This window comes from Accipiter gentilis, unplaced genomic scaffold (genome assembly GCF_929443795.1).
Source record: "Accipiter gentilis unplaced genomic scaffold, bAccGen1.1, whole genome shotgun sequence".
NCBI lineage: Eukaryota > Metazoa > Chordata > Aves > Accipitriformes > Accipitridae > Astur > Astur gentilis.
The window spans coordinates 688,305-758,223 of record NW_026061042.1 but is presented as its reverse complement, the minus strand read 5'-3'; the positions used below and the strand labels follow the sequence as shown (position 1 = coordinate 758,223).

General features: G+C 52.6%; 2 protein-coding genes across 2 annotated transcripts; one reads left to right on the top strand and one right to left on the bottom strand.

Annotated features, from left to right (window-relative positions):
- The first annotated feature begins 30,280 nt into the window (after positions 1-30,280).
- LOC126037317 (electroneutral sodium bicarbonate exchanger 1-like) lies at positions 30,281-34,101 on the top strand. The gene is made up of 7 exons (XM_049797636.1): positions 30,281-30,469; positions 31,300-31,368; positions 31,917-32,090; positions 32,190-32,327; positions 32,806-32,906; positions 33,428-33,532; positions 33,803-34,101. Exons 1-6 carry the CDS (start codon positions 30,281-30,283, stop codon positions 33,513-33,515), a joined length of 759 nt encoding a protein of 252 aa, XP_049653593.1. The 3' UTR covers positions 33,516-33,532; positions 33,803-34,101.
- Positions 34,102-58,247: 24,146 nt separating this feature from the next.
- On the bottom strand, positions 58,248-59,103 carry LOC126037319 (electroneutral sodium bicarbonate exchanger 1-like). Its single transcript, XM_049797638.1, has 2 exons — positions 58,708-59,103; positions 58,248-58,608 (listed from the first exon to the last, which is right to left on the bottom strand). Exons 1-2 carry the CDS (start codon positions 58,963-58,965, stop codon positions 58,555-58,557), a joined length of 312 nt encoding a protein of 103 aa, XP_049653595.1. The 5' UTR covers positions 58,966-59,103; the 3' UTR covers positions 58,248-58,554.
- Positions 59,104-69,919: the final 10,816 nt, after the last annotated feature.

Genomic DNA, 69,919 nt, shown 5'->3' with positions numbered 1-69,919 from the left:
TAAAATTTTCAAATCATAACAGTCTGTCAGTTCATGCTTGTTGAGTCTGAGACATTAAGTGATGCCCTTTGAACAGGGAAACATTGCTAATAATTGATATTTGGTTTGTAGACTATACCTTTTGTATGCTCTAAAGTCACCTGTTGTTTCCCTTTCATTTATAAAAGTTCTGTTCGTCAAACCATATAAGCGCATACCTAAATTCAGTGTTAAACTTCCTGAATTGCTCTAAACTATTGTGTTGCTGTAAACTGTTTTGGCTGATAAACCTAAGTGGTCAGCTTGGTATTCCTCCATGTATATGTGATTAAGATGCAACAGGTCGGAACAAGTTACCAGGCAACTGCATGCTCCAGCTGCATAGGAGGCACAAAGCAGCTGGCCCGTTCCTTGTAATCAGTGGGAAAGTACAGATTCTCCTGTGACCTTGGTCACTTTTGTCTATAACATATTAGATAAGAGTATTTTGATACTCCTCTCGCAGTGGGAGAAACACTGCTTGTGTCTGTGCAGTGTGTGAAAATCACTTTACCAAGATGCTTTTATTTCTAAAACCCTTGGAAAAAAAACTCAAAACGGAGTTTTAAAACTTTTTTAATCCAAGGCAAACTTCAGGATTCTCATTCTTACAAAGTATTTTACAATTGTGTAACCTTGTAGACTGTACGGAGAATGAGGATCTTGCATGTGACATACTCAAAAGTTTCATTTTCGGTGTTCTACACGCTTCTACTGATCGCAGCGCCTTTGTTTCCTAAGGGCAACTGGCAACAGACAATGCGTATGGGTTTCAAGGCCCTGTGGAACAGAGAAGGTAGTTTGCCAGTGTTCTTACTGCTGTTGCAGACATTGTTTCAGTGGATTGAAAGTGGCACGTTCCAAGTACCTTTTCCTACCATTGCTGCGTATATTTTTTTTTTTTTCAATCCAGAAGAATGTTTCTGTACTTCCCTTCCCTATAGGTGCATGTTGATTTACATTGCATGCTATTGCAGCGTTCTTAGTCTACCAGTCACAGATTACTCCTTTCAGTTCTTGTGCATTTCTGAATGTGTATCTACCTATACACCTACTAAACTCACATTTCTTCAGACCTGATATGCAACTGCTACGGAAGTCAGCTATTGTGCTAGTTATGGTGTTTGCCCCGTCAGTTGTTTTACTATCTAATAAGTACCTGATGACAGAGAAGGGGTGTGTCAGAAAATGGACAAGTCAGGCTTTATATTAGAAATGGTTTTCATAAGATTTAAGAGAATGCAGTTTTGGCATAAGGATTTACATACCGCTCCCGGTGTTCTGTTGGGTTAACGTTTTGCAAGAAGCTGTGGTGTTTAACTTTCAAAAGCTGTTTATGTAAATTGGCTTACCTATGAGCACTCTCCTTCACCTGTGTGTAACGAAGAAATAAATGTGCATATGCAGATATAATTGTAAGGGCAGAGCTGGGGTTGATGCTTGTGTTTGAGGGTAGAAATACAGAGAGGGACAGCAGTGGGGAAAGAAGAACTTTTAAAGATAGTCTAGTGTTGCTCTCATTCTAGAGGTGAATGATCAACTTTCTGTACCATTCTTGACAAACGCTTGCCTAATTTATTCTTAAACATTTCCTGTAATCATTACTACTGTTGCAAAGATTGCCACAAACCCTAACTTTTTCAGGTTGTAATTTAAGCCCCATGATTCCGTGTAACTGTGTGCAGTGGATGTACACAAAAGTTCTTCCTTATAGCTACCTCTTAGAGTTTAAACATTGTTATTTCTCTTCAGTATTGCCCTTTCCAGGTTAAGCAGCTGTTTTTCAATTTATGCTTTGAAGTCAGACTCCTGTACATCGTTGAGCACCCTCTTGGACTTACTGTAGACCCTCGCCAGTTATACTACACCTTTCTTGAAAAGCAGTACATCATCTGGAGGGTTCAGCAGCTAATCCGTGCAAATGTAGCGCGGCAGAAATAATGCTTGGATGTACAACCCCAAGTGCGATGTGTGAGGAGGAATCACTGGGCCATTTGATTAGCAAGAAACGGTCCATAAAAACTAGGTGACAGAAATAGGACACGCAGCTGGCATCCTGGTCTTCAAGCTTGCAGTGCAGCTCCGTGGGCTTTGGCTGACTAAAGAAGAGCATGAGGCACAGGAGGGAACTGCTGCTGGATCTTAGTGATAGATGGCAAGTCATTTGGAGAGAGGTTTTCAAAGCCGGGAATTCCAGTCGGGTGCCCGATTCCAGATTGCCTGTGACATCACTGTGTACTGCCCTCGCTTGTCTAACTTTGTGTTGTATATTGTCTAGCAGCTTTTCTTTCAAAGTTAACAAAGCTACACTTGTGTGATAGGTGATGTAATGATCTCATAACAATAGGCAAAATCCAAGTCACAGAAAATGCCAGCATTTGAAAGAGAGCCCTGATAAATTGCTAGTGCCTTATACCACTGCCACTTACCAGGCCTTCCATGTTAGAGCTGTCTTAATCATTGATGCTGTTTCCTCAGACTTGGAGCTGTAATACCTGCTTCTTGTTTCAGCGTATATTATGAAGTTGCTGATGGCACTGCCTTAGCCCTTTGGCTAAGAAGAATAGCAAATAATTTGTGGATTATCTGTAGAAGCAGCTGCCAAACAGCATTCTCTTCGAATCAGTAGGGAAGAAAGCTGCTGCACCGGTTTGTCTGGGTTCCCTCATACCAAAGGTCTTTCTCACATTTATTGATCCTTTTATATTTTCCAACTTGTTCAGGGTCAGCTGATGACCTGAGGGAACTGTCACATCTTTGAAAAGTGCTTGTAACTGTGAAAAGAGGTTTGTTGACTTCCTCACGTGATAAGTAGACATTGAAGAAATTGCATGTTGCTCATCTCTTAAGTCAGAGACCGGAATTGGATAGATAACTGTGTTACTAGAAAATAAAATACAGCTGGGCCCCTTGAGACAGAAATGTCTTGATGAAATCGTGTCATATTATCACAGGGACGTAGTGACTGTCTTCTCAACTAACAAACAGATCCTAGGCAAAAAGAATGTTTGTTCCAGGTAATTCTGGTCAGTCTCCCAAGGCAGTGGATCTGCTTTGCAAATGAGAAAAAGTGGACCTAAATATTCAAACAGGATGGGCTATTTCTCTTCCCCAGTTGAAAATGGGCACAGCAGAGCCTGTATAGTATTCTAATTGGCAGCAACTCCTTCGCCTGCTTGTTAGCAGACAGAGCAGAATCTGTACTTTCTCCTGTATGGCTCTTGAAAGAAACTTGGTTGAACTCCTTTGCTTGGTGGAAAAAAAAGTGGGATGTTGGATCAAGTGCAACTGTAGCAAATACTGACCTTCCTGAAACTATTTACAGTGTTCATGTGTTGATACTCATTAGAAAAAAAAACAAAACTTGAAAAAAATCCTATAAGGATTAAGCTATAAGATTGTTTTCGGGGGGGGGGGGGGGGGGGAAGAAAAAAAAGGAAAACTAAATGGAAGATAGTTTTAGAGAAAGTAACGTTCATAGCACTTGGAGGTAACATAGCTGTCTGTAAACAGGATGCTTAAGGAAAAGATACTTGGTCTCTTTATGATTCTTTCTGTGGCCTTCTAACTGAAAAGTCTGACTGTGTGAACCCTGGTTATCGGTGTTACAGAAAACTGATCTGCTTTGCAAGCTGAGATTATTCTGAAACAGAGCAAAGTATGAGACACATGCTCTTGTGGTTTGGGTTACTATCATGTAATTTACACAGACTGTGTAACAGCCAAATCTTTTTGTGATTTAAAAACTTCATTTAACTGCATAAAGGATGAATGTGCCCCATGAAGAGTTTCTTGTGTTCGTGCACATTGCCAGTGATTTACCGCTGAGAGAAGTCCTAGCAATTGTAAACAACTAGATAATTCATCAGAACATCACACATAAATATATCTCCAGTGATTTTTATATCACAGCTAGTCTAATGCATTAACTTTTTATCTGTGGAGCTCTTCCGTAATAATCTACTTCTCATTTTATGGGATAGACAATGAAGGAATTTCTTGAAATATCTAAAAGACAACATTGGATGACAAAAGGGGAGAGACAGAATGGGTTTTGAGGTGTCGATGCAGTATTACAGATTGTGTTGCCATTCATAGAGGAGAAGACTACTTTGGTTATGATACCAAAATATTTCTCTTCCACATCTGTAAGCTGCACTAATTATTTTACGTTTAGAAGCTTAAACGATCCCGAGAAGGTAATTTCAACCTCTTAATAAAGGCTACATGGCTAACACGATATTATTCACTTTGTGTGATTTAGGTTAACAGATATCATTCTCAGTGAAAACTGTTGAATTAAGAGTTTTATTTTCACGTATCCTGGATATCAGAAATTGGAAGACTACGTAAATTGTCAGAGGTTTCAGTTTGCAAGTCTACTGAAGCTTTTAAATGCCTGATTAATGTTTAAGCGCAGAAGAAAGCCTACTACTGAATTCAGGTGGGACCGTATTTCTGTGAAGCAGCACGTCTGGTTTTAGTACCCCACCGTGCACCTTTGTACCCTCACCTACCCTCCCCACTATGTCCGTGTCTCCCCCATGCACACCCCCATCTCCTGCTCCAGCCCACTCCCTTCACCCACATGAGTTTTTAACCCACACGAGTTGTTTCCCCCTGCGCCCCCTGCTCTCCTGTCTCCTGCCCTGCCTCCCTCCTTTCCCTCCTCCGTATTCCACACCACCACCCCCCATCATCCATCAGGCTCCAGACCCCTGGTGTGCTGCCTGCACCATGTTCTCTGTAATTTTTTTTCCTTCTTTTCCTTACAAGTTGTTGTTGTTTCTTTTTAATGATGATTAAACTGTTTTCGTTTCAAGCCACCAGTTTTCTCACTTTTGCCCTTTCCGATTGTCTCCCCGTCCCGCTGGGGGCAGGGGAGCGAGTGAGCAGTCGCGTGGGCCTTCGTTGCCGGCTGGCGTTAAACCAGGACACGAGGTGAGTTGCAAGCCCTGCCTGGCTAATGCTGGAGGCTCTCTGTGTTCCTCCTGCCATCTCGACGGGCCGTCCTTGTTCTTCATCGCCGCTTTATAGCGAGCGCCTCTCGCTCTGTAAGCGGCAGTACTGGGGCCGTGTTGCAGGCGGCAAAGGGCAATTGTGACGCTTGCTGGCAGGAGCGGCAAGGAGTGCGGAGCCACGCTCCTGTAGGGAGCAAAGATGGAACCTCGAGGGCTCTATGGTCCTCTGCTGAGGACATCTAATATCCCGACAGGCCTCTTTGCTTTCCCTACCTCACGTCTGATTACTTTGCACGCCAGAGGGCAGGGCGGTAAGTAACACTGTGCAGCGTCTTTTCGATAAGAGACAAGCCCCGCGCAAGAAGCGTTGCGTGCGTGCAGGATTAGGAGAGCAGCGTTCTGATAGCACGGAGGTGCCCACCCCGACCGAGCCCCAGGGTCGCCGGGGTATCGCTGGCTTGCAGGTGGGCCGCTCGCATCTGGTGCGCTGGGCCGCGGCCTTTCCTGCCGAACAGAGCTGCCCCTCTGGCACGAAGCAGCTTTGGGTCTCTTGTGGCCTGCCTTCAGGCTGTCACCTGAACCAGGCGTTATTTTTTGTTGTAAATCTCTCGCTAGCATCTGCTGCCTGGCTGCTGTCGCTCCTGCAACCCTGATGCCACATGCAGAGGGATACAGCAGACCCTGGGGCTTGCCGAGGTGCACCGCAGGGTCCGTATGCCGCACGGCCACATAGCGTGCGAGCGAGCGAGGCTCCGTGCCTAGGAAGCCTCGTCTTGCAAGACCTGTGTTACTCCTAGGGGGAGGATGGCCGTGCTGCCGGAGTTACAGAAGAGGTGGGGAGCGGGAGAGGAGCAGAAAGAAGCATCTGAACTGGCAAATTCTCCTGGCAGTGCCAAGAACAAGAGCTGTGGTGAGCCCTGGGCCCTCGGGGCCCCGTCTCCCCTCTTCGGCATTCTGGTCCCTCCCTGCCCCTCCCTCCCCTGGTCCCTTCTCTTTCCCACACCCCTGCCCATTTTTTCTTTTTTTTTTTTTTTTTTTTCTTTCCTCCCTTGTACCTCTGATACTGAAAAGCTGGTCAAAGAAACTCCCTAAGACTCGTTTTGGAGTTTTAGAAAGCGGGCATTCTTCATTGCAGTGCTGGATGCACGGGGGATAGTTCCACCTAGTGTGCATGCCACAGCTTTAGCACAAACAGGTTATATAGAATAACTAATTGCTTATTAATCAGATTAGTACACATATACATAAAAACGACAGCAACCGATTATCATAGTACTGCCTACATCCGATCATGCGCAATGAAGGATCCATTTGAGATGAAGGGCTGCTTTTGCGACCACCGACCTATTTGAAGTTCTTGCTGGCTGTCCTCGAAGTCTTTATTCTTGTCCTTCTTCTTTGATCTTGAAGCTTAATGCAGTTTCAATCACATGTGGTCAGTTTCAGCATTGTTCTCATTTAGTGTACAGGAACATCTAGTCATAAGAGCAAAGAACTGCAAAACTTATGAATAATTACTAGTTAGTCACTTCACTACACTTTTGTAATTATGTCCCCAGGTACCCTTTGTCTACTGTTTCAACAATAATGTTAATACATGATCATTTATCAAATCTCACTTATACAGTTATCTAACAGCAAACCAGTTTTCATCAGTCTACATTCTAAAGGAAGTGTTGCATTGTGAGCTGACCTGTTTAGCTCGAGTCCTAATTAGGGCAGCTGCTAGCCTCTCCCTTTGCTGGAATTCCTCTATTCATTTGGTGTTATTTTCTTAATATGCTGAAATACAGTTGTGATTTTAATTTTTCAGATGTGTTGTCATAAGGGTGTGGTGATGCTCAACAGATGCCCCATCCTGTGGGAAGCACCCCCTCCATGGGGCAGGCAGTGTGGATTATCTGGTGTTGGGTCAAGAACCCAGAGCGGAATTGCTGTTGCAGATTATCCCAGATGAGGTTACCTACTCTGGATTACCTGGGTGGAGCCCCTGGTGAAGGTAAACCTCATGCATGACCCCCCCCAGCCTGTGCATGTTCTTGTGCACATATCTTACCACCGCAAACTAGCCATCTAACCCACCTTCCCTGTGAGTTTTTTCCCATGCCGATTGGTGGGGGCATCACCCCCTTCCCCCCACCCGCTGTGTATCCCTGAAGTTCCATGTTTTCTTGGTGTCATTTGTGGCTGCAGCCCCCCTCCCCCAAACCGCGGGGGTGTGGCTTCTGCTGACCCTTTCCTGCATGACTGCAGGGGGTGTTGTTGCCCCCCTGCCCTGCCCTGGCCTGTCCTTGTACGGCATGGCTGCTGCCTGTTCCCCCCCATGTATTTCCATGGGGTTTTTTTGGTGTCTTTTGTGCTTTGGGGCTCTTGTACCTCTGTTAAGGGAGTCAGCTGGAGACATGCTCAGGGGGACTCTGCATCATTGGCTATTCACAGGAAATAATTTGTTTTGCAACCAGAGATATTTTGGAGACGGAATTCTTAAGGGATCTAATTCTGCTTTTTGATTCATTCCTATCCAGAAGGTAGTTCTGGTAGAAGTAAGGAGGTATGCACAGTCTTGCTAGAAATGAAGCATAACCCCAGAGTGTTTTGGCTTTTTTATAGGAAACTAAAGCACATCATTTTTGATAACAACATTGTCATTGCATTTAATGAGCTAGTTTCCTACCTAGTTTGGAAGGGCATCTATTGTTTTCTATCTAGGCCCCAGACAAATTAAGTTGAATTCCCTACCTGGTCCCATTGCTGATGCAATAGGTGTAGCTGTAGCACAGGAGCGCAGGTATCATCGTTGTCAGTAAGGGTCACTTTCTCTGTTCAGGGTCTCATTTGCTGTAAATTTAAGGCAGGTGAGAACAGTGCTGCTGCTCCTCCAGCTGACTTTATAGCTGCTGGTGGTTTGCCCTTCCCCTTTCCCAGGGGATTGTGCTAAGGGTGGTGGGCGGGGGCTCGGGGGTATTTGAGCCACAGCCTCTGCTGAGGGAGCTCATTGTGCTCCTGGGTTTCTCTGGTGTTGGTGCTCAGCTCTTCCTTGAGTGCTTTGCAGCTTTTGAGCTGGCTCAGCCCTTTGGGAAGAGGTGTCTGCCTGAGGTAAGAGCTTCAGGACCAGTCAAGGTTCAGCAGCATGTGTGGTAGAAAGTAACACTTTGTCCTGGGTTCAGCTGGGATAGAGTTAATTTTTACAGGAACCTGGCATGTGGGGGGCATAGCTGGGGCAGCTGACCTGAACTAGCCAAGGAGCTATTCCATACCATGTGATATCATGCTCAGTATATAAATGGGGATCGGGCCCGGGGAGCGCTCGACTTTCGGTGGGGGAAGTGGTGGAGCGTTGGGTTCCGGGTGGTGAGCAGTTGCACTGTGCATCACTCTTTTTGTTTACTCTTTCGTTAGTACCGTTGTTGTTGTTGTTGCAATTTTGTTTTGTGTTGTCCCAGTAAACTGCCTTTATCTTAACCCTTGAGGTTCCTTTTTTTTTTTCCTTTTCTCTCCTCTGTCTCCTCCCTATCCCACCGGAGGGGGGCGGGAGGAGTGAGCGAGCGGCTGCGTGGTCCTTTGTTACCGGCTGGGCTGAAACCACGACACACTTGTATGCAGCTTTTTTTTTTTCCCCCTTTCTTTTTTTCAGGTCAGTAATTTTGTTTCGAGTGTTCTGTTTCTCGAAATGAGCATTCAGTGATGGAGTTAAGTATTCTTTATTGCAGTGCTGGAAGAACGGAGGATCGCTCCTCCAAATGTGCTTTCTGGCTGGGACTAATTGTATAGGTTAAATACCTGCCTTACATACATATTCATAAAATTTCTGAGAAATAATATACATATTCATTGATTTTCCGAGAAGTCATTAGCATATGTAAATGTCCTTTATGCATGCGTGTTGAAGGTCTTCGGTGGTCTTCTGGAGTCCTCTGGTGGTCTTCCATAGTCTTCCTCACTTGTCCGCTGTTTGAACTTTGTTGTACGAGTTTGCGCAGTACGATCCCCTTCTGGGCCCCACAAACAACTTCTCTGCTTATCACCTAGCTTTTGGCTCAGTCACCACAAGAGACAGAACATATTTTCTTATCAAACAGAATACCTCCTCAAAGAGGGCATGTTATTTTGTCTTATATTACAGACACAGGAATCTTGTGCTTTATGTCCTTGGCTTGTCTACGTAAATCAACTTACAGAGGCAGTTGTTAACCTTCTAACAAATTCCTGAGTCTTTTATTTAGCAATACACTGAGTCTAAACATACGTTCTATTTCTACATCTACTAGGCCTAGGGTCAGTTTCTGCATCAGTTCAGGGGTAGAAAGATGGTTTAATAGTATGCATTGTTTGGGGTTTTTTTTTGTTGTTTGGTTTTTTTTTTATTCTTCATGCATTGTGTTTTCCTGCAATTCCCAACTTTATTGAAGAAGGAACGTTGGGTTTTTAACAGTTCTGCTGTGTAAGTTGTTATGTCTCTTAACGGGACTGATGGTGACATTGTTTAGCAGGGGTTAGGGTGAGCATCTTGTATGTATTTGTATATGGAGTTTTAGTACTACTGATGAAAGCAGAAGGGCCGTGAGGCACAGTGCCCTTCAGGGTTTGGGGTGCCTTTCCTCATTGCCCACAGAATGCCACGTTGTCCTTAGAATCTTTGCAGCTGGTGGCAGGCCCCTCGTAGATTACAAGGCTTGGGACTTGACTTTCTTTTGTGGGCATGTAGCAGAGCTCAGAGTCTCTGGGGAGCTGTAGGTTAGGGGGTGCCCCCAGAATTTGGGATGTTGCTCAGAAGAGCGGCTCTTGAGGAGTAGCCACTGAAGGGGGTTCAGGAGTGCAGATTGAGGGCAGGAGGTGTCAGGAAGCAGTGGGGTTCCTTTCCTGACAGTTGAGGAGAAGAAAAGGGGTTTCTTAAGTTTTGGGACTGCTGGGGAAAGGGAGGAGGGTTCACCAGCCCTTCTCAGAGGAGTTTTGCAGTTGGATTTGAATGTCATAGAATCGTAGAATGGTTTGGGTTGGAAGGCACCATAAAGATCCTCTAGTTCCAACCCTCCCCCATGGACGCCGTCCGCAAGACCAGGTTGCTGAAAGCCCCATCTGACTTGGCCTTGAATGCTTCCAGGGAGGGAGCATCCGCAGGTTCTCTGGGCAACGCGTTCCAGTGCCTCGCCACCCCTAGTGAGAAACGTCTTCCTAACGCCTAAACTAAATGTACCCTCCTTAGGACTAAAGCCGTTACCGCCTTGTCCTATGGCTGTACTCCCTTGTAAAAAGTCCCTCTGCAGGTTTCTTATAGGCACCCTTTACGTACCGTGAAGTCTGCTATAAGGTCTCCCGAAAAGCTGCATGCCGGTGAGCGGTCCGAGAAGGTGAGGCGGTCGTCGGCCGGGTCGGTGTTGAATAGCAAAGTATTATGGGGCTGCTCGGTTCAGCCTTTACCTTCTGTTGTGGAGGTGCTGTGTGGGCTATCTTTGAATTGGATGAGCGTTTCAGGTGAGCTGTGGGTTAGCGAGGAGGAGCGTGGGGCCGATGGCTTCTCAGGAGTGCCACGCTAACGTGGTTTCTCTCGGTACCTTAGATACCACGAGTGATGATGGCTGCAGGGTCTGAGTCTGGAATGAGCGGGGAAGTGAACACGGTGGCACTTGTGAGGAGGGGGGAGTTGGGGAAGTAGTTGGCGTTGGCCAGCGGGATGCTTACTCCCTTTTCTGATTTGTTTGTGTTTGTTTTTTTCATTGCAGATGTTGAAGAGCAATGTTCCCCTTGAGGAACATCCCAGTTAGCCCGTGTGGTTTTGTGGAGGATGGATTTGGACCCTCAGCCCTCTGAAAGCTAAGTTGAGGGACCAGGCTGAGAGGAAGGGACAAAGCTGGGAATAGCAGGGAGGAGTTTTAAAGTTAGCGCAGGAGAGAGGGCTGTCCCAAAGCAGTCGCCTTTGCGCAGGAGAAGGGAGCGGGTTGCTTTTCAGCACGAGACCCGTGTGTGCCGGGCAGGGCAGTTCCAGCCCGTGTCCGCGGTGGCGTGTAGTTTGTGTAGTCTGTCTTGTGCGCTTAGACCTTCCTCGGGTCTCGATGTCCTTGTCGCGCTTTGCGCCAGAGGAGCGAGGCATGCGCTTCGGGTGCTGTCCCTAGGGTTTTGAATGCTCTTACTCATTGGCCCGGTGCCAATCGGGTGCTTCTTTTCCTGCGCTCGGAGCTCTAAAGCATGGATCGGTCTTGGCGGGTTCCGGTCAGTGCTCTATGGCAGCATTTTTTCAGCCTGCATCGGCAGCTCTGCTCTCTAGCCGTCCGTTTTCTCGGAGTGGGACTTCTTCCCCACATCCTGACATCCTTAGGTCTCGACACCAGGCTTCTGGCGCATCTGTCGTCTGGGTTTTGACAGTGCTGTCTTGTAACGGGCCGCTCCGTTTGACTCCTCTGGGTCTGCTGTGGAGCCTCCTGGCCTCGCGGTTGCGGCCCCGTAGGTCATCTTGCCCGACGGCGCCTCCCGTCCGGGGGTCATTCTTCTTGCTGAGAGTTTTCTCTCTCGTTGAATCACCTCGTTGGTGGCGTTCCACGTGGTGACGTTCTGCACACGGTGTGCTTGGCTTGGAGCTGCTCTGCCTGGGGGGGTGTGGAGTCAGGGGTAGGTGGAACAGCGATAAGAGTCTACGGGTGAAACGTTGATGTGCCTAGACCGTTTAGGCGAGGGTTGTACAGTCATCTCGGCTCGAGTAGCCATCAGCGGCCTGCGCGGACAGCCGTGCCGATAGTGTTTCACGGAGACAATTGGAGCCGTGTGGCAGGGGTTGTTGAGGGGCAGTGAAGCGGATTTGAGTCTCTAAGGTGTTAAGACTTGCACGTGATGGGCTCCAAGTTTGGCCCTGGGTTTTTTTGGTTGGTGGGGTGTAGGGTTTAGGGTTACTCCGTGCGGGGCCCGGATGATAGAACACCAGTATGATGATCAAAGTCGCCCCTTTATTGAGCTTAGCTGATCATTCTTACACAATTCTCTAAGTTGTTTAGAAGCTTTGATTGGCTGCTGCACGCAAGCATGTGGTGTCCACGCGCACAAGCGTAAGCGGTGATTGGTTACATCGATACTGTCCACGCGTAGAAACATAAGATACAGTTAGTTATACTCGCTCTGTACACGTGCATACGCACAGGATATAATTGGCTATGTTAGAGCATGCAAAACTTGCCTTAGTCCAACTGGTTGAGATAAGCCCCTGAATTGAGGTCGGTTGTGCCAAGTTCCCTTTATCGTGGAATGTGCACCTGTGTTTTTCTAATTGGGATCTTTCTTCTTCTATCTTCTTGTTTGTTCTGTTCAGAGCCTTCAAAGGTGTCTGGAACTCTCTTGCGACCGTGAGCTACTTTCAGGGCCAGTAACTAAGTTCCATATAATTGAACCCTACAGTGGGCAGGGGGGTGTGTGTGTTGGGTTTTTTTGTTGTTTTTTTGTTTGTTTTTTGGTTGTGTGTTGGTTTTTTTTTGTTGTTGTTTTTAAAATGACAGGCTGTAGCTGCATTCCAGATGGTCTTTGTAGATGGAATCAAGACCTTTGGAGTTGTGAAGCTCTTGCTCTGCATCCAGGTGACTCATTCAATATGTTTGGGGTTTTTTTTTTTCAGATGTGGAGGGACAGGATGTGTCCCACAGAGCGATGGGGGAAGGCAGCAGAGCACTGTAAGGAGTTGAGTCCGTGAGTGGACTCTGAAGGAAGATGCATCCGGTGGCTCTATGAGACTGCTTTGCTTTGCTGTGTTTTGCAGTTTTCTTGCATTGTATTGGTCTGTATTTGCCTTTGCCCTGTGGTGTTTTGTTGTGTATTTGTATTGACTGTCATGTGAGACTGTCTCGCATTGCCTGGCCCTGCATTGTGTTTTGTATTGCAGTGCTCTGTACTTGTATGGATTGCCACCTGAGACTGCCTTGCCTTCTATGGTTCTGTATTGGTTTTGTATTGTTTTGGTCTGTACTTGTATTGACTGTCACGTGAGAGTCTCTTGCATTGGCCCTGTTCTGTTTTTGTCTGGTATGGCAAGGCTCTGAGTTGTTTTGCCTTGACTGAGGTAAGAGTACTGCCTTGTATGGCATTACATTTGCATGTGAATTACATGGCTCTATGTTTGTGTGTGTCTTGTATGGCATTGTAGAGGCAGCGTAGAAGGTTTAATGACTTCGGGCTCTTTGCATGCAGAGTTGAGGGGATCGCAATTGGACTGTGAACTAGCATTGAGTAAGGCAGGAACTGGGCAATGGTGTTCATCTTGTTTATGCAGATGCTTTGTGGCAAGTCTCTAGAAATGGTCAAGGCCTTGAGGTCTAAGTAGCAGTGTGATGGGTCTTGGAGCGATCGGTAACTTTGGGACAGCTCTGTGTTTGTGATGCTGTGGTTTTTTCAAGTGTCATGGAGGACACTGGCTGTGAGGATGTGTTATTTTTGGAATAGGTGGGAAGCAGGGTAGGGGAGTGGTGGAGGACTTCTCTCTCGAGGATGAATTGTCTGTTGACAAGCTTTGTGTGTTGTTTTTGCAGGTGATGACAGGGCACGAGAGGTGCTTGAAAGAACCTTGCGTTTAGGTGACATGGCGCTACGGAGGTTGGACTGTGACACGTGGCACTGTGAAAGCTAATTATCGGGTTGAAAATGCACGGATGGTGGAGATGATGGTGCGTGTTGAAATGTTGGTGTAACGGAAGGGCAGTTTGTGGGGAGGTTGGTTGGAAGGAGGTTGGGCTGGGGGGGCCTGGGTTTTTGCAGGTAGGGTGCTTTTTTGAGGCCCCTGCTGCTGCAGACGGGGTGACGGCCTCTTGAGGCCTGTGGACGGTATGATGGATGAGTTGAGAGTGAGGGCTGGCGTTCATGTGATCTGAACGAGTGGTGTGTTGTGAATGTCTCTAACCTTGTAGGGTTCTGTGGTTAAGCCTTTTTGGTTTTTTTTTCCTTTCAGGTTGGATGTAGAGTTGAGATGTTTTTCAGGGAATTAGGAAAAAAACCCCAAACTTAGAATAAAAAACCCCAGCTGGGATATGGGTTGGTTTTTGGTGTGTCCTCCCCTGCCCCATTTATTTTTTCTTTTCCCTGGTCCCAGCTGCTCCATGAGGCAATGTTGATCGCCAATGTTTGGACTGGGGTCTGCCTCGGGCCTGGGTTTTCAAAGGCAGGGCGATTTTTTTTGTTTGGGTTTTTTTTTTTTTTCCAAGGCTCCCGGGAACGGTGTTCCTGTGGAGCGCTCCCCTGGAACCTGGTAATTGCCAGTCAGCACAGAGATATGTTGTTCGGTGGATGGTCTTTGGAAGACAGTTGAGGATTTTGTGGGGGGAGTTGGACTAGATGGCCAGCATGGAGTAGGCCAGGGTTGTGAAGTGCGTGAGTGTAACTGTATTTGTCTGTGGTGGGTTTGTAAAATATTTGGTTGCTCTTTGTAGCTTGTGATGTAATGATATTTTTCAATTTCTGGTTTTGTGTCGAGGTGTGGAAGTGGACGGTCTGTCAAGATGATTGGAGGTCACTCGTTTGGTGCCCGGGAACAGGGATCATGGCGGTAATGTCACCTCAGGGAGTAAAACTTCTGGATGTGCAGCGATGTATGTAATGGGAGCGAGGAATGTGGAAAAGACCACTCCGTAGAGCATTGCAGGTACTAAATAGTGGCATTTCTTCTTCAGGTAATGCTAAATTTTTGGAGTTTACATGTATTTGTAAAAATAGTGATTAAAAGAGGACTAAATCTAATAGTGTCAAATATTTGACGAGTGAGGCCATAAGTCTTTTCTATATATTGTAGAAAAAGTACATTGTAGAATTGGATTGAAATACTGACATAGCTGAATCTATGTGGAATGAGTAATGGACCAAATGAAGCATTAAAAATAAAATGTAAAAAAGACAGGTAATTATGTGTCCTTGTGGGAATTACAGTACTAATGGCAATCACAAAGGGAAGCGTAGAGGGAAGCATGGGCGTTTAGTGCCCATAGGTAAACTTAGCTGTTGAAGTAAGTGAAAGTGTCTGTTGGAATTAGGCATCCAAGGGCGAGTTGTAGATACCTTGAGGTAAATGTAGCTGCTGCTGGGTTAATGGAAAGGGGGTGCATTCCTTCCTCTAGTGATTGCAGAACTTTGAAATTGGAGCTGTAGGTAGAGAACCGTGAAATGGGCTCGGGCGTGGTGCGGCGCCGAAATGGGCTCGGGCGCATGTGTTACTTTTCTTAAAGGGGCTGAGGTACTGTGTAACTCTGAAATGGGCTTGATGAGTGGATAACATGTGTGTAATATGTGAGGGTTTTTTTTATTCTGTTGTCCTTCTCTTTCCCTGACCCTTTGTGGTGCTCTCTACTCTTTTCATTCATGTCTTCTCTCTCTCTCCAACCTCCTGTGCTTTTCATAGTCTCTCTCTCTCTCTTGTCATTATTATCATCTGACGCTCTGTGTTACTTTCTGTCCCATCGTATCATGTTGTATGTTTCTCCTGCTTTTTTCTTCATCTGTCCAGATCCCTGTCCCTTGTTTCTTCTATTGCTGTCCCTCTGCCTTGCTTCCTCTTGCCATCTTTTCTGTATTTCTCTCTGTTCCCTTCCCTCTTCCATCCTTTCTAACTGTATCCCCCTCTCCAGCTAGCTGTCCCTTCTCTTTTCTCTCTTCCTCCATGTCTCTCTCACAGCCTATCAATGACAGTTGTTTTTTCCTCCAGTGCTGTCCTGCTCTGTCCCTTGTTTCTCACTCTCGTTCTGTCATGCTCCCTGTGTCTTTTTGGAACTCCTCCATCTCTGTCCTGTAGCCTATCACTATTTTTTTCTTCTGCCATCCCTTTGTCCTTCTTTCAGTCTTTGTGTCTCTCTCCCTTTGTTCTCCCTCCCTTCTTTTTTTTCCTTTCTTGCTACATCTCTGTTCTGTACCACAAAAGCACGGAGGGTGTTTAGTAACAGAGAAGAAGGATATAGGCAAGGACAAAGGAAATTAATGGCTGTTATTCGGGAAGAAAGGGGAAGAGGGCCTAGATGAGACTTGCCCCGACTGGGCAAGGATCAATGCGCTTTGTGTAAGAAATTCAGTCATTGGTAGAGGGAATGCCCAGGGAACAAGGAGCATCAGAGGGCTCAAACAGGAAGAACAGTAGCCTCTGTGAAGGGAGACTGACGAGAACCTGGGGAATCTACCCTAGCGGATCCACTGGTTATAATTAAGCTAGGGAAAACAGAACAAGAGGTAGAATTTTTGGTAGATACAGGAGCAACATACTCGGTTTTGAATCAGGCTTTGATGCCCCGGGGAATGATTATGTCACGGTGAAAGGAGCGACTGGCCAAAGTGAAAAGGCATAGTTTTGTAAACCTTTAGAATATAAATTAGGAAAACAGTGGGGCATTCATAAATTTTTATATATGCCGAACTCCCCAAAGGCCCTTTTGGGAAGGGACTTGTTGGAACCATTGGGAGCAAAAATTGTATTCAAGAAGGGAGAAATTACTCTGGAGGTAAAAGATCAGCAAAATATTCAAATATTGAGCCTAACCTTAACCAGTCTCCCCCTAGAAGGAATCATTAATGAGGACATCTTAAAGCAAGTGTACCCGGGGGTATGGGCTCCCGATGCACCTGGAAGAGCGAAAAGTGCTCCACCTGTTGAAGTTAGGATCAAGGAAGGCCAAAAGCTGGTAAGAATTAAACAATATCCCCTAAAGAAGAAAGACAGAGAAGGAATCCGGCCGGTGATAGAAAAATTTTTGCAGTTGGGACTATTAAAAGAGTGTGAGTCTGAATTCAATCCCCCTATATTACCTGTTCGGAAGCCCGATGGGTCATATTGGGTGGTCCAAGACTTATGGGCGGTGAATAAGATAACTGAAGATCTTTACCCGGTAGCGGCGAACCCATAGACCCTGTTAACCGTACTAACACCTGAATTGACTTGGTTTAGTGTTTTAGATTTGAAGGATGCTTTCGTTTGCCTCCCTCTCCATGAAGCCAGGCAAAACTTACTCACATTTGAATGGGAAAAGCCCAAGAGCGGTCGAAAGACCCAGCTCACTTGGACGGCCTTGCCACAAGGATTTAAGAATAGGCCTACCGTTTTTGGCAATCGGTTTGCGAAAGACTTGGAATCCTGGGAAACCCCGTCTGAGGAGGGGAAGCTGTTGCAGTATGTGGATGATATCCCGATCGCCACCAAAACAGAGAAAGATTGTACGACGTGGGCGGCGAGTCTGTTGAATTTCCTGGGACTTCAGGGGTACGGGGTATCCAAGAAAAAGGCACAGGTAATGCAAGGCAAAGTGAATTATTTGGGCTATGAAATTAGTGCGGGACAAAGACCTTTGGGACAGGCCTGTAAAGAGGCAATATGTCAAACTGGGAGACCTCAGACAGTAGAAGAGTTATGGACTTTTCTGGGAATGACAGGGTGGTGCCGATTGTGGATCTATAATTACGGATTGCTTGTTAAACCACTGTATGCGTTGACAGCCACTAAGCAGAAACACCTTGAGTGGAATAAGGAGACCGAACGAGCCTTTGAGCTACCGAAAAAGGCTTTGATGTCGGCCCTGGCCTTAGGACTCCCAGATGCGAGTAAGCTGTTTCTTCTTTACTCCCATGAGAAGCAGGGCATTGCTCTGGGAATATTAGCACAAAACCTGGGCCCGTATCTATGGGCAGTTGCCTACCTCTCTAAGCAGTTAGACACGACTGCAAAAGGTTGGCCTGGATGCCTGCGGGCGGTTGCGGCTGTGATACTAAATACACAGGAAGCCCGAAAGTTTACTCTGGGCCAGAAGATGACTGTTCTGGTGTCTCACGCAGTATCAGCAGTACCGGAAGCAAAAGGCGGACACTGGCTCTCTCCACAAAGATTCCTGAGATATCAAGCTATATTGGTAGCGCGGGATGACGTGGAGATTGTAGTCGCTAACATTGTCAACCCAGCTTCTTTTCTCAGCAGGAACACAGGAGAACCGGTACATCGTGACCGTTTGGAAACCATCGAAGCAACGTACGCCAGTTGCCCAGACGTGAAAGACGGCCCCATGGAAAACGGGGAAACTCGCTTCACAGACGGAAGCAGTTACGTCCTAAACAGTAATCGACACGCGGGATACGCCGTCACTGCCAGCCAAGAGGTAATAGAATCGGGGGCTTTGCCCAGGAACACCTCCGCACAGAAGGCAGAAATAATTGCTCTAACCCGCGCCCTGGAATTGGCCCAGGGCAAAGTTGTGAACATTTATACAGACTCAAAATATGCCTTTGGAGTTGTACACGCACGTGGAGCAATTTGGAAGGAGAGAGGACTAGTGAGTTCTCAAGGGAAAAATATCAAACACGCAGAAGAAATTCTGAAGTTACTGGAAGCTGTCCAGCTCCCTAAGAAAGTAGCAATTATGCATATTAAGGCACACCAGAAAGCGAGCTCAGATTTGGAAAAAGGGAACGAGCTGGCGGACAGAGAGGCAAAACAAGTGGCCAAAACACAGGTAAAAACAGAAGGGGCCTTAATTCCTGATAGGTGGATTTCCCTAGAAGGTAAGCCAGAATACACTAAGGAAGATCAAAAGCTCATTACAGGTTTAGAAGGGTCATATAATGAAGAGGGGTGGGCTCATACCCCACAGGGAAAGCTAATCGTTCCCTCTTGCTTATTATGGCATTTGATAGGGGAGGAACATAGGAAAAGACATTGGGGAACAGAAGCCCTGTATAATCATCTGATAGGAGAAATTGTGGCTAGGAATTTATACGCCACGGTGAGGCAGTGTGATCGCACAACAGTGTGATCTTTGCCTCCAGACTAATCCTAAGAGCACCCCCAAGCTGGAAATGGGCCAGACTGGAAAAGGCAATGGGCCTGGACAACAATGGCAAATTGCTAATGTTTATTCATTACTAAAACACACCCACTTGTGATTTGCAGCTATGCGTGTTCCGTAGCTTTCTCATGGGAACTTCTTCAAAAGTTACTTATGAAGTTATGCCAAGGTCACACTGTCCCTGTTTTTCTCCTGATATCAGCAAAGCCAGCTATTTTCGGCCAAGGCCTAGTCTTGCTGCTCAAACTGACATTCTTTCACACAGAACTCTGCTCGCACAGCTTTTCTATAGACCCATGTCCTTTTTCATGAAGCCAATTCCCAACAATTCCCCCTTTTTCTTTTTGTGTGAGTAGAGCTTGGTGTGTCAGCTTTGAGACTCCTTTTATCATGCACCCATACGGAATTCTAACTATTACACAGATTAATATCAATATACCCAACCATCATAAGGCTTCCTTAATCAATGACATTACCCATAGTGTTATCCCGCCGAATATTGATTGTAACACTCCATCAAACCAACTAGTTTCTTGCTGGATCTTTGTGTATGTTTCTTCAGCCAATCTATTTGTTTGTATATAGATTGAGGTAAAATTTTAACACCTGCTGTATTGCCCTTTGCAAAGATCTGTGAACACAATTAATTAAACACAGTAAAAACAACATTATACCTAATAAAATACATAAGCACACAAAAAGAGGTTTGATTAATAGCTTTAGCTAGTGACACCCAAACATTCTTACTGTCCCATGGTGTTAACCGATGTGGATCAATCACCGGTGTCACTGTCATGCTGCTTACTACAGTCAGTGTGTTCCATATCAATCTCAGCATAAGGTTTCAAATTTACGGGTAAATCAGGAACGTATCTGCCAGACATGGAGGATGTGATGGGGTTTTTTTGTTGTGTTTTTTTTTTTTTTTTTTTTTTTTGTCCAATTGCTGCCAAGGCTTACCATCCCGGTGCACTTAGTTGTCTTGTAGAAGTTAAGGTACCGCTGCCCCACAATAAATCCAGCAGCGGCTGTAAGTCTGTATTTGTAATACCACAACAAGGTTGAATCCACTGTAGGTCTCCGTTTAAATCTTTCTCCCTCTTTTTGTTTTTGAGCAATCCAGGCTTGCTTAATAACTTGGGATGCCATTTTCCTTAATAAGCTGAACAAGGTAAAACTATTACAATAGCTAAAATCACAGTAACTACAATAATGCCCATAATTCTTTGAGCCAACCCGTTACCCCTAATGACCCAGACCATGAGGAAAATGAACCATCTATACCTTCTTGTGCCATCTTGCTCCACGAACTCAGCCCAGCAATCGGTAGGTGCCAACTTTCCGTGGGCGTCCCCACAGAGGCAACGATGGCCTCACTGTACACCAGCCCGATGCTCTTTGGAAAATCCCAGTATTTATACATTTGCAGAGGAACGGGTTTTAGCACACGTGGCCAGCGGGTGCCAAAAGTCCGCCTCGGTTGCAATCTATGACGCATGCGCTCGCTGGCCAGGCGCGCTGCACGAGTCATAGCCATCTTGTCTATTGGTTCATGGGCTTTACGATACAGTTGCGATGCACAGAGAATCTTGACCTGTTATGTTAGCCAAGGTGACCTATACATTAGTTTTTGGCTGAGGTAGTATTCATATTGCCACATCATCTATGATGCTCCAGATGATGATGGTCATGCAAATCGAACAGGAGTCCATCGTGGGCCTGTATCTGTGGAAACACAATCAACCTCGTTCCCAGGTTATTAATGGAAATAGACCTTACCCCTAATTTTGGCTTTAACTAACTTTTACCCCACACTGTCTTCCCGTAATCACACTATGTTTAATCAAATTATGCTTTACACACTTTTTACCTAAAGCAGGTTCTATATACAATAAGGCACGCTGTTCTGAAAACCTCTCTGAAGGACTCCGTGTCCACTAGTAATACTCTATTAGTTAGAATCTGTCAGATCAGTGGCTCCAGCACCCGCCGGTGCCGTGCCAGTCGCCATTGGAACAATTCCGGGTCCAGCATCAGTGCGAAGCCATGGCTTGTCCCACTTAGCCAGGATCTCCCAGTAAGTTTTACTTCTGCTGATCTGCACCATTTCCTGGATTCTGGGTCCTTATACATTACCATGATTCCTGTACTTTGTTGCGTCCTTTCTGCCTGTAAAAGAACATGATGCACTACCATTGGTGGGTCTTTGTGATCACCTGTCAATCTAAGATAATTTAGCACAAATAAGGCTTTGGCCAATCGTTCCTCTGGGAGTAAGCCCTGGGTTCCCCCCTTTTGTTTTTGCAGCATGTTCTTTTAGGGTTTGGTTGGCCCATTCGACAATAGCCTGTCCTGTGGGAAGATGTGGAATACCGGTACCGTGGTGAATTCCCCACAAATTACAAAATCGAGCAAATCGTGTAGAACCATAGGCTGGGCCGTTGTCCATCTTAATTTCTTGAGGCACACCCAGTACTGCAAAAGAAGCGTGAAGATGTCATTCAATATGTAAGGCCTTTTCTCCAGTTCGTGCCGTGGCCCACATGGCAGCAGGATAGGTATCAATACACACATGCACAGAACGCTTTGCACCAAACCACATGACATGGGTGAAATCCATTTGCCACAACTGCAATGGCAAAAGACCTCGTCGGTTAACCCCACAGCCCAAGCCGAGCCCTTCGTTTTGACAATCAGGGCATGCTTTAACGATACCTTGGGCATCAGTAAGTGGTAAGTCAAATTGCTTTGCTAACATCCTAGCGGGTTGGTGCAAGAACGCATGCGATTGCCGTGCTTTGTTGAAAACGATTCCCTGGAGGAGGCTCCCGTGGCGCTGCAACCAATTGGTCAGCTCTGTCATTTCCCGTTTCTCATCTGCACAGTGTTCTCATACCCAAGAGTTCTACCAGAGGGGTCATATTGCCATTAGTGATACCGCAAAGATTCCGCACCCACTGGATATCTCCCACAAGCTTCTGGACATCATGTAACATTGAAATTTCTCATGTTATTTGAACCTTCTGAGGTTTAACATTGCTAGCATTTATGTGCCACCCCAAATACTTCCAAGGTGCTGCCTTTTGCACCTTTTCAGGAGTGATTATTACTCCGCGATGGCTTAAGATGTCCTGCAATTGAGTTAAAATCTCATCCTGTGGCAAGTTACTGAGGTAACTGCTTTCTTACAGGCTCTGATGCCCAGGCCACATACACCTGACGCATCGTGGGGGAATTGCGCATTCATTGCGGTAACACGACCCAATGGTATCTCTTATAGGGTTCTGCCTTGTTAATCGATGGTACCGAAAAGGCGAACCGTTCAGCGCCATCTGGGTGCAATCTTTTAGATTTATAATTAACAAATCCCATTCTTCTGGAAGCATAACTGGAGATGGCAAACCTGGCTGCAGGGCTCCCATACTGTGCATCACCACATTCACAGCTCTGAGATCATGTAACAGTCTCCGCTTCCCACTTTTCTTGGGAATGGTAAATATTGATGTATTCCATGGACTAGTAGAAGGAACAACTTGTCCCGCTCTCAACTGGTCCTCAACTAACCCTTGTATTTTTAGTAGCCTTTCAGAATTTAGCAGCTACTGATCAATCCAAACAGGTTCATCTGTTTTCCAGTTAATTTTCAGAATCGGCTACCCCTCAGTGACCGCTCCTAAAAAGGATGCGTCACTAACATTGCCTTCATTTGGCTCAATAAATCATGGCCTACGAGGCCAAACAATTCAGTTGGGGTAGTCATGACATACGGACACGTCGTAATGTGTTCACCATCGGGGAACACAAATGTAATTGGTAGCTGACTTACTAAGGTGGCTTGTGTGCCCCCTATCCCTGCAATACCAAAGTTTGGATTGATCGATGGCCATGATGGAGGCCAAATGCATTGTGAAATAATCATAACATCAGCACCTGTATTGATTGTCATTGGTTTCTTGACAACAACTCCATCGGGCCCTTCCAATTGCACTACCTTTTCTGGTTTACCTCTTGTTGTGTCCACGGCAAAGTATACCTGCGGTTTCCCTGGGGAGCCGAATCCACCATCTCCACGTTGTACTTCACCTGGGTTCGGAACACACGACCTGAATGGAACTAATTGTGCTATTCTGGTACCTTTAGGAATAGAAACAGGAGGGATTAAAACATGAATCATAATTTTCACAGTCCCACAATAATCTGCATCAATAAGCCCTGGGAGCACCAGAATTCCTTCTAGAGCTGTTGAAGATTGCCCCATTAAAAATGCACTAAGTCCAAACCCCAATGGTCCCTTTATGTTGACTGCGGTTTCCACATCCACTCTGGAGCTTCCTGCGGTGGCGGATCTGGTGGTTGCGAGGCTGCCTGAGGGCTGGCAGCTCAAGCCCCTTGCATTTGTGTCGCCGCGCGAGGGGCCTTCGCAGTTGGTGTAAAGTTTCCCTTCTTCCTGTATTCTTGGTGGTATGGTTATCTTTCTTACACTTGTTGCAGCACTTACTGTTAACAGTACCTGTACATTTGCTCCTAATGTGTCCACATTTGCCACAGTTAGAACACTTGACCAAGGGTGTCTTACTGGCCTTGTGTTTCTTTGTAGCTCCTTGGAGAGCTGTGGCAGCATAGGCTACTTTCTGTGAGTCCACTGATCGATCCGTGTATTGTATCATATCAACGATGTCTGCATTTTTCGGCAAATTACACAATGCTTTGCGTGTCTTTTCAGTAGCATTTTCAAAAGCGAGTATTTTGAACATGTTTTCTTTCATGCCCTCGTTCATGTCAGGGTGGTCATAAATTGTATTCTCCTGTTTCACCTGGGTAAAAGCATGGCTGTACATATTGTCTGGTACGGTAAGAAAAGCTTGATACGCCAAGATCTGTGATAGATGATGAACCTCAGTGACACATTGTAACTGAGCGTTCCCTGATGCGAAGGGTCCAGCACCCATCGGCATCTGCATGGTTACTCCCCATAGGGGATCTGTTTGTTGTCGTGATGTTGCTTGTTCCCTATCACAGAGCTTCTCCCACTGCCAGAAAAACACTAACATTCGGGCGGGTGTCAAAATCAACTGTGCTAGCTGTTTAATATCTTGAGGTATCAGCGTATCAGCAGAAAAAATGAATTGCAGTATTTGGTGAGTTAACGCAGATTTGATTCCGTACTGACTCACAGCATTCCTTAATTTCTCAATGACCTTCCAGTCAAACACCTCCCATTTTTTCTGTCCATTTGATGCAATAACTGGGAATGCTTAGAGCATAGTCCCTTCTATAATGGCATCTGTTATTACACCCCTCCAATGTCTCTGCCTTTCTTCTGCAGCGGCTATTACAGGCGGCTCCGCGTCTGTCACGGGTGCGGTTGGTTTCCCCGTCTCTTTTCCCCATTTCCTTTAACAATTCTAACATTGTCTCTTTTTGTTCTATTATTAGAGTAGCCAAGTCCTTGTTTGCATTATTTGAATCAGGGTGTATGCTAGGTATAATTTGTTCATGTTGAACGGTGGTATCTGAGGGCTGGTTTTTCGTAGGCAGATTTTTACTCACTCCCTGATTCTGTAGGGTTTCCTTTAATCGTACGGTTAGGGAGGCTTGGGAACTGTCAGATGGCTGATTAATATCGGCAGTCCCAGGGAGTGGAGCAGAAGTCAAGGGCACGAGAGTAGGCGAACAAGCTCCAAAAAGTCTCTCTCGCTGCATTATGTTTTTCTCCCCGCTTTTCCCTTTCGCTTGCGGTTGGAGAGAGAGAGCAGCAAAAGCAGACGCAGACGCTTTACGATCTGCTTTCATTTCTTACAGAGTTGTCTTAATCAATTTCCATAAAGTTACAAGATCTTTAACTTCTTTAGACCCGTCACTAATTTCATCCCATAGGGAGGTTCCGACGCTTTACGATCTGCTTTCATTTCTTACAGAGTTGTCTTAATCAATTTCCATAAAGTTACAAGATCTTTAACTTCTTTAGACCCGTCACTAATTTCATCCCATAGGGAGGTTCCGATAGCATTCCAGGTACTAAGCTCAAAAGCTGTACCCACACTAATTGAAAGGTTTCTGTCCTTGCTTCATTAGTTTTTTAGCTGATTTATCATCATCAGTTACCATATCCCATAATACGTCTCCTAATCTACGCCATTCACTCTCCTTAAATAATAAATCCGGATTCTTAAAGCATCCCTTAACGCGACCCAGCGTGACTAACCCCGAAATTTGCTTAATGCAGTTTACTCCCCGCTTTTCTAAAAAGCACTGTAATAATTTTAGGGCTACCTCTTGATCCATTGCCGGCCGGCTTCTTGATACTCCTGGGTGCTACCTTGATTAAGGCACCTCGGTTAAAAAGTCTTTGCAGCCTTTTTCCAGTAGCCCTCACTGACGGCGAACCCCTTTTGGACGGTCCAGGCACGAGAGTTAACACACCAACCAAGACGATCAGCGTTCGGTTAATCTTTTGCCCCCCGGTCGCTGCTACCGGTGCTTCTCAGTGTCCGTCGCTCCAATTCCCCTTTCTTCGGTCCCCGTTCGGGCGCCATTTGTTGGAGCGGCGGAGGAATGCACATAAGTCGACCCAATATGAGTGATAGAAGTGATTCAACTTTATTTGCACGGATAGCTCATATTTATACAGTTTGCGATAATTATGCCTACTAGTCCTAATATGATTGGTACATTGCTAATGTTTATTCATTACTAAAACACACCCACTTGTGGTTGGCAGCTACGCGTGTTCAGTAACTTTCTCATGAGAACTTCTTCAAAAGTTACTTGTGAAGTTATGCCAAGGTCACACCGTCCCTGTCTTTCTCCTGATAACAGCGAGACCAGCTGTTGTTTTCCTCCCAATATCAGTAAAGCCAGCTATTTTCAGCCAAGGCCTAGTCTTGTTGCTCAAACTGACATTCTTTCACACAGAACTCTGCTCGCACAACTTTTCCACAGGCCCATGTCCTTTTTCAGCAAGCCACTTCCCAACAAAAGGTATTCCTAGAAAAAGTTTCCTGTTTATAAAGCAGGAGTTTGTTGGGGCTGAATTACAGTTCCTTTGTAACTGAATTGGGTCAATATTCCGAAAAAGGGGAATATGTTTATTTTTGAAACAGGTCAATACTTGCATGTGTTGTGCTGGCAAGGAGGAGGCTTCTTAAATGTAGAACTTGTTAAATTTAAAAGCACACCTCCACTCTCCATAGTATTGCTTCTATGTTAATTCAGGGTTAAGATATTCGTTCACTTCAGTTTCTGTGAATCTGTTAGGGCAGCGTGCTCTAAGGTGATGGGAGGGAGCAGGGGGAAGAAGGGGAGGAGGAAAAGCAAAATATCTGCAACCTGCTCTTCCATGACTCCTGCAAACTGTAATGTTATTTTTTTTTCCCAAGCCTGAAAACTGTACTTGGCAGTGGGATTGTGGCTATCTTGTTAATATTCTTCCTTCCTTTCTTGTTTTGGCCTCTCCAGGAAGCGATTCGAGTAATCCTTGGAAATCTTGATGATTTACATGCATTTTCTACAGACCACTATCTTTCTGCGTACCCTTTCTTTCCTACTTGTAAAAGAAAAGGTCCAATGACTTGTATCTGTTGGGCATTGCTTAATTTGACATTCCTGCCTAGTAGTGCGCAGATCTTTAGCTGGAGTACGACTCCTCTGAGCTTCGCAGTTTTACATTAGCTGAAGATCCTCCTCAGTTGTTGCCTTCACCAGAGAACTGATGTATGTAAAAAGAATGTTTTGCAGTGTTTTCAGATGGCCACCCCTGCGTTCCAAATCTGATTTAGCCAGAAAAAACGAACGTGCATATATAAAGTCCCAGGAAGCCCACGTAATGCGATTGCAAGGAAAGCTAGTGCGTTGTTTCAAAAGGTTAATAAAATGTAAAGCGCTCCTTACAGGCGCAGCAGCGTTGGCCCTCTAGTAGAGAAGACCGCAGTAGTTTTCTTGTAAGGTACATTAGGATTAAGTATTGTAGTTGCTGTAGTGTAAAGGGTTACGGAGAAGTTACTCTCCTGAGGCTGTTGTTGCAGAGAAAAGTAAGTTAGTGGAAGGAGAAGCCTCTTCAGTCCTAAGGTGCGTCAGTTTGTGAATCGGATCAGGCCCTTCGGCATCATCTCCTCCCGTGATTCCGAGTGCCCAGGAGTAATGAACACCCGCGTGTTTCCGCCTCCAAGGCATCCCCTTCCAGTCTCGGCAGACTGCGTTATTGCCACCCCTGGTCCTAGCAGGCAAGAACGAGATCATCCTCTTTCTCTGTCAGAAGCTGGTAGGTATGAGAGCAACTTATTCCTGTTGCTGCCAGGAAGAGAAAGTAGCCCAGAGCATCGTCAGACAGGAGGCACCCAAACAAAGGAAGCCTCGTTGTTGGTTTGCTTCGCTAAAGCGCAGCCAGTTTTGCCTGCGTGCTTGAGGAGGGTTTGATTCACGAGCTTGTATTTCTGGAACTGGGAAGTCCATCCACCTGCTCAGGCAGCACCGGGCCCTGCGGAGAACTGCAAGCTCAGAGGCCTGGCGTGATGAGTTGTCCTGCAGTCTGTGTGTCGGGCTCCTCGCTGTAGCATACCTCTTAGTTAATCGCCAGCTGTGGGAGTCCTTGAAGCCAAACTCAAACGAACAATTTCATCCCTTAAAGGAACTGACTGTGTCATCTAGGCAAATCTTGGGCTTCATCTCTGGTCCTCAGGATGCAAATGGAGTAAAAGTATTCATGTTATCTGTTTCTTCCTGAGGTCAGAGGCACGTAAGAAGGCTGCTGCCTGGCGTCACCCATTCGTGCATGCATGAGCTCCTAGGTGTGCGAACTGCACCCCCAGGAAGGAACGTCTGTAACTGTGGCGTTTGTCATGTCAATTATCTTTTGTTCTCCCATTTTGAGGAGGACTGTGAAGTGAATGTAATGATGCTAGTCCTGTGAATCCTAGTCCTTTTCAGGTTTAAAAATAATTTTTAAAAGAATTACTTTTTAGTTAGGAAAGCTGATGAGGTTTTCTTCACAGGGTTGGGAGAGCCTGGCATGTTGTTTTTTGCGGGAAGATGTGAGGACTGAAGCCAGATGCAGTTAAGGAAACACAGTGCTATGAATGCAAGCAACTGATGGAAGAGTGTCACCTGGATGAGTGTTTCTTGTAATGTGTTACTAGCGTATGGTGTCTCCTCACATCTCATTTCTCCGCTGTGTAGTTCGATGTGTCACTTGTTCAGCTGCTGCTGCTCATTAAATATAAATCTCCATTGGCAGGAGCAGTTACAGGGTCGTGGATCTTGGACCAAGATCCTCAAAACCCCCTAGCTATGCGAGGTTTCCCTGCCGCACGTGCACTGCCTTTGTGTCCTGATGCTCTGTTTCTCCAGGAATGTCAGTATTTGCGTGGGGAGTTTCAAGGACCTGCCTGTGGACGCGACGGCCCCTACACCCCTGATGTATTCTTCTGGTGCTGCATCCTCTTCTTCGCCACCTTTGCCCTGTCAAGCTTCTTGAAGAAGTTTAAAACCAGCCGCTACTTTCCAACTAGAGTAAGTAGAAGGAGGTGGCCAGTGTCCATCTCCGCACTCGTTTCCCAAAATGGCTTTCCTGGAGCACTAAGCAGTATTTGCCCTGCCTTGGTCAAGCTGGGAAACGTTGGCCTTGCAGGCCAAGCTCTCCAAGAGCTTGGATGTCCCACACTCATTTCCATGAGTGCAAAATCATCGTAGCGTTTCCCACCTGCCTCGTGACCTGCCCCAGATTGAAGATTTTTGGGGTTTGATTTTTTTTTATTTTTTTTCTTCTCCTCAGGTAGTAGGAAGTCAGGTTTCCCAAAGTTTTGGGGGTTGGGGGTTTCGGTTTGTTTTTTTTCCCCTACCTTCTGCGCATTATGTGCTCGAGTGGAAAGTAGATTCGAATGAGGAGCTTCCTTTTGAGGACTAAAGGATGCCTCAGTGCCTTGTTGCCATTGTAGCTGTGAGTGTAGCTGTAGTGGCAGACATGTGTTTTCTTATTTTTAATATTATTATTATTATTATTTTTAGATTTTGACTTAAACCAACCCTTGTTGGCCTAGTTAAGCTTTTTTTTATTGTCTGACCCCAGATCTCACAGGGACAAACACAGCAGCAGTATCTAAGCAAGGGATCAGGCTGCATGTGCTCAGAGGGGTGGTGGGATTTGGTTAAGCAGCCTTAATGTTGTGGATGTCTGCAACTCTTGCATCTCACCTTACGGCCCTGTTTGCCATGCCCCTCTCACCTCTGGTTTCTCGCCCCAGGTACGGTCCACAGTGAGCGACTTTGCTGTTTTCCTCACCATCGTCATCATGGTGCTCCTTGACTTTGTGGTTGGGATCCCATTGCCGAAGCTCCAGGTCCCCCATGCGTTCAAGGTAACGGGGTGTTTTGGCACGTGGGGGTGCCACAAGGTGATGCCGGGGCAGGGCAGGGCTGAGTCTGGAGGAGATGCTGGTGGTGTGACCATCTCCTCTTCCACCTCCAAGTGCCTTGCTTCCTCCTGGAAATGAGAAGATGGCCCCAAAACTAGATACCTACAGGGGAAGTATCTAGAGCTGCTTGCAAGGAGGAGACTGGCACTGCTGAAGCCCCCGGGAGAGGGGGACATGAAGCCAGGGCTGGGAGGTGCTCTGACACAAGGAGGGAGGGGAAAATGAAAGCCAGTGGAGTGCCTGGGCTGGGAGACAATGCTGATGTGTGGGCTTTGTTGCAGCCTACCAGAGACGACCGCGGGTGGTTCATCAACCCCATAGGACCCAACCCTTGGTGGACGGTGTTGGCTGCGCTCGTCCCAGCTCTGCTCTGCACCATCTTGATATTCATGGACCAGCAGATCAGTGCCGTTATTGTGAACAGGAAGGAGCACAAGCTGAAGGTAAGGGCCTGCGAGAGATGACTCCAGCCCCTTCTGGGCTGCAGGTCTGGGGGGAAGCTCTTATTCCCGATGCTTTCTGAAGGCATTGGTTTGGGACAAGGTCAGGCTGCGTGGCAGGATGCTCTCCTGGATTAACGATGATGCAGGGAGCAAGTGACAGGGCAGTATAGATGAGCAACCTTTTGGAGGAGCAAATTAATCTTGGAGCAATAGAGAACTGCGTTTTTGTTTTAAAATGGCAGCAGCAGCAGGTGCGGGGAATGAATTGTTTTGATGCGCTGCCAGGGATAACTCAGAGTCACACCTTCCTCGCAAGTGGTAGAATTTTCTTTGTGAGTGGAAAAAATGGTTTGGTGCTTTTGGGTTGTGGGTTGGTTTTTTTTTTGGAGAAGTATGTATCGCACAAGCTCTGCGTATCCCTTGTGTCTGAACTCCTGCCAGATTTTCATGCCAGGTGCTTGTGCAAAGCCTGCATACACCCTTGCTTGTTTCCATTTCTTGTTTTGAATTCTGAAGAAGTTGACTTGTGCTCGAGCAGGGTTTGAGTCTGACTTGCGACGTTATCCTTGCTCTTGTGCTATGGGATGCTCTGTTTCTTGTTTTCCTGCCTGCAGAAAGGATGCGGGTACCACCTGGACCTTTTTGTGGTGGCCGTGATGCTCGGGGTGTGCTCTGTGATGGGGCTGCCCTGGTTTGTGGCTGCGACCGTCCTGTCCATCACCCACGTGAATAGCCTCAAAGTAGAGTCTGACTGCTCAGCTCCAGGAGAACAACCCAAGTTGCTGGGGATACGAGAGCAGAGAGTCACTGGCTTGCTGATCTTTGTGCTCATGGGCTGCTCTGTCTTCTTCACTTCTGTGTTAAAGGTGAGAGGAAAATGCAAACCACCCAACAACCGTGAGCTTGTTGGAGGTTACAGAAAAACAGTCCCCTCTCTGCAGGCCTGAGTAGTTAGTTGTGGAGCGGAGGAGGAGGAGGTGGTCCCAACCCTTGGGGCTTGACCAACGGTGGGAACCAGCCTCGGTTAGGCTTTGCAGCCCTTCAGGCCCCCGTTTCGTGTGCTCGAGGCGAGCGAGCAACGCAACTGCTTGAATTTTTGGGTGTCTTTCAGGCCCACCCATGTTTATGGGTTACAGTTGAGCATATTCAGACCAGCACATCTGCTCTGTTTCAAACAGGCAGCCCTTTAGTGGCTGCAATTTGCTCCCCAAATGCCGCGGAGCAGCCGTTCCCAGGAGCTAAACACACTGAGGTCATCCCTGTGGGCTTCCTTGCACGTTCCTCCCACAAAGTAATCTCGTCTCTAGGCTAAAAGGAGGCCTGTGGCCTTTGCCTGTTGCCCCAAGAATAGGCAGAAGTGTTTCTTCTACCGCCAGAGAATGCGGCATAGGGTAGCACGGGTGAAATCACCTATTTTCCTCCAACCTTTCTGGAAAATAGGATTATTCTGAGGAGAGATAACTCCCAAGTTCAGCCTAAAGCAGAGCCTTAGCTCACTCGTGCGCACAAAATGGCAAAAAAATGGTTAATATCTGACCCATCTCTAAGCCTGAATGGAAGCTGGAAAGCTTCAAGCAATTTTAGGCAGTGCCTGTGGAAGAGGGTGGTAATACTGAAAATGCAATACAGAAAAAGAAACGATTGCATTCTTTCTTTTTTTTTTTTCTTCCCCCCCCCCCCCCCCCCCCCCCCCCAGTTTATACCAATGCCTGTGCTTTATGGCGTCTTTCTCTACATGGGTGTGTCGTTGCTCAGAGGAATTCAGGTACGGACTCTTTTACAGCGTGCAGCATGTCGGCTCCCTGGTATTTTGTCTCTGTAGCAGCAGGGAAAAAAGCAGTGGCATGGGAAAAACTTCTCGCAGAGCAAGCAATGAAACTCTTTTGTGTAAGAAAGAGATTGGTGGAGGCACAGGAGGTAGATAGGGCTGGGAGGACCAGGCAAGTTCAGCGCTCTCTGTTGCAGGGTTTAGGGCAGGTCAGTGTTTGGTTACGTGAAAAGCGGGGGAATTTGGTGCAAAGGGAAGGCAGTTTCTACCATACCACTGGTGGAAATCCTCGCGGGGGGATTCAGTGGGCTGAGAAATGCTAATAATGGAATGGCATGGAATAGTTGCCGTTTGGTGGGCAGCTCTCAGGGGCAAGCCGGTTGCTAGATGGAGCAAAGGGAAAATGGGTGCTGCTCCCAGGAGGTATGTGGTGGGATCCAGGAGTTCTGACGGCAAGCGAGATGCTGCAAAGTGCCTCCACGTCTCGAGAGGACCAGAAACTTGCCGCAGTCCCAAGGTGGCAACCTTTCCCTTTTATTTCACAGTTCTTTGATCGCTTGAAGCTGTTTTGGATGCCAGCGAAACACCAGCCGGATTTCATCTACCTGCGGCACGTGCCCTTGCGAAAGGTGCATTTCTTCACGGCGATCCAGCTGACCTGCCTCGTCCTGCTCTGGACCATCAAGGTGTCCCGTGCCGCCATCATCTTTCCCATGATGGTAAGAGCTGCCGCCGCTCGGCAGCGGGGTGTTTGCAGCGTTGTTGTGAGAGGTGGCATCGTCTCTGAGCTCACCGCATCTTCCCTCTTATTCATGAAGGTTTTGGCTCTCGTATTTGTCCGGAAAGCGATGGATTTCTGCTTCTCAAAGCGAGAGCTCAGCTTTCTGGATGACCTTATGCCAGAAAGGAAGAAGAAGTTGGACGATGCCAGAAATGAAGCTGGAGAAGAAGAAGAGGTAAGGCTTGCTGTGTCCTCGGGGCTGGACATCTCCGTGTGTCTGTGAGATTGCCTGTTTCTCTTACAGCTTGTCTGGAAATGTTGGGGGAAGATCAGCACTCAATCGAAATAGATCCCAATAGCCTGTAACTTTTGTAACCTTTGTTTCCTCAAGTAGCAGTGAGCTGAACGCTTGAATACAGGTGTAATTTTTAAAACGAGTCGTTTTTCACAAAGGTCATTATCATTATGATGATTATTATTAGATGCTGCTGCGGCTGCTGCTGCTGGCAAGACTTGCTCATAATCATGTTTTGAACACACAGTCCCCCTGCCCCGAAATCTTTGGAGTGAACGGTTTCTCCCCTGCTGCACTAATACCTATAGCTGCCAAGGGGCAGAAGGGAAGGGCAGACTGCTAAGTTTGTGCTGGGCATTCAGCTTATCTCCACTTTGATCAAAGACAGAGAACGTGATTTGTCCCTTTTTTACATCAGGAGTCCAGGAGGGCCATGGAAGCTGCTGCTACTGCAAGTTCAGTTCAGCTGAACGTGGGGAAGACCAGTGACGTGGATATCCCAAAGCAAAGCAGTGACGGGTAAAGCCCCACCAAGCGCCAGGACCCCCGGCAAGATTAGCTTGATGGTGTTTGGCAGAGTTTTCTCCACTTGCCTCTTTGTGGGGCATCCCACAGAAACCAGCAGGCAGCTTGGTGGGAAAATCGAATTCGGGGGCAGGGCTGCAGGAGGTGATTGCAAGGCTCTGACCGCAAGCAGAGTGGCTGCAGCACTCGCGTTTCACCCCCAAACCTTGCCTCATCAGTGCTTTTACGGTAGCTGGAGATCCTCATACTTAACACATGAGGAGTTGCAGGCGTGATCTGTACCAGCAGTGGCTTAGGAACCCGGACCGGGGCTAAGCCCCAGCAAGAGCCTTTGCACAGAGCTGTTGCTCTGCAGCTCCCCGGCTTGCCTCCCAAAACTCCTCATCCAGCAAAACCTCCCACGCTTATGCAGAGCTTTGATTCTCGGGGCTCCGCTGTTCCTCTTGCTGATGCTAATGCCCTTGGTGGCATCAGTTCCCATAATCACAGATTGCTATGTAAAATATTTATTGCAGGACTGATCCTTCTGAGATTGTTATCCTGGATGAAATGTCACAAACGACCATATGGAAGGCTCTCACTTTGAAGACAGAAACCCTTTGAATCCAGGGAGGAAAAAGGTAAAGGATTGCATGTGATCGTGACCGTGCTCCTCAGCAAGCGACGGCGCACACCTACGCTTTTCCCACGCTTTGGCCGGCAAGGCTGAGCAAACGGCCTGTCCCTGGGAACAGGCAGTGAGGACCGTGGCATGCAAACCAGCTCCTCTCTGCTGGGGTGGTCCCCCAAACAGGGCTGAATGAGCAGCAGCTGGCAGGTCTTCCACTGATGATGCTCTCCCTCTTTTTCTCTTCCCTTCGCCTTTCCCCACTCCCGCTTTTCACGTTTAGGAATCTTGACTTTGAAGGAGAGGAGTGAGAGCGTGACTCGGGGATGTGCCAACGCAGACAGAGGGAGAAAGCGCTTTGTTTCAGTTGGAGGATTCCCATTAAAGCCATGCAGATGTTTTCAGTTATCCTTGGTGTGCTTCAGGCATTCAGTATCTCTAGACCAGCGAGCTGAGGTGAACGTCACAGTCAAGGGGAGTTTGGTGGTGTTCAGTCTGTGTGCGTACGTGCGTGTGGGGGTGTGGGTTTGTAGTGGTAGAGGGACTGCTACTGCTTTATCATTCAGTGCTCTTCTTTTAATACCTAATTCCTCCTCTTTTTTTTTCTCTTTTTTTCAAATGTAAACTGGGAATGTCCAAAATAATTTTCTGTTATATTTGATGCATTCTCCACTTTCTTCTTGATCACAACCGGGTTTTTGGTCTGGTTTGGGGTCCTGGCTTTAATTCACTCTTATGTCTCTTACTGGTACGGGAGGGATGCCCTCTGTGGCAGGGCAGCATAGAGAGCGTCCAAGCAGTTGGCCTAAGGTGAAAGAAAAGCATTTGCTCCCTGCGCTCCAGTTTTACCTCTCTTGGTTGGTTTGGTTTGGGGTTTGTTTTTTTTGCTTTGGCTCTGCCATCAGCCTGGGAGCTGCAAAATGCAGAACTGCCACCTTCTTGTCCCCTGGCTGTAAACTGCATCTAAGGGAGCACTTCAGGTATTTGATTTTGCATACACCGTATGGTCACAGGAGCGGCCAGATGAGACCTGGGGCTCTGTGTCCCTGGGCTGTTCCCTCTGTTGTTTCTCCACTTTCCTTCTGTATTGGATCTGGCTGAGTTGGAGTTCCTTTACCCCACAGCAGCCCTCGTAGTGCTGTGCTCTGTACTGGTAGCTAGAAAGCTGTTGATAACACAGCAGTGTTTTGGCCATGGCAGACAGCCAGAGCACACCCAGACACCCAGACATCCAGGCGTCTTCCACATGGAGGCCACTTCCCACCTCGGCTGGCCAACGCAACACGCTGCCTACCTTCTTCAAGGACGTCAGCAGTTTGATGCTGACGAAGCCCATCTTGTTCTTCTGGACATGCTTCAGGAGGAAAGCATCCTTGGCCAGGTTCTTGTCAGAAAGGTGGAATTCCACCCTGGACACAACCCTCCTGGCCAGCTGCCGGTCAGGGACGGGGTAGCTGTAGTCCAAGAGATCAGCCCCCAGAACATCGCTCGCATTGCAGAAGCTCCCGGAAAAGCAGGGACACGGGTGTGACTTGGTGGCCTTTGGGATGTGCAGCACTGCCCGGTCCCAGCCACAGCGGTGCAGATGGCAGAGTCTTGAGGAGCGGGGTGGCTCAGCTGCGCTCTGAAATGAAATGGAGTTTTATGCTTTTAGAAGCGCGCTTGCCTTCATGCCCCCAGCATCGGTCCCTGCCACAAGTTACGCAGCACATGGCATTGCACAATCTTGCAGCCAGAGGTGCCTCACGAACAGAGCGCAATCTCTTTGGTTACCAGGATACAGGCCAGGAGAGATCTTTGGCCTCCGGTTCACGGCAGTTGTCCCGACTCCCCCAGGCCACACACTGTTCACACAGCGGGAGCGAGAGGCCTGTGTCCTTGGTACCCTTGGGGTGTCCTTGCTAGCGCCGAATCCTCCAAGCACGAGGAGGGGATGTACTAACCCCATCCCTGGGATCCCGTAGAGCGCAAACAGCCCCAGCGCCCCGACACCGGACGTTGGGCAGAATCCAGTCCTTTTCTGGGAGCACGCGGCAGCGGGTACTGTCTCCTCCGGGGTGTCACGCACCCAGGGAAAGGGCCACCCCCTCCCAGGGGGATCCAGAGCTGCTGCTTTTCCCAGCAGGAGACTGAAAGACCTGACAGCACTACTGGAGCGAGGGCTGGGGGAAAGCGTGCCACCGAGCAACACTGCATGACCTTCCTTCGTGCCCTCGAGGTCCTTTTTCCTATTTCTGCCTCGCTCCGGTCAACGCAGCGAACAGAAGCGTGGGCAACAGTCACAAACGCATTTGCCATCTGGCGCAAGGAGGCTGTGGCTGCAGCTTGGTGCCCACTCGGCTCGGCTGAATCAACTTGTTCTTCTTCCCCCACCGGAAAAATACTGTTGAAAGCCAAGAGCATTTGCACCCGCAGACCCCGAGAGCCGCCTGTAGGCCCTGGGGCCACCCCAGCCTCCCTTAACTCTTTCCCTCCCCAGGAGGAGCTGGGGAGGCTCTTGGGGGTGGGGCGGAACACAGGGAGCCCCCGCATTCCTTCCGGGGAGACGCCAAAGAGTCCTTGGCAGCTAACAGCCAGAAGGGACCATGGCATGGCCACCAACACAGCTCCCACTGCCTGGGCCCTGGGGCCCCCCAGCGCTCCAGCTTTTCCAGCCATTCGTGCTCCCCAAAACCTTCTACCCTTGAGGTAGGGACCGACCCCAACCCCTGCAGCCCAGGGATGCTCTTGGAGGACAAGAGCAGAGGTGACCGCCGGCCATCGCTCCTGTCTCATTCTCTCAGGCTCAGCCAACCTATGCCGCCTGCCCGCACGGGAGCAGCCCTTCCCTGCAGCCCGGGCCCCCCAGGCACCACCAGCAGGTATGGCACCCCAGTCTGCTCTGGCCCCTTCGCCATCCCCATCACACCCGTTCCCCGGCACTTTTCGCATGGGGGTTCAGCAAGCCCCGGTGAGCATCCTTGCCCTCGCCCGGGCGGCGCGTGCCCAGTAAAGCCCATCTGCAGAGAATTCCCCAAATATTTGGGGCCACCTCTCCCCTTTCACCTCCTAGATGCCAGTCTCCTCCCCGATTTGCAACCCTGTCCCACCGGCACAGCGGCTCACCCCGTGGGGATCACCCCGGCCACAAGCTCCCCACGCCCCTGGCCCAGAGCTGGGGGATGTCGGCCATCGGGGCCGGCTCGGCGGGTGCCCCTGGACAGTTCCCCCGGCCCAGCACAGCTCCCCCTCACCCACACAGGTCTGCAGAGGGCTCCATGTGGCTGCCTCTTCGACCCCCGGGTCTTCCGCATCCAGTGGACAACCACCGACCTGCCTCCACCGACCTGCCTCCACCGGCCACCGCCACGCTTGGCCAAGGCGCCGCTTCTCTGCCGGGTGCTGCCCTGTGGGGTCCCGGGGGCTGCGGGGCCCCCCAGGGCCAACCATGATACCTCACACCCTACAAAAATCAGAGGAGTGGGGTGGCCCCAGACACTCTGGAGCTGCCAGTGTCCATCCCTGGCTACCAGCACATCAAGGGGCAGCTGGCACAGATCAACATCGCCAGCACGGCCACCCCTGTGGGGGCACCCCCGGGCAGCGATGTCCACACCAGCCCCTGCGCTGCCGCCAACAACGAAGCCCTTGGGGACACTGCAGGCGACCTTGCAGTGTCCGAGGAGATGCTCCTGGAAGAGGCCCTAAGGCTCTTCGGTTGCGCCCTGGATAGAGTGGGGGTCAGCCAGGATGCTCCCAGCAGAGGTTCCGTGCCCGAGGATGCTGCTGGCACCAGCACAGACACCCCCGACCACGACTTCAGCTCGCTCTCGCTGCCTGAGGAGATGCTCACCCCCGACTACTGCATCCCCAAGCTCAGCGACGCCATGCTGAGCCTCAAACTAGTCAACGGCGGCGGGATGGAGCCCCAGGAGCCGTGGCAGGGTGCGGGGATGGACCTGCCACCGTCCCCACCTGCCACGGCCGGCAAGCGGAGGAAGAGGCAGGCGCAGAGCTCCTTGCCAATGGCACCCAGCAAGCGCAGGGCTCTGGCAGCCAACGTGAGGGTGTGTGTGTGGGGGGGGGATTAGAAAGGGGTGAGAGGGATGGAGATGGGGGCAGTGGGGGGGGTGGGAGAGGAGGGGTGAGGTATATGGCAGGGGGGGTGGGCGGGGGTGGCTAGGGAGGGGTTAGACCAGCTTGGATGGGACCTTTTCTCTTGTCTTTTTAATTAAAAGCTCCTTCTCCAGAACTGCTCGGTGCCTGTGTGGGACGGGGAGGGAGCACAGGGGACACCAAGAAACAGCCCCCAAGAGGTGCAAAAGCCCCACTGAGCCCCAAATCCGAGCCAGCAAGCCACGAGGGGAACCCAGCCACCCCCAGGGCCCAGTCTCCACCAGCGGGGCAGGCGATGGTGGGGGGGTGGGAACGGGAACAACTTCCCTGTCCCCTTCCCCAGGGGAAGCAGCCCTTTGGTGGGGAAGCCAGGACAGACAGGTCCCTGCAGGACTCACGGACACGGCCCCACGCAGAAAGCAGCACAGAGCCCCTGCGACAACAACAGACCTTGGGGGCCGGGGGGGACACGGGCACACACGACAACAAGGGCTGCAAGGCCTTCGTCTTGAACACCACCAGCGTCCCCTCCAGCGGGGACAGGGCTCGGTGCACAGCCCTTCAAAGCCTCAAGACCATCACGGCCTTCCTCGGGTCCCACTGACCTCAGCCCCCAAGAGCCCAGCTTTGCCTCACTGACACAGCAACATAACCCCAAATCACCCCAAGAATGGCGAGGGAGGGAGCTGCAGGCCAGGCAGGGACCCTCCTCCGCTTGTCTGGCTGTGCCTTGGGCAGCCGCAAGACCAGGAAGTGGGGAGAAAAAATCAGAAGGGAAAAAAAAAATAAAAAATCACTGCACCGGCCAGAAAGTCCCTGAAAACTTCATCCCTCTTCATTGCCCATTTCCCATGCGAGCTCCACAACCTGGGAGCAACGCAGCCAATAGAACCTTCGAGAAGCAGACTCACAGCCTGCTGCAGCTGGCCCTGCTCGAGCAGCCGAGGTGGGCTGGATGATCTCTAGAGGTCTCTTTCAGCATCCATTCTGTGCTGCTGTGACTCTGTCTCTGTCGTGGTTTAACCCCAGCCAGCAACTATGCACCACCCAGCCGCTCACTCACTCCCCCCCCACCCAGTGGGATGGGGGAGAAAATCCGGAAAAAGAAGTAAAACTCGTGGGTTGAGATAAGCACGGTTTAATAGAACAGAAAGGAAGAAACTAATAATGATAATACTAATAAAATGACAACAGCAATAATAAAAGGATCGGAATGTACAAATGATGCGCAGTGCAATCGCTCACCACCCACCATTCACACCCAGCTAGTCCCCGAGCAGCGATTTCCCCCCCCCACTCCCCAGTTCCTATACTAGATGGGATGTCGCATGGTATGGAATACCCTGTTGGCCAGTTTGGGTCAGGTGCCCTGGCTGTGTTCTGTGCCAACTCCAGCTTTCTCGCTGGCTGGGCATGAGAAGCTGAAAAATCCTTGACTTTAGTCTAAACACTCCTCGGCAACAACTGCAAACATCAGCGTTATCAAGGTTCTTTGCATACTGAACTCAAAACATAGCACTGTACCAGCTACTAGGAAGACAGTTAACTCTATCCAAGCTGAAACCAGGACACTTTTAACCACTTAACATTCCGTGAGAAATACTGCAAGAGCTCAAGAAGAAAGAGCAGAAAGACAGGAGACAGGTGAAAGCCTAGAGCGCCAGCTAGAGGGAATGAAAGACCCTCTTCCTTCTCTGAAGCTTCAGCAAGGCTTCCTTCACCTGCTTGTTCCTCCGACTGTCAATGACGGGGTTCAAACTGGGGCTGACGAGACTGTAGAAAAGGGAAAGAACTTTCTCCCTCCCAGAGGAGTTACCGCTCCCGGGCCCCGCGTACACGAAGATGGCGTTTCCATAAAAGACACCCACCACGGTCGGGTGGGAGCCACAGGTGGAGGTGGTTTCGTGCCATCCTGGCACAGAGCGGATGCGCAGATCGGTGGCCAGGCTGTCCAGGGAGCAAATCGGGATTAGGGCTAAAGGGAAGAGGAAGAAGCACACACAAACAGCAAAGATCAGGACTTTATTGGCAGGAGCGGCAGGGCAGGCCAGCTTTGAGACAGCAAGAATTTCACAGGAGAAGTGGACAACCTCGCAGGGGCCACAGAAAGGCAGGTGTAAAGCCAGAGAGGCTTGCAGTGTACCAAATACAAACACCAAAGCCCACAAAACCGTGGCAAGGGTGAGGCGCAGCCTCCAGATCACGATGAGGGCATAGCACAGGGGACGGCAGGTTGCCACATAGCGAACGTGAGACATGATGGCCAGCAGCACGCACGCCGTAAGTGCAAAGATTAAATAAAGATGGCTCTGTGCCCCACACCCAGCAAAGGAGGGGGCTCTGCCTTGTCCAAGGAGGCTCCTTAGCATACGGGGGACATTGCTGGAGGCGTAGCAGATGTCCGCGATGGAGAGGTGGCAGAGGAAGAAGTACATGGGGAGGCAGTAGTCCAGGCAGATAAGCAGAAAGACAAGTGCGTTTCCCATCAGAGTGGCAGAGCAGAGGGCAGAGAAAAGGCCAAAGAGGCAGCGCTGCAGGGCTGGGGTGCTGCAGAACCCCAGGAGGACGAATTCTGTGACCGTCGTTTCATTCTGCACGCTGTGCTGGAGGTGAGGCAGCACAAACTGCGACCACGGAGATCTGGAAGCGAAGGAGCAAGGAAAAGGAAAGAAAAAGGAGAGTTTTCCTAAGAATGTTGCGCAGGAGGAACCGCTGCACCGGCTCACCAGCGCCTGGTTCTGCTTCCCCAGCATGAATGACACGTCTGTCCAGGGCACCTCCCCCAGCACCCAAAACAGACTGCACCCCTGCACAGCGCAGCCCACCCTGCCTGCACCCCCCCATCACTCCAAACCACGCTACACCCGCACAGGCTGCACAAACCTGAACGGCACCACCCAGCTGATCACTGCGCCCACCCCACGGCTGGACCTCCCAGACAAGTGGCCCCCAGCCCCTCACTGACCATCCCTGACCCGTCACTGACCCCATCCCTGACCCCCTCATCGACCCCATCCCTGACCCCCTCATCGACCCCATCCCTGACCCATCACCAGACCCCTCTCCCCCTCCCCTTTCCCCCTTCCTTCCTCCCTTCCTTCCTTCCTTCCTTCTTCCCCCGCTCCCCCGTTCCCGTCCCCTTCCCGCCCGTACCCACCTGCCGGCCCCGCCGCCGCTGCCGTCCGCCTTGCTCCCCGCTGCTGGGCCGAGCTCGCCGCAACGGCCCGACCCGCAGCCTCCCGCTGCCCACCGGCCTCTCGCCTCACCTCCCGCCCGTCCCCACGCACCGACCCCTCTGTGCCCACGCCACCTCGCTCCCGGCCCCACCACCCCGGGCGTAGCGCGTCCCCCAGCACCCCGGCCCGGGCCCCCGCGCCCGCTCAGACGACCCAGCAGGCCCGGGCTGAGCCCAGCGGGGGCGTAGGCCCCGGGGAGGGGGGGAGGGGGGACTCCCCCCCTCCCTCGTGCCAGCGAACGGCCGATGGAACCCTGCCGCCTGCCGCGGCAGCCGTAACCAGGGCAACCCAGCAGACCCCAACGGTCGCAGATCGCTGTGGCTGAGCGCACAGGAAGGCCTCTGGTGTCCCGGTGTGCCCACCTGCCTTCGAGCGAGGGGAGCCCGGCGGGCCTTGTCCTGCGCCTCCTGAGGACGAGGGAAGAGCCTCGGCGTGCCTGAGGGGCTGGGGGCTGCTCCCCGGCTCGGCCTGGCCATAGGTGGGGGTGGCACCAGGCCCTGGGAGGGAAGGGACAGAGGACAGAGGGGTGTCTGCGACAAGGGGGATGCCCCCATACAGACAAACCCCAGCCCCATAGCGGGAGAAGGAGGAAGAGGGAGCCAGTCCCGTCCCCCCAGGGCGAGGAGGGGTCCATGTGCTCCGGGGCAGCCAGAGGGCTTCTGGGGAGGGGGGATCAGGGGGCTTAGGGGAGTGACATTGGGGTACTTTGCGACACCCTGTGGCAGCCAGCCCTGCTCCCGCAGTGTCTGGGAGGACAGTGTTGGGACAGGATGGGAGCGAGGAGCCCCTGAGCACAGCCACCTCTGCCCCCACCACCCCTGGGGTGGCAGGGGGTCCTCCTCACCCCTTTCCTCCCTCCCTCCTGCAGGATGGCGGAGAGACCCCCTGGCCACGTTAGGCAGGCCTGGGTGGAGAAGGCTGGAGCTGCCCCGGCTCCCAGATCCAGGCCAAAGCCCCATGAGATGTCCGAGGTCCAGCTGCTGCGGGCAGGTGAGTGTGCGGGTGCTGTGGAGCAGGGGGCTCCCCAGCCTGCCCTGCCTTGTCCTGGGCCAGGCTCACATCCCCCAGCCAGGCTGGCATCAGAGCTCCCACAGCGCAGTGGCCGGGAAGGGAGCTCTGTTCTGGCGTTCTGGGACAGGGACTCTCCCTGTGCCCTGGTGCCAGCGCATCCCTTACCAGACCACAGCAGGGCCCCCTCCCTGTGCTGCCCTCCAGCATCACACCCTCTCTCCTGGGGCACACAGGGGACACCGGTGTCCCAGCCTTGAGCAAGGGCTTGTGGCATCCCTGGGAGCTGGGCAGAGGGCTCGGGTTTTCCCTGCTGCTTGCCCCCCAGCCCTTCCTGCTCTCTCTTGGCCAGATCTGTGCTGCTCTGCCTTGGCTTTGCCCAGGGAGGAAGACAATACCCTGGACATCATTCGAGCCTTCCTCAGGAGCAGACCAAAGGTATCCGTGGCCACTTCTATGAGGCTGTGCCCGTGTCTCCCAGCCTGTCTTTCGGCCCCTGTCCCGTGCTCAGGAGGTGCTGGGGGCTGTGCTGGGCCCCCCACCTGGCTGTCTCTCCCCCCTGACACTGTCTGTCTGTCTGTCTCCTCCCTGGCTGGCAGCAAGAGGCCCAGAAGCTGAGGTTTCTGGCCTCCATCTGCACCGTCTGCAGCACCACCAGCGTGGACTCCGCTGCGTGGGACATGCTTTACTTCTGCCAGCCGGAGGTGGTGGAGACCATCGAGGTGAGGGGACGGCCAGTCAGGCTGAGGCAGGGGCAGGGGCAGGGGCAGGGGCAGCAGGCAGCGACACAGCCCCGGGGGCAGATGAGAGCTTGGCCAGGCAGGGGGGTTGCGGATGAGCACTGCTCCAGGTCTCCATCCTTGGAGATGCTCCAAAACCACCTGGGCGGCCTGGCTGGATGTTTGCAGGTCCCTTGGCCAGCCTGTGGCTCTGTGACGGGCACAGCCCTTCCAGCCATGGGGCTTGGGACCACTGGGTGCCAGGATGGGGGCACCTGGGCTCTGCCAGCCCCACAGGCTCTTGCTGGGCGAAGGAAACTGCCCCATCCTGAGCTGTCCCACGCTGCTGTGCTCCCCAGGTGCTGCTGCAAGAGGAGCCCGCTGGCCCCCAGGGCATTATGGTGCAGCAGCAAGCCATGCTGGCCATCATCTCCATGAGGTACCTGCCCCAGCCCCCAGCTTGGTGGCCCCGATGGCACCGGTCCCAGGTGGGGGGCATCCCCAGTCCTGGGTCTGAGAGGGAGGCAGAGAACAGGGCAGGGGGTGCCACAGGGTTTTCCCCGCAAAGGCAAGTGCCAGTGTGATGGAGGGTTGAGGGGTCCCCCATGGCATGGGGCTCAGCTCAGGTCTCTAAGCCCAGGGTCTGCCTCCTCCTCTGTCCCCGCAGCAGAGCGGGGCTGCTTCTGCAGGAGAAGAAGAACAGCCTCCTGTATGCCTGCTTCTGCAACATCTTCCACCTGCCTCCTCAGGAGGACACTCAGGGCCCTGATGCTTCACTCTACTCCAAGGTGTGCCAGGGGGTGAACCATGGGGAGTTCCCTGGCTGCGAGGCCCCTTCCTGGGCACCGCAGGGCCACGGCCGTCCCCTGCCAGGCTTCCAGGGCTGCCCCCAAGACTCTGTCCCCCTCACAGACCCTGGCCACGATGGACAGCATGCTGCAGGTGCTGGTACGCAGTGCCGGCACCCTTGGCATCGTGGAGCTGCAGAACATCTTGGAGGTCTGACCTTGGCACAGGGTCCCCATGGGCAGTGACCCCTGGCTTGAGCGGTGCCCACCCCCAGCACCTGGTGCAAGGAGGGGGGCAGGGAATGTCTCTCCTTACCAGCCATTCCCCCCCCCCCCCCCCCCCCTGCCTCCTGGCTCCCGCCAGAGCCCTTTCTCCTGCCCCAGCCCACGCCACCTCTGCAGCCTTGCCCGCTGCCCGTCCTCCCCAACACTGCCTCCCAGATGGACCTGCCTGTCTGGCAAGGGGAGCCCAGCCCTGGGGCTTTCCCCCTCCAGCTTCACCATGGGCCATATCCCAGAGCCCCCACCACAGGTCCCCAGTGAGGTGGTCACCCCAAAGCCTTGGAGTCCTTGGGTGGGAGGCAGAGGGATGTTTTTTGGTGGGGAGTGAGTGAATGGAAGGCAGCAGAGGCAGCAGCAGAAGCGGGATGCAGTGACCTGCCTGCCCGCAGCAGGTTGCTGTGAGGGGCAAGAAGGACACATGCCCCATCCCAGGCACTGCCCCAGAGCAAGCCTGGCTGTGCCATGCTGTGCCATGCCACCTCCCTGGCACACCAGCAGCTTTTCTCCTCCCAGCTGCTGCTGCCCTTCACCGATTCCCAGCTGGCAGAGGTGCAGGAGAGGGCCATGGCACGGATCGCCAGGCTGGTGAACTTCATCACCACCTACTCCCTGCCGCAGGTACCGAGCTCCTGGTCTGGGCAGCCCCAGTGCCCTGTCCCTGTGCCCCTGAGCCCCGGCACCTCCCAGGGAAGCTGGGCACCCAGCCAGCAGGTCGGGAGCAGGGGTCTTTGCCCTGCCCCTGTCCTGTCGATGCTCTCTCCCAGGGCAGGGCAGGGCAGGGCAGGGCTGCCCCGGGCACAGGCAGGAACCTGGGTCCGGCAGCCCTGCCCTGCTCTTGGCTGCTGCCTAGCTGCTCTGGGAGCAGCTGGGGCTCCCGTTGTGCTCACACTGCCTCTCTTCCCCCAGGTCTGCCCCTGCTTTGCCCAAGCCACAGTCCGCAGGCATCAGTGCTCCAAGACACATCAGTTTGTAATGCTGGGGAAGCTGGTGGGGCACCTCACCCTCTGTTGCACCTGCAAGGACAAGGGGATGCGTCCTGAGGCTGCAGAAGCTCTCTATCACCTGCACACGTTTGTCCTGCAGCAGAGAAGTAAGACAAGCTGTGTCGGGCTGGATCCCCCAGGCATGGGCAGTCAGGGGCCACTCTCCTTGACGAGAGAAAGCCTTATCCAACCTGCCTGCCTGCCTGCAGTCTGAAAAGTCATTTTGCCTTGCCCCCGCTCACAATAGCCCTGGACCCTCCCTGGGTATCTGCTCCCTGGACCTGTCTGGTGCCCTTTTTCTTTGCCAGCAACTTTTCTGCCCAATGCTCTCAGACTGCACTTCCACTTCTGCACCCTCTCTCTAAGCACCCCGTTTTTGCTCCCCCCCAGGCAGGTGGCCCTGGCTGCATGGCACAGAGCAGCTGCAGCTCCAGGAGGACTGGCAAGCAATGAAGCCCTGGCAGCTTTTGAAAATCAGCCACACCCGCAAAATCTTCTTGGTAAGAAGTGCCTTTGGCTCAGTGTGAGTGAAGGGACACCCGATGCGTGGGGATGACAGGGGCTCACGCTGTTCCCTAGGCAAAGGCCCTCAGGGAGCTTCAGTCCCCTGCGGGACCCTGATGCCCACCATCAGTCTCCTCCCCAGCGCAGCCTGGCTCCGTGCCCCGCTCTCACTGCACAGTCAAGATGCTCTGGGTGATGCTCTGGGTGAGGCAACAAATCTCCCCTCCTCTCCTTCATCCTGCAGATGTTCACAAAATACCTCCAGTCCTCCGACCAGGCAGACATCATCCTCATGGCTATCAAGAGCTTGAGACACCCAAGCGCCTACAGCATCAGGCTGGCTGCCCACATGGTGGATGTCCTTGTGGCGGACCGTGCCTTCCAGCCGGGGCAGGTGAATAGCCCATGGGTGGCACAGCTGATGCTCCAGCCCACTGGGGGACTGTTCCTCCCCTGGCTCTGTGCCTGGCTAGCACTGATGCCGTCTCGAGCTGGCATACCGCACTAGGAACGGAAGCAGCTCCCAGTAGGAGCTGGGGAAATGGCCGCGCTCACCATGCTGACATCCCCACTCCCGCCCGTGTCTCCCCTCCAGGTGCTGAACGTCGTGTGGGCCATCTACAGAAGCCGGCCCTCCGTCAGGGCGGTGGTAGCCCGCAAAAGCCTGGACAGGGCCCTGGTGGTGCTTGTGCGCAAACACCCCAGGGAGTTGGTGGCCAGCCTGCTGCAGTGCTCCCCGACGTGCACCCGGTAAGGGGACCACCAGCCTTTGGGGGCTCCTCTCACACTAGGAGAGGGGCCCCAAGACCCTCCCGAGGGATTTCAGCCCGGCCATCCTCTGGGGTGTCCCTGCTGACAGAGCCCCGTGTCCCTGCAGTGTCGCCAGGGCCATGTGGAGGGCGATGATGTCTGACCTCCGGGCTGCGGACAAGGTGCTGAGAGAGCTGCTCAGCTTGCTGGTGAACCAGTCACTGCGCAAGACCTCCACCTCCACCAAGGACAACCCGCGCATCCTCTCCCTGGCTGTGAGTTGCTGGACGAAGCCTTGCTGACCTCCGGGGCTGATCTCAGCTGTCCGGGGCCCCTGCTCCCCTTCCCTGCCCACCCCAAGGCTTGACCTCCCCAGGGATGAGGGGACATCTCAGCGTCCGGGTGTCTTCTGCAGGCAACCAGGGCGATAAGCGAGATCCTCCTGCAGTCTGTCTGCCTCTGGCAGGTGGAGGCAATTTTCCCCCAGCTTTTCCTGGCGCTGCTTTTCCAAGCGTCATTCACCACGGAGCTGACGCTGCAGGAAGTGCACATCTTCTGGACGGAGCACCGACAGGATCAGCTCACTCCCATCAGGTGCTCCATCCCTTTCCTCTCATCCCTGCCAACCACCCGGAGCCAAGCCAGGGTGGGAGCTAAGCATTTCTCCTTGTGCAGGTCTGCGGTGCAGTCCCTGAAAGTGCTGCTCTGCAGCATGGGCTTTGAGAGCCAGGTACTGGCCATCGAGGCGCAGGGTGGCTGGGACACCCTGCTCAGCTCCCAGACCCACCTCATGGGAGTGCGCATTATCGCCAGGTGAGAGCCCCTTCTCCCTGCTCCTTGGGGACAGGGTACCCCATGCCACCCCCTCCCTTGGGGCTGATGGCAGTGGGGTCCCCATTACTTGGAGAAAGTGGTACAGACTGGCGATGTCCAGGCTGGTGCAAACCCCCAAAAGATGTGCCTGCCTGGCTCAGGCCTGACAGTGCCTCCTTCCCCGTCAGGGAGATGATGAAGATGCCAAGGCGCCTGCGCTCCGCCATCTTCTGCCATCTGGTAGAGCTCCTCCGGACAGAGGACCCCACCTGGCAGATGGTCGCTATGGTCTTCTTCATTGAGGTGAGCCTGATGGCACCACTCCAAGCTCCCCCCGATGCTCGGTTCTCCCATGCCCACCACTGTGGGGAAAGCTGGGGCAGTGGGTGGGCTCTGGTTGGTACCATGGAGGAGCAGATGAGCAAGCAATGTGCTGTGGTGTGGGGCACGGGGACTCTCTGCAATCCCTGCTGCCTCTCTCTGTCTGGGCTTGGTCTTGCCCTGCGTCCTTGTCCTGAGCTGATGGTTGGAGCCAGCACCACACCTCACCAGCTCCCACTGCCTGTGTTTCAGATGCTGGACTTTACCAACATCAGTGAAGAGCTGGTCCGTGCCCTGGAAATCTTCCCCATTTATCTGCAGAGCCAGTGCCTGGGGATGCCCAGCCTGGTGCTCAGGGCCATCCTCAGGCTCACCGAGAGGCCTGACACAGTGAGTAGGAGGCAGCCGGGACAGCAGCCCAGGGTGGAACAGTGGGTAACGTGGCAGCTCAGGCTTTCCTGGGCATTGTGGGCTGTGCTGGCTGCTGCCAGCTCTCCTGCCTCCCCGGCCCTCTGCCCCATGGCTGTGCCATGCCAAGGAGAGAAGCAGCAGTGCTGACGGGAACGGGCTCCCACTGCCAGCACGTCCCAGCAGGGATGCTGGCGGCAGAGCAACCGGCCTGAGCGTGGGGTCTGCAGGGCCTGGCCGTGAGGTGTTGAGCCCCAGCGTGAAACACAGCAGCCATGGCAGGGGCTGCTGGCAGCTTGGGCAGCTTTCCAGGCAGCGCCAGTCACCCACCAGCCTATCCAGGGGGGTCTGGTGGAGAAGGGGGCAGCCGAAGGGCTGGCAAGGAGCCAGTGCTGTCTGTCCTCCCCCTCTGTGCCCTGCTCTTCCCATGGGCATGCTGGTGAGCCCTGTCTGCCGGGACCTTGCCCTCGTAACCTGCACTGCCTGCAGAGAACCCAGTGGGGAGGCCGGTGTTCGTGGAGAGGGTTTTCACCCCTGTGATCGGTGGCTCCTTTACAAAAAGGAGGTGGCATGTCTCACACAGGAAAGGAAAGCCCTTATCCTGCTGCCGTACGTTATGGACCAGCTGCTGGATGATGACAGTGATGCCAGCGCCGCGGCCCTGCCCGTGCTTGGCAACATGCTCTGGCTGCTGGAGGGGAAGAGACTCAGCCTCACTGCCCTGGCACTGGCTGGAAAGCTCCTGCTGCTTTTCAACAATGTAAGGCTGGGGGAGAGCCCCATGTCCCCCTTCCTGGGCACCTCCATTCACGCCTCCCACTGCAGCCCCTGTGCTCTGCAGGGGGATGCTTTGCCCTGCAGTCCCCAGACCCCATTGCTGCCCTTGGTGGCTCCGTGCTGTGTCACAAACCCCCCACCAAGGACTCACTCCGGCTCGGCCTCCCTGCCGCAGCGGGGGACAGTGGTGGCAGGATGGCAGCAGGCGTGCTGAGCCCCACCAATGCACACCCTGCTCTGGCAGCATCCTCCAGCCTTCTGCAGGGCCTCCCTCTCTGGCCCTCAGCCCCGGAGACCCCAGTCTCCCTGGGCAGACCATCTGCATGCCGCAGCTCGCTGCCTTTTGCAGCAGGGCTGCCTGCAGCCATTTTGGGGATGTCTGTCTCCATGTCAGCCCCTTGCTTGCCATGGGCTTGTGGCTGAGGTCCTCCTCCCCTCTTCCCCCAGGAGCTGGACACGGTGCGGGAGCTCTCCATCCATCTCTTCCAAATTGCAATGGGGCTCGTGGTGGGTGCTGAAAAGAAGAAGATGAAGAAGGTGGTGTGGGACAGCCTGCTGCCGCTGCTCTTTCACCTGCATGACCAGGACGAGAATGTGGCCAAGGTGGGATTCCCAACCTGACTGGTCCTTTGGGGAGGGCAATGCTGACACTGCACTGTGAGGTCTAGCTTGTTGAGTCCCTAGGAACAGGCAGAGCCCCCCTCCCTGCCCACTGCTGCCTTTTTCCTCCTGCTGCCTGGTGGATGGGCAGGTGGGTCCCTTTCCCACCCAGCTCCCTCCACACAGCCCCTGGCATGGGTCCCTGCAGCCCCAGAGACTGGACTACGGCTCCGCAGCAGCCTGGGGCCACCACAGCTGAAACGCTGAAGCCCCGACAGGCTTCCAGCCAGAGAGGGTGGCTGCCCTCCTCTTCCCCTGGGGTGCTGAACCTGCTGGCAGCATCAGTCCCCAGCTGGTGCGTCTTCCCTGCATGGGCCAGGACAGGCTCTGAGCCCCACCAGGAGGGAGGACACAGGGTCCTGTGCCCCCCATGGTGGTGGTAGCATCTGTGCTGCTCACCAGGCCTCCCAGGAAGCCCTCCGCAGCGCTGGCCAGTTCCTGAAGTGGAGGCAGCTGGTGCGACTGGCCGAGACGGCGCAGGCATGGAGGATCTGCGAGTGCTTGGTAAGCATAGCCCGAACACCCCTGGGATCTGCCCTGGGTAAGCCCTGCCCGTGCCCAGCAGAGGGGACCAAGGGCAGTGTCCCCACAGCTGCATGCACCCTCCTGGAACAGGCTCTGCTCCAGGCTGTCCTCACCTCCGGGGTCCCAAAGGGGACCCCGCCACCAGGATGGCACCCTAGCATTGCCTGGGAGCCCTCTGCTCCCTCCGAACCCCAATGCGGAGAGCGGAGAGCTGGGAATGTCCTGCTGGGGAGAAGAAGGGTGGTCCTTGGTGGAGGGATGGCCCAACGGGGGGGCCATCTCTGTGCCAACTCTGCACCCTTCTCTCCAGCTGGCCAGGAAGAGGAGCAGGGCCACGTACTACCTGTGGAAGAGCCAGACCTACCTGCGGAGCCCGCAGGAGTCCCTGCGGCTGGAGGCTGTCAGGTTCATCGGTGAGCCCCTAGCCCCAGGGTCCCTTTCTCTCCCAGGGTCCCTGTGTCCCAGTGCAGGACCTGTGGGGCACCCCTTCACTCTCTCCCACTCCTGCCTGCACAGGTAGGGCTGGCAGGAGGCTCATCCATCCCCTCCCCGATGCTGCACCCTGGGGTCAGCCCTCCCCAGGGAACTGTGTGGCCAGACAGGCTGGCTGGTGGGTCCCTGATGGCCAGTGGGTCCCTGGCATGCTGTGTCCCCCCAGGACTCCTTGGACGGGATGTGGATGAGCACGAGAACGAGCACAAGTACATCAGAGAGAGTGAGTGAGGGCAGCGGGGAGGAGGAAGGACCTTGGCATGGAGCTCCCCCCCCAGCCTGGGCAAGGGGGGCTCTGCTCCCAGCACATCTGTGGGAAGAGGGGTGTTTCGGGAGGGGCGTATTCCTAACCAGCAGCTTCCAGCTGAGCCATCTGCCCCCTGGTTCCCTCCTGGCCCTGGGAATCGTGAGGTGCGATGTGCCCTGCCTGGAAGGGATATGGGGCTGTCACCTCACCTCTGCTGCTTTGTCCCCACAGTCCTTCAAGGCCCAAGCAAAGACACCAGCCCCTTGGTCTCCTCCCTGGCAACTCAGACACTCCTCATCCTGGGACGAGGAAGGCTGAAGTCGAGGTTTAACCTACCACGGCTGAGTTTACAGATGACGAGGGCACGGATGAGGTCACACTCAGTCCCCAGCGAGGACTCTGCTCAGGCAGAGACAACGCTGGAGCCCCAGCCCTAGGATGCTCTGCAGGCTGGGGTATCTCCTCTTCCTGAGGTCTAACAGGAAAGGAGACACCTCAGCTGGAGGAGGACCCGGCAGCCTCCGGAGAGTGGCAGGACAGCCACTCTTTCCAGTGGTCTAGGACAACGCCTGTCCACGCGCTTCATCTTTGCCACAAAGCACCAGCTGCTCTGCTGGGCTGTTGAAACAGAGGGAAGGAGAAGGCCACGCCAAAGCTGAAGCCAAAGTTGAAACTGAAGCCTTCCCTCCCCTCTGCGGGGCCACGCCGGGGCGAATCCCTTTTTCTGCCTCCCACCGTCCAAGGATCCTGTGCTGCTTTGGGCTGACGTGGCCGAGCTCGGGAGCTACAAAGCCACCAATGCTCTGACTCCAGCAGCATCCTCCCCTCCACGTCCCCAGCAGGAAGGGCAGCTCTGCCTCCTGCCCGCACCGCCAGCTGCGCAGCCACTCCTGCCTGGGGATGTCAGAAGTCACAAGAGCCAGCAGGCCCGGGGGAGTTGTGGTAGCAGAGGGCCCTGCTTGCCACAGCACTTTGCCATCTCCTTCTCCAGGTTCGGGCACCAGGATGTCATCACGGGTCTGGACAGCCTGAGCCGGGAGTGCTGTGTGACGGCAGGGGGCCGGGACGGTACCGTGCGGCTCTGGAAGATCCCGGAGGAGTCGCAGCTTGTGTTTTACGGGCACCAGTAGGTCTGGGGCGGGAGAGGGGGCTGCAGGCAGGGGGGTCAGGCTGGGGCAGCGGTGTGCAGGTGCCAAGCATCACTAGGAGCCTGCCGGCACTGTGGGGATGCTGATGCCCCGGTGAGCCCTTGTCTCCTAAATAGGATCCCAAAGCATGCTCATAACTGATGGCAGTTGCCCCTTCTCTTCACAGGGGCTCCATCGATTGTATCCAGCTCATCAGTGAGGAGCACATGGTGTCAGGCGCCGATGACGGGTGAGCACAGGGCCGGGGTGGTGCCTGGGGTGCGCAGGCGGTGCCCCCCTCGGCCCCCTCGCCCCTTCCCTCCCTGGCAGGTCCCTAGCCCTGTGGGGGCTAACGAAAAAGAAGCCGCTGGCACTGGCCCGGCAGGCACATGGCATGCAGGATGCCCAGGGCCTGCAGCAGCCATACTGGATCTCAGCAGTGGCCGCCCTGCGCAACAGGGACCTCCTGGCTACAGGTGTGTGGCAGCTGCTTTGGAGTGGGGGTGTGGAGAGGGGGGCGTCCTGCTCCCTTACCTGGGTGGGAGTGCATGGCAGTCTTCTCTCTCTGCCCCAGGCTCCCACAGCGCCAGCGTGAAGCTCTGGAAGTGCGGTGAGGGATTTCGGAAGCTGGAGCCCCTCTGGGACATCCCGTTGGTATGGATGGGGAGGTGGGGGATTGGAGCTGGGCTTGGGGCATCTCTGGGCAGGGGCTCCCCTCCCTGGGCGGCAGGAGGAGGCTGCCAGAGCCCCTCACCCTGCCCTGTCCCCTCCAGGTGGGTTTTGTTAACAGCCTCAAGTTCTCTGCAGCCGGTGACTTCCTGGTGGCTGGCCTTGGACAGCAGCACCGGTACTGTCCCCCCTCCCTGGTGCTGCCCAGGGGCACAGCCCCCCCCTGCTCCTCCAAGGGCTCGGCGGAGGGTAGCCCCCATCTCTCTCATCTGCAGGCTTGGCCGGTGGTGGAGAGTCAAAGAGGCCAAGAACAGCGTCTGCATCGTCCCTCTGAAGCGGAGGGCTGCAGCCCCCAGTCCCGAAGCCCCTGACAGCCCTGAAGCCCCCGACAGCTCCGAAGCCCCCGACAGCTCCTAGCCCCTGGCCCCAGAGGCGCTGGAGCCAGGTCACCAAACCCCTGTCCCTGGAGCTGCGCCCCGAGTCCTTTGTGCAACCATCTTCCTGGAGCCGGCAGGACGTGAGCAGGGGGTGTCGCATGGCCCCCTGATCCTGCTGGCCCCCCTATCATGATGTGGCTCTGCCCTCTGCGAGGGTCTGCCCCTTTCCCTCAGGTTCAGCCTGACCTGAGCTCTGGAAGAGTCTTATTTAAAAAAAAAAACAAACCAAACCCACTTTATTTACATAAATTACAAAATAAAATAATCACACTTTTGCTCACACTAAGAATCTACTCTTAAAAACGCGGTTGGGCTCAGCACAGCAAGGAGCCACAGCAAGGTCGTTGCTAGCAGAGCCTTGTGCTCTTAACACAGCGTTCCATTTTTATAGCTCTCATTTTTATAGCTTAAACCATGATAGAGACAGAGTCACAGCAGCACAGAATGGATGCTGAAAGAGACCTCTAGAGATCATCCAGCCCACCTCGGCTGCTCGAGCAGGGCCAGCTGCAGCAGGCTGTGAGTCTGCTTCTCGAAGGTTCTATTGGCTGCGTTGCTCCCAGGTTGTGGAGCTCGCATGGGAAATGGGCAATGAAGAGGGATGAAGTTTCCAGGCACTTTCTGGCCGGTGCAGTGATTTTTTCTTTTTTTTTCCTTCTGATTTTTTCTCCCCCCTTCCTGGTCTTGCAGCTGCCCAAGGTGCAGCTAGACAAGCGGAGGAGGGTCCCTGCCTGGCCTGCAGCTCCCTCCCTCGCCATTGTTAGGGTGATTTGGCATTATTTTGCTGTGTCAGTGAGGCAAAGCTGGGCTCTTGGGGGCTGAGGTCAGTGGGACCCGAGGAAGGCCGTGATGGTCTTGAGGCTTTGAAGGGCTGTGCACCGAGCCCTGTCCCCGCTGGAGGGGACGCTGGTGGTGTTCAAGACGAAGGCCTTGCAGCCCTTGTTGTCGTGTGTGCCCGTGTCCCCCCCGGCCCCCAAGGTCTGTCGTTGTCGCAGGGGCTCTGTGCTGCTTTCTGCGTGGGGCCGTGTCCGTGAGTCCTGCAGGGACCTGTCTGTCCTGGCTTCCCCACCAAAGGGCTGCTTCCCCTGGGGAAGGGGACAGGGGAGTTGTTCCCGTTCCCGTCCCCCCCCCCACCATCGCCTGCCCCGCTGGTGGAGACTGGGCCCTGGGGGTGGCTGGGTTCCCCTCGTGGCTTGCTGGCTCGGATTTGGGGCTCAGTGGGGCTTTTGCACCTCTTGGGGGCTGTTTCTTGGTGTCCCCTGTGCTCCCTCCCCCTCCCACATAGGCACCGAGCGGTTCTAGAGAAACAGCTTTTAATTGAAAAGACAAGAGAAAATGTCCCATCAAAGCTGGTCTGACCCCTCCCTAGCCCCCCCCTGCCCACCCCCCCTGCCATATACCCCACCCCTCCTCTCCCACCCCCCACTCCCCCCATCTCCATCCCTCTCACCCTTGTCTAATCCCCACCCCCCCCTCACACCCTCACGTTGGCTGCCAGAGCCCTGCGCTTGCTGGGTGCCATTGGCAAGGAGCTCTGCGCCTGCCTCTTCCTCCGCTTGCCTGCCGTGGCAGGTGGGGACGGTGGCAGGTCCATCCCCGCATCCTGCCACGGCTCCTGGGGCTCCATCCCACCGTCATTGACTATTTTGAGGCTCGGCATGGCGTCGCTGAGCTCGGGGATGCAGTAGTCGGGGGTGAGCATCTCCTCAGGCAGCGAGAGCGAGCTGAATTCGCGGTCTGGAGTGTCTGCGCTGGTGCCACCAGCGTCCTCGGGCACGGAGCTCCTGCTGGGAGCATCCTGGCTGACCCCCACTCCATCCAGGGAGCAACCGAAGAGCCTTAGGGCCTCTTCCAGGACCATCTCCTCGGACACTGCAAGGTTGCCTGCAGTGTCCCCAAGGGCTTTGTTGTTGGTGGCAGCGCAGGGGCTGGTGTGGACATCGCCGCCCGGGGCTGCTCCCACAGGGGTGGCCGTGCTGGGGATGTTGATCTGTGCCAGCTGCCCCTCGCTGTGCTGGTAGCCAGGGATGGACACTGGCAGCTCCAGAGTGTCTGGGGCCACCCCACTCCTCTGATTTTTGTAGGGTGTGAGGTATCATGGTTGGCCCTGGGGGGCCCCGCAGCCCCCGGGACCCCACAGGGCAGCACCTGGCAGAGAAGCGGCGCCTTGGCTGAGCGTGGCGGTGGCCGGTGGAGGCAGGTCGGTGGTTGTCCACTGGATGCGGAAGACCCGGGGGTCGAAGAGGCAGCCACATGGAGCCCTCTGCAGACCTGTGTGGGTGAGGGGGGAGCCGTGCTGGGCCGGGGGGACTGTCCAGGGGCACCCGCCGAGCCGGCACCGATGGCTGACATCCCCCAGATCTGGGCCAGGGGCGTGGGGAGCTTGTGGCCGTGGCGATCCCCACGGGGTGAGCCGCTGTGCCGGTGGGACGGGGTTGCAAATCGGGGAGGAGACTCGCATCTAGGAGGTGAAAGGGGAGAGGTGGCCCCAAATATTTGGGGAATTCTCTGCAGATGGGCTGCAAGATTCTCTGCGGGTGCAAATGCTCTTGGCTTTCAACAGTATTTTTCCGGTGGGGGAAGAAGAACAAGTTGATTCACCCGAGCCGAGTGGGCACCAAGCTGCAGCCGCAGCCTCCTTGCGCCAGATGGCAAATGCATTTGTGACCGTTGCCCGCGCTTCTGTTCGCTGCGTTGACCAGAGCGAGGCAGAAATAGGAAAAAGGACCTCGAGGGCACGAAGGAAGGTCACGCGGTGTCGCTTGGTGGCACGCTTTCCCCCAGCCCTCGCTCCAGTAGTGCTGTCAGGTCTTTCAGTCTCCTGCTGGGAAAAGCAGCAGCTCTGGATCCCCCTGGGAGGGGGCGGCGCTTTCCCTGGGTGCGTGACACCCCGGAGGAGACAGTACCCGCTGCCGCGTGCTCCCAGAAAAGGACTGGATTCTGCCCAACATCCGGTGTCGGGGCACTGGGGCTGTTTGCGCTCTACGGGACCCCAGGGATGGGGTTAGTACATCCCCTCCTTGTGCTTGGAGGATTCGGCGCTAGCAAGGACACCCCAAGGGTACCAAGGACACAGGCCTCTCGCTCCCGCTGTGTGAACAGTGTGTGGCCTGGGGGAGTCGGGACAACTGCCTTGAACCGGAGGCCAAAGATCTCTCCTGGCCTGTATCCTGGTAATCAAAGAGATTGTGCTCTGTTCGTGAGGCACCTCTGGCTGCAAGGCCATGTGCTGCGTAACTTGTGGCAGGGACCGATGCTTGGGGGTGTGAAGGCAAGCGCGCTTCTAAAAGCATAAAACTCCATTTCATTTCAGAGCGCAGCTGAGCCACCCCGCTCCTCAAGACTCTGCCATCTGCACCGCTGTGGCTGGGACTGGGCAGTGCTGCACATCCCAAAGGCCACCAAGTCACACCCGTATCCCTGCTGCTTTTCCGGGAGCTTCTGCGATGCGAGCGATGTTCTGGGGGCTGATCTCTTGGACTGCAGCTACTCTGTCCCTGACCGGCAGCTGGCCAGGAGGGTTGTGTCCAGGGTGGAATTCCACCTCTCTGACGAGAACCTGGCCAAGGATGCTTTCCTCCTGAAACATGTCCAGAAGAACAAGATGGGCTTCGTCAGCATCAAACCGCTGACGTCCTTGAAGAAGGTAGGCAGCGTGTTGCGTTGGCCAGCCGGGGTGGGAAGTGGCCTCCATGTGGAGGATGCCTGGGTGTCTGGGTGTGCTCTGGCTGTCTGCCATGGCCAAAAACACTGCTGTGTTATCAACAGCTTTCTAGCTACCAGTACAGAGCACAGCACTACGAGGGCTGCTGTGGGGTAAAGGAACTCCAACTCAGCCAGATCCAATACAGAAGGAAAGTGGAGGAACAACAGAGGGGGCAGCCCAGGGACACAGAGCCCCAGGTCTCATCTGGCCGCTCCTGTGACCCTACAGTGTATTCAAAATCAAATACCTGAAGTGCTCCCTTAGATGCAGTTTACAGCCAGGGGACAAGAAGGTGGCAGTTCTGCATTTTGCAGCTCCCAGGCTGATGGCAGAGCCAAAGCGAAAAAACACAAACCCCAAACCAAACCAACCAAGAGAGTTAAAACTGGAGCGCAGGGAGCAAATGCTTTTCTTTCACCTTAGGCCAACTGCTTGGATGCTTTCTATGCTGCCCTGCCACAGAGGGCATCCCTCCCGTACCAGTAAGAGACATAAGAGTGAATTAAAGCCAGGACCCCAAACCAGACCAAAAACCCAGTCGTGATCAAGAAGAAAGTGGAGAATGCATCAAATATAACAGAAAATTTATTTTGGACATTCCCAGTTTACATTTGGAAAAAAGAGGAAAAAAAAAAAAGAGGAGGAATTGGGTATTAAATGAAGAGCACTGAATGATAAAGCAGTAGCAGTCCCTCTACCACTACAAACCCACACCCCCACACGCACGTACGCACACAGACTTAACAGCACCAAACTCCCTGTGACTGTGACGTTCCCCTCAGCTTGCTGGTCTAGAGATACTGAATGCCTGAAGCACACCAAGGATAACTGAAAACATCTGCATGGCTTTAATGGGAATCCTCCAACTGAAACAAAGCACTTTCTCCCTCTGTCTGCGTTGGCACATCCCTGAGTCACGCTCTCACTCCTCTCCTTCAAAGTCAAGATTCCTAAACGTGAAAAGCGGGAGTGGGGAAAGGCGAAGGGAAGAAAAAAAGAGGGAGAGCATCATCAGTGGAAGACCTGCCAGCTGCTGCTGACGTTGCCCTGTTCGGGGGACCACCCCAGCAGAGAGGAGCTGGTTTGCATGCCACGGTCCTCCCTGCCTGTTCCCAGGGACAGGCCGTTTGCTCAGCCTTGCCGGCCAAAGCGTGGGAAAAGCGTAGGTGTGCGCCGTAGCTTGCAGAGGAGCACGGTCATGTTCACGTGCAATCCTTTACCTTCTTCCTCCCTGGATTCAAAGGGTTTCTGTCTTCAAAGTGAGAGCCTTCCATACGGTCATTTGTGACATTTCATCCAGGATAACAATCTCAGAAGGATCAGTCCTGCAATAAATATTTTACATAGCAATCTGTGATTATGGGAACTGATGCCAAGGGCATTAGCATCAGCAAGAGGAACAGCGGAGCCCCAAGAATCAAAGCTCCGCATAAGTGTGGGAGGTTTTGCTGGATGAGGAGTTTTGGGAGGCAAGCCAGGGAGCTGCAGAGCAACAGCTCTGTGCAAAGGCTCTTGCTGGGGCTTAGCCCCGGTCCGGGTTCCTAAGCCACTGCTGGTACAGATCACGCCTGCAACTCCTCATGTGTAAGTATGAGGATCTCCAGCTACCGTAAAGGCACTGATGAGGCAAGGTTTGGGGGTCAAACGCGAGTGCTGCAGCCACTCTGCTTGGGGTCAGAGCCCTGCAATTGCCTCCTGCAGCCCTGCCCCCAAATTTTATTTTCCCACCAAGCTGCCTGCTGGTTTCTGTGGGATGCCCCACAAAGAGGCAAGTGGAGAAAACTCTGCCAAACACCTTCAAGCTAATCTTGCCGGGGCTTTACCCGTCACTGCTTTGCTTTGGGATATCCACGTCACTGGTCTTCCCCACGTTCAGCTGAACTGAACTTGCAGCAGCAGCAGCTTCCATGGCCCTCCTGGACTCCTGATGTAAAAAAGGGACAAATCACGTTCTCTGTCTTTGATCAAAGTGGAGATAAGCTGAATGCCCAGCACAAACTTAGCAGTCTGCCCTTCCCTTCTGCCCCTTGGCAGCTATAGGTATTAGTGCAGCAGGGGAGAAACCGTTCACTCCAAAGATTTCGGGGCAGGGGGGTTGTGTGTTCAAAACACGATTATGAGCAAGTCTTGCCAGCAGCAGCAGCAGCAGCAGCAGCAGCATCTAATAATAATCATCATAATGATAATGACCTTTGTGAAAAACGACTCGTTTTAAAAATTACACCTGTATTCAAGCGTTCAGCTCACTGCTACTTGAGGAAACAAAGGTTACAAAAGTTACAGGCTATTGGGATCTATTTCGATTGAGTGCTGATCTTCCCCCAACGTTTCCAGACAAGCTGTAAGAGAAACAGGCAATCTCACAGACACACGGAGATGTCCAGCCCCGAGGACACAGCAAGCCTTACCTCTTCTTCTCCGGCTCATTTCTGGCATCGTCCAACTTCTTCTTCCTTTCTGGCATAAGGTCATCCAGAAAGCTGAGCTCTCACTTTGAGAAGCAGAAATCCATCGCTTTCCGGACAAAGACGAGAGCCAAAACCTTCACGAATAAGAGGGAAGATGCGGTGAGCTCAGAGACGATGCCACCTCTCACAACAACGCTGCAAACACCCCGCTGCCGAGCGGTGGCAGCTCTTACCATCATGGGAAAGATGATGGCGACACGGGACACCTTGATGGTCCAGAGCAGGACGAGGCAGGTCAGCTGGATCGCCGTGAAGAAATGAACCTTTCGCAAGGGCACGTGCCGCAGGTAGATGAAATCCGGCTGGTGTTTCGCTGGCATCCAAAACAGCTTCAAGCGATCAAAGAACTGCAAAATAAAAGGGAAAGGTTGCCACCTTGGGACTGCGGCAAGTTGCTGGCCCTCTCGAGACGTGGAGGCACTTTGCAGCATCTCGCTTGCCGTCAGAAATCCTGGATCCCACCGCGTTCCTCCTGGGAGCAGCACCCATTTTCCCTTCGTTCCATCTAGCAACCGGCTTGCCCCTGAGAGCTGTCCACCAAACGGCAACTATTCCATGCCATTCCATTATTAGCATTTCTCGGCCCACTGAATCCCCCCAGCGAGGATTTCCACCAGTGGTAGAAACTGCCTTCCCTTTGCACTGAATTCCCCCGCTTTTCACGTAACCAAACACTGACCTGCCCTAAACCCTGCAAAAGAGAGCGCTGAACTTGCCTGGTCCTCCCAGCCCTATCTACCTCCTGTGCCTCCAGCAATCTTTTTCTTACACAAAAGAGTTTCATTGCTTGCTCTGCGAGAAGTTTTTCCCATGCCACTGCTTTTTTCCCTGCTGCTACGGAGACAAAATACCAGGGAGCCGACATGCTGCACGCTGTAAAACAGTCCGTACCTGAATTCCTCTGAGCGACGACACACCCATGTAGAGAAAGACGCCATAAAGCACAGGCATTGGTATAAACTGGGGGGGGGGGGGAAGAAAAAAAAAAGAAAGAATGCAATCGTTTCTTTTTCTGTATTGCATTTTCAGTATTACCACCCTCTTCCACAGGCACTGCCTAAAATTGCTTGAAGCTTTCCAGCTTCCATTCAGGCTTAGAGATGGGTCAGATTTTAACCATTTTTTTGCCATTTTGTGCGCACGAGTGAGCTAAGGCTCTGCTTTAGGCTGAACTTGGGAGTTACCTCTCCTCAGAATAATCCTATTTTCCAGAAAGGTTGGAGGAAAATAGGTGATTTCACCCATGCTACCCTATGCCGCATTCTCTGGCGGTAGAAGAAACACTTCTGCCTATTCTTGGGGCAACAGGCAAAGGCCACAGGCCTCCTTTTAGCCTAGAGACGAGATTACTTTGTGGGAGGAACGTGCAAGGAAGACCACGGGGATGACCTCAGTGTGTTTAGCTCCTGGGAACGGCTGCTCCCGGGCATTTGGGGAGCAAATTGCAGCCACTAAAGGGCTGCCTGTTTGAAAGACAGCAGATGTGCTGGTCTGAATATGCTCAACTGTAACCCATAAACATGGGTGGGCCTGAAAGACACCCAAAAATTCAAGCAGTTGCGTTGCTCGCTCACCTCGAGCACACCAAACGGGGGCCTGAAGGGCTGCAAAGCCTAACTGAGGCTGATTCCCACCGTGGGTCAAGCCCCAAGGGTTAGGATCACCTCCTTCTCCTCCGCTCCACAACTAACTACTCAGGCCTGCAGAGAAGGGACTGTTTGTCTGTAACATCCAACAAGCTCGCGGTTGTTGGGTGGTTTGCATTTTCCTCTCACCTTTAACACAGAAGTGAAGAAGACAGAGCAGCCCATGAGCACAAAGATCAGCAAGCCAGTGACTCTCTGCTCTCGTATCCCCAGAAACTTGGGTTGTTCTCCTGGAGCTGAGCAGTCAGACTCTACTTTGAGGCTATTCACGTGGGTGATGGACAGGACGGTCTCGCAGCCACAAACCAGGGCAGCCCCATCACAGAGCACACCCCGAGCATCACGGCCACCACAAAAAGGTCCAGGTGGTACCCGCATCCTTTCTGCAGGCAGGAAAACAAGAAACAGAGCATCCCATAGCACAAGAGCAAGGATAACGTCGCAAGTCAGACTCAAACCCTGCTCGAGCACAAGTCAACTTCTTCAGAATTCAAAACAAGAAATGGAAACAAGGAAGGGTGTATGCAGGATTTGCACAAGCACCTGGCATGAAAATTTGGCAGGAGTTCAGACACAAGGGATACGCAGAGCTTGTGCGATACATACTTCTCCAAAAAAAAAAACCAACCCACAACCCAAAAGCACCAAACCATTTTTTCCACTTACAAAGAAAATTCTACCACTTGCGAGGAAGGTGTGACTCTGAGTTATCCCTGGCAGCGCATCAAAACAATTCATTCCCCACACCTGCTGCTGCTGCCATTTTAAAACAAAAACGCAGTTCTCTATTGCTCCAAGATTAATTTGCTCTCCCAAAAGGTTGCTCATCTATACTGCCCTGTCACTTGCTCCCTGCATCATCGTTAATCCCGGAGAGCATCCTGCCACGCAGCCTGACCTTGTCCCAAACCAATGCCTTCAGAAAGCATCGGGAATAAGAGCTTCTCCCCAGACCTGCAGCCCAGAAGGGGCTGGGGTCATCTCTCGCAGGCCCTTACCTTCAGCTTGTGCTCCTTCCTGTTCACAATAACGGCACTGATCTGCTGGTCCATGAATATCAAGATGGTGCAGAGCAGAGCTGGGACGAGCGCAGCCAACACCGTCCACCAAGGGTTGGGTCCTATGGGGTTGATGAACCACCCGCGGTCGTCTCTGGTAGGCTGCAACAAAGCCCACACATCAGCATCGTCTCCCAGCCCAGGCACTCCACTGGCTTTCATTTTCCCCTCTCTCCTTGTGTCAGAGCACCTCCCAGCCCTGGCTTCATGTCCCCCTCTCCCGGGGGCTTCAGCAGTGCCAGTCTCCTCTTTGCAAGCACCTCTAGATACTTCCCCTGTAGGTATCTAGTTTTGGGGCCATCTTCTCGTTTCCAGGAGGAAGCAAGGCACTTGGAGGTGGAAGAGGAGATGGTCACACCACCAGCATCTCCTCCAGACTCAGCCCTGCCCTGCCCCGGCATCACCTTGTGGCACCCCCACGTGCCAAAACACCCCGTTACCTTGAACGCATGGGGGACCTGGAGCTTCGGCGATGGGATCCCAACCACAAAGTCAAGGAGCACCATGATGACGATGGTGAGGAAAACAGCAAAGTCGCTCACTGTGGACCGTACCTGGGGCGAGAAACCAGAGGTGAGAGGGGCATGGCAAACAGGGCCCTAAGGTGAGATGCAAGAGTTGCAGACATCCACAACATTAAGGCTGCTTAACCAAATCCCACCACCCCTCTGAGCACATGCAGCCTGATCCCTTGCTTAGCTACTGCTGCTGTGTTTGTCCCTGTGAGATCTGGGGTCAGACAATAAAAAAAGCTTAATTAGGCCGACAAGGGTTGGTTTAAGTCAAAACCTAAAAATAATATTAAAATTAAGAAAAGAGATGTCTGCCACTACAGCTACATTCACAGCTACAATGGCAACAAGGCACTGAGGCATCCTTTAGTCCTCAAAAGGAAGCTCCTCATTCGAATCTACTTTCCGCTCGTGCACATAATGCGCAGAAGGTTGGGGGAAAAAAATAAACCGAAAACCCCAACCCCAAAACTTTTGGAAACCTGACTTCCTACTACCTGAGGAGAAAAAACATATAAAAAAAATCAAACCCCAAAAATCTTCAATCTGGGGCAGGTCACAAGGCATGTGGGAAACGGTACGATGATTTTGCACTCATGGAAATGAGTGCGGGACATCCAAGCTCTTGGAGAGCTTGGCCTGCAAGGCCAACATTTCCCAGCTTGACCAAGGCAGGGCAAATACTGCTTAGTGCTCCAGGAAAGCCATTTTGGGAAACGAGTGTGGAGATGGACGCTGGCCACCTCCTTCTACTTACTCTGGTTGGAAAGCAGCGGCTGGTTTTAAACTTCTTCAAGAAGCCTGACAGGGCAAAGGTGGCGAAGAAGAGGATGCAGCACCAGAGGAAGACGTCAGGGGTATAGGGGCCGTCGCGTCCACAGGCAGGTCCTTGAAACTCCCCACGCAAATACCGACATTCCTGGAGAAACAGAGCGTCAGGACACAAAGGCAGTGCACGTGCGGCAGGGAAACCTCACATAGCTAGGGGGTTTTGAGGATCTTGGTCCAAGATCCACGACCCTGTAACTGCTCCTGCCAATGGAGATTTATATTTAATGAGCAGCAGCAGCTGAACAAGTGACACATCGAACTACACAGCGGATAAATGAGATGTGAGGAGACACCATACGCTAGTAACACATTACAAGAAACACTCATCCAGGTGACACTCTCCCATCAGTTGCTTGCATTCATAGCATCGTGTTTCCTTAACTGCATCTGGCTTCAGTCCTGACATCTTCCCGCAAAAAACAACATGCCAGGCTCTCCCAACCCTGTGAAGAAAACCTCATCAGCTTTCCTAACTAAAAAGTAATTCTTTTAAATATTATTTTTAAACCTGAAAAGGACTAGGATTCACAGGACTAGCGTCATTACATTCACTTCACAGTCCTCCTCAAAATGGGAGGACAAAAGATAATTGACATGACAAACGCCACAGTTACAGACGTTCCTTCCTGGGGGTGCAGTTCGCACACCTAGGAGCTCATGCATGCACGAATGGGTGACGCCAGGCAGCAGCCTTCTTACGTGCCTCTGACCTCAGGAAGAAACAGGTAACATGAATACTTTTACTCCATTTGCATCCTGAGGACCAGAGATGAAGCCCAAGATTTGCCTAGATGACACAGTCAGTTCCTTTAAGGGATGAAATTGTTCGTTTGAGTTTGGCTTCAAGGACTCCCACAGCTGGCGATTAACTAAGAGGTATGCTACAGCGAGGAGCCCGACACACAGACTGCAGGACAACTCATCACGCCAGGCCTCTGAGCTTGCAGTTCTCCGCAGGGCCCGGTGCTGCCTGAGCAGGTGGATGGACTTCCCAGTTCCAGAAATACAAGCTCGTGAATCAAACCCTCCTCAAGCACGCAGGCAAAACTGGCTGCGCTTTAGCGAAGCAAACCAACAACGAGGCTTCCTTTGTTTGGGTGCCTCCTGTCTGACGATGCTCTGGGCTACTTTCTCTTCCTGGCAGCAACAGGAATAAGTTGCTCTCATACCTACCAGCTTCTGACAGAGAAAGAGGATGATCTCGTTCTTGCCTGCTAGGACCAGGGGTGGCAATAACGCAGTCTGCCGAGACTGGAAGGGGATGCCTTGGAGGCGGAAACACGCGGGTGTTCATTACTCCTGGGCACTCGGAATCACGGGAGGAGATGATGCCGAAGGGCCTGATCCGATTCACAAACTGACGCACCTTAGGACTGAAAAGGCTTCTCCTTCCACTAACTTACTTTTCTCTGCAACAACAGCCTCAGGAGAGTAACTTCTCCGTAACCCTTTACACTACAGCAACTACAATACTTAATCCTAATGTACCTTACAAGAAAACTACTGCGGTCTTCTCTACTAGAGGGCCAACGCTGCTGCGCCTGTAAGGAGCGCTTTACGTTTTATTAACCTTTTGAAACAACGCACTAGCTTTCCTTGCAATCGCATTACGTGGGCTTCCTGGGACTTTATATATGCACGTTCGTTTTCTCTGGCTAAATCAGATTTGGAACGCAGGGGTGGCCATCTGAAAACACTGCAAAACATTCTTTTTACATACATCAGTTCTCTGGTGAAGGCAACAACTGAGGAGGATCTTCAGCTAATGTAAAACTGCGAAGCTCAGAGGAGTCGTACTCCAGCTAAAGATCTGCGCACTACTGGGCAGGAATGTCAAATTAAGCAATGCCCAACAGATACAAGTCATTGGACCTTTTCTTTTACAAGTAGGAAAGAAAGGGTACACAGAAAGATAGTGGTCTGTAGAAAATGCATGTAAATCATCAAGATTTCCGAGGATTACTCGAATCGCTTCCTGGAGAGGCCAAAACAAGAAAGGAAGGAAGAATATTAACAAGATAGCCACAATCCCACCGCCAAGTACAGTTTTCAGGCTTGGGAAAAAAAAATAACATTACAGTTTGCAGGAGTCATGGAAGAGCAGGTTCCAGATATTTTGCTTTTCCTCCTCCCCTTCTTCCCCCTGCTCCCTCCCATCACCTTAGAGCACGCTGCCCTAACAGATTCACAGAAACTGAAGTGAACGAATATCTTAACCCTGAATTAACATAGAAGCAATACTATGGAGAGTGGAGGTGTGCTTTTAAATTTAACAAGTTCTACATTTAAGAAGCCTCCTCCTTGCCAGCACAACACATGCAGTATTGACCTGTTTCAAAAATAAACATATTCCCCTTTTTCGGAATATTGACCCAATTCAGTTACAAAGGAACTGTAATTCAGCCCCAACAAACTCCTGCTTTATAAACGGGAAACTTTTTCTAGGAATACCTTTCAGTATTTTCAAAATTGAAACAGAAAGAGAAATTAACCAATAATTTTCTGTATCAGTTACAATCAGCACATTTTCTTCAATAATATTTGCAATGCTACTACTGTACTCTGAAGATTTGTTTCAACTTAACTGACAGGAGCATTTTTAAGCAGGCAGTATATTGGTCTCATTTCCTCGGGAACGGCAGGGGCTTTCTTCTGTCTCAGGAAGAAGATGACAACAACAGAACTCATCAGCTGTCACCAAGCTTGGCCACAAAGTAATGGCGTCATTAAAAGAACGTCCCCTGGTTTCCACAGCTTCCCAACTATTAACTACATCTTTTGTAAGCCAGCTTCTCAAAAGTTGTTCACTGCCAGGTATCGGCCAACAATAAAATGCACAGGGAGAGAAAGTCTCAAAGGAAAGCTGAACCCATTCAGAAGTAAACAAATGTCGCACAAGTGTCACTTGGAAATAAGGAAATAGGGTGGAGTGTAAGGAATTACGGCATGCAAGTGTTCTCTGGTATATGGTCTGGCAGGCAGCCATTCTCATATCCTCCACATTCAGGGGCCCCAGCCAGAACTCGGTCAGAGATGAGAACTCTCCTTCCTCTTCAGAAAGGCCCTCTCCTCGCTTAATATGGAACAAGTTAATGAAAGGAGTTACACAGCGCGCCACAGCAGAAGGACAGATATCACCCACCCAAGACTCACGCTGTGGTCATGAAGCCTTCATGAATCACCAGGGACACAAAAGTACGATTCAGGAAGGGACGCTGAAGAGGGTGGAAAGAATGGAAGAAAGCAAGGGGCGATGACAGGCTGCCAAACTCAAACAAATGCAGTGCTCTCCCTACCATCAGGAGATCAAACACCTGCAGGCTGCTCAGAAACGTACGCACACTACTGGCAGCGCTGTCCAAAGGGATTACGCTGAGGGAAAGAGCTTGGTCACAGACAAGAGCAACATTTCAAGCATCTTCTGAACACCACACGACACCACAAGACAGACAACACACCTTCCTCTCCAAAATCAACACAGAGAACAAAACAAGGAGGAAGGTTAATCCTCCTAGATCTGACGCTATTCCAGCAGAATGCTAATAAGCAAAGCTAAAGAAACAACTGCGTTTCAATTCATCCCAAAATAAAGTCATGCAGCAGAATTTCAAAGACTCGGCCTACTTCTCCAAAGGAAAAAGGAGACTAGTGTGGCACGAGATTTAATGCAGCTTCAGGTCTGGAGACAGCCTAATTGGCGTGGTGTTCATAGCACAGTCTCTTCAATTCTGCAGCAGCTAACAACAGTCACTTCCAGAGTAAAGCCAGGCCCTGGCAATGCCTGTGCACATCTCATTGCCAAAGCAAATTCACTCACACTCATAAAACCACTCTCTAGGCAGAGGCTTGAGTCATTGCCTATGGCATTTTAGCCCTGCTGCAACCTCACTGGCATGAAAACAGCCCTTTCGGGATGCCACGACACTGTTCTGTTCCTCTGATGCAGGGATACTTTCCTGGCTCAAAAGGATCTCAGTCCTAGTTTCTGCACGGGTGCCACCACCTGAAAAGAGACTTAACCTCAACAGTTCAGAACATTTTCCAAAAGCCTCTGAGGGCATCAACCTTGAACTGCTGTCTGATGATGATCACAGCCTTGCAACAACATACACAGGGAGCCAGATTATGCTGAGCCACGGCTTTTTTATTAATACTCATGAATACTATCATTATTCATTTTTTATCAGAGGCTGAGACACCAACAACAACTCATAAAGTTTCAGACCAAGTTTGAGCCCTACAGAACACTCCTTCAGCAGGACCCAATCTAGAGGCACCTGCTTAAAAATACAACCCTTAAACCTAAGCAGCTCCAGCTCCTTTTTCAGAGCACCTCAAACTTCTGGAATTATTACAGATCGCAGCCTCCAGCAATTCCCAGTCCCCTCTCAAACTAAAAGCTCCAGAGCTCCTCGACTGAGCTGGTCAAGGTTTTGCCCACTCACAGAAGCACTTGCCCATCATCTCTGTCTGCCTGCCTGACTAGCAGACACAAGCAGATTCCTCCAGGGCAATACCCTCAGGGAAAGTCTCTTTTTCACTTCTAAAGGACCATCCTCCTCACTTGTTTTACATCTTCCCCAGCTGACCAGGCTGCTCAGCACCCTGTGCTTTAGTTACTTTGCTGGCTGCTAACTCAAACTTCCCATTGCAGCCTTACCACACAACTGTTACCTCCCACAACCTTCCTATTCATTGTCCCCTGCACACCCAAAGGCCGCTTTCCTTTCTCTGCCTTGCATGCCAGCAGTACCACAGACTAAAACACTCTCCCTTCACTCTCCTTTCTCAGGCTTGACACTACAGTGCCTTCTAGAAACTGAGAGCAGCAGTTATCCTAAAAGGCCTGCTCAGCCCCTCTGCCTGCAGCAGAGGCACGCTCTTCTTTCCAAACAACAGGACAGGTTTGTCACAAAGACGTCGGAAAGAGGAGTGGCAGCGCAAGGGGAACCTCGTGAAAGAAAAAATCCCAAGAGCACAACAAACAACTGCTGCCACTGAGAGTTTCCAAAGACTCTTTCCACATCCACACTTGAGCGCCAGATTGCCAGGCCAGCAAAAGGCACATTGCTACCAGCAGACAGCCCAAGAAAGAAGGACATACTTTGCGTACAGAGCTCCACGGCTGTGCTGGTTTTGACTGGCAGAGAGTTAATTTTCCCCACAGTAGCTTGCACGGGGCTACGTTTTGGATTTGTGCTGAAAGCAGTGCTTACACAGCATCAAGGCCTTTTCTGCCCCTCACCCCACCCCACCAGGGAGTCGGCTGCGGGTGCACAAGAAGCTGGGGGGGGCACAAAACTGGGACAGCTGACCCCAACTGACCCAAGGGATATTCCAGACCACAGGATGTCACGCTCAGCAATATAACTGGGGGAAGAAGGAGGAAGGGGGGACATGCCCAAGTAACTGTTAGGCGTGATGGAACCCTGCTTTCCTGCAAACTAAACACCTGCCAGACAATGGGAAGCAGTGACTGAATTCCTGACTTTGCTTTGCTCGCGTGCACAGCTTTTACTTGTTAAACCATCTTTATCCCAACACGCGAGTTGATTCACCCTTCCGATCCTCTCCCTCCTCCCACTGCGGGGCAGCGAGCGAGCGGCCGTGCAGGGCTTAGCTGCCGGCTGGGGTTAAACCACTACAGAGGCTCGAGAGCTTCTCAGCTGAACGCTTTAAACAACATTTCAAAACACCGTCAGTAAAACCAGCCTCTTTTCCCACTGAAGCACGAAACCCACCCACGGCACTGGAACAGGAGCGCTTTTTACAGCTCCCATTACTCCCATTACACTCCCGTGCAAGCGCAGTAGCCCCTCGGAAGCGACCGCTTTCACGGTCAGTGAAAGAGGGCAGGAAAAGAGCAGCCCCCCCAGTCCCGTCCGAATTGAGGGTCTCCTAGGAACCTCCTGGTTTCAGGCAACCGACAGGTAGGTACCTGCTGTCGAGGACGTCCTCCGTTCTCCCAGCCGAGGGAAGGAAGCAGCAGAGCCAACGGGACGCGACTGCTCTGGAAACGCCACTGCCGACCTCCCTGAAGCTCCCTCCAGGGCCTCTTGCCCCAGGGGCTGCCAAGAACGCCCGGGCAGGACTGTGTCGCAGCCCGCCACCCACGCCAGGCTGGGAGGGAGGGAGGGAGGGAGGGAGACCCCCGGCGGCTGCGGGTCCCTTCCCTGCGGGGACAGCCGGCAGAAACTCCTTTCTCTCCACACACAGCCGCACGTCTCCGCGGTGCCCGCCGGCCTCCGCCGGACAGCCACCAGCGGCAGGCAGTCCCCTGCTGCCCCCGCAGCCCCGGGGGCGGCAGGGAGGGGCCGGGGCTGGCCGGGCCTGCGGGGGGAAGGCCGGGACCCGGCGCCCCGGCCTGCCGCGAGGGGAGATGCCGCCACCGCCGCCGCCGCCGCCTCAGCCCCGCTGCCGGCCTGCGAGGCCCCCGGGCAGCCCCGGCGCTGGCGACCGCCGGGCAGCCCACCGCTCCGCGGACGGGGAGGAGCCCCCGCCACGGCCACCGGCCCCGCCGCGCCCGCCGCCCGCCCTTGCCTCAGGCGGGGCCGGGCCGGGGCTGCGGCCGGGGCGGAGCCGAGGGCAGCCGAGCGCAACCGAGAGGAACCGAGCCCAGCCGAGAGGAGCCGAGCCCAGACGAAGAGATGAGCCGAACCGAGCCGAGGGGAGTCGAGCCCAGCCGAAGGGAGCCGAGCCCAGCCGAAGGGAGCCGAACAGAAACGAGATGAGCCGAAGGGAGCCGAGCCCGGCCCGGGCGCCCCCCCCCCCTCTGCTCCAGCTCCCCACGCTGCTCTGCACTGGCTGCTGCTGCTGCTGCGCTGCAGAGGCAGCTGCATTTTGGGGCTTGGAGCGCTTGGGGTTCCAGCGTGAGCCCGAAGCATCAGAGGAGTTGGCCTGTACCTCGTGGCAGGTCTTGCAGCTGCTTTCAGGGGGGTCTGGGCTCTGCCCAGGCCTCTCGAGTCAACGTTGACTCTGGTGCCTAATGACAGTCTGCTGGCAGTGGCCCTGGTAGCTCAGCCCTTTCTCTCCCCAGTTGCGATGATGTCAGCAAAAAAGGACCGTGGTGGTTTCAGCCCAGCCGGCGACCAAGCACCACGAGGCTGCTCGCTCGCTCACTCCCCCGTGGCTTTGTCCCCGCGGCAGCTGCAGCTGCAGCAGGATCGCGCCGCTTTCCATCCCCAGCGTGCGGGGCAGGGCTGCCCAAACGGAGCCCGAGCGGTCGCGGCCCGCGGGCCGAGACCAGCGGAGAGCCGCCAGGGAAACCGCCACCTCCGTCCATCGCACGGACGGGAGCCGCAGCAGCCGGAGAACGCTCCCGAGTCGTGCCGCTCCCAG

Coding starts and splice junctions, on each gene's coding strand:
- LOC126037317 (XM_049797636.1), top strand. CDS start 30,281: ATGGGGCTGCCCTGGTTTGTGGCTGCGACCGTCCTGTCCATCACCCAC. Junction 30,470..31,299: donor TCTTCACTTCTGTGTTAAAG/GTGAGAGGAAAA, acceptor CCCCCCCCCCAG/TTTATACCAATGCCTGTGCT. Junction 32,091..32,189: donor CCATCATCTTTCCCATGATG/GTAAGAGCTGCC, acceptor TTATTCATGAAG/GTTTTGGCTCTCGTATTTGT.
- LOC126037319 (XM_049797638.1), bottom strand. CDS start 58,965: ATGCTGCAAAGTGCCTCCACGTCTCGAGAGGGCCAGCAACTTGCCGCA. Junction 58,609..58,707: donor CCATCATCTTTCCCATGATG/GTAAGAGCTGCC, acceptor TTATTCGTGAAG/GTTTTGGCTCTCGTCTTTGT.